The sequence below is a fragment of the Dipteris shenzhenensis genome, chromosome 21 (assembly GCF_047967505.1).
Source record: "Dipteris shenzhenensis isolate YYH24624 ecotype China chromosome 21, Dip_SZ_1.0, whole genome shotgun sequence".
Lineage (NCBI taxonomy): Eukaryota > Viridiplantae > Streptophyta > Polypodiopsida > Gleicheniales > Dipteridaceae > Dipteris > Dipteris shenzhenensis.
In genome coordinates, this window is record NC_141616.1 from 38,587,243 (window position 1) to 38,659,331 (window position 72,089).

General features: G+C 40.5%; 4 protein-coding genes across 5 annotated transcripts in view; 1 reads left to right on the forward strand and 3 right to left on the reverse strand.

Moving 5' to 3' along the window:
• Positions 1 to 922: 922 nt before the first annotated feature.
• On the reverse strand, positions 923 to 5,015 carry ORC5 (origin recognition complex protein 5). Of its 2 annotated transcripts, none has more exons than XM_087392581.1 (5): positions 4,123 to 5,015; positions 3,662 to 4,014; positions 2,412 to 2,825; positions 2,031 to 2,299; positions 923 to 1,851 (listed from the first exon to the last, which is right to left on the reverse strand). In XM_087392581.1, the coding sequence occupies exons 1-5, from the start codon at positions 4,690 to 4,692 to the stop codon at positions 1,751 to 1,753; spliced, it is 1,707 nt and encodes a 568-aa protein (XP_087248707.1). In that variant the 5' UTR covers positions 4,693 to 5,015; the 3' UTR covers positions 923 to 1,750. The 2 variants fall into 2 exon arrangements, with proteins under 2 accessions (XP_087248707.1, XP_087248708.1); XM_087392582.1 differs by having other exon boundaries at positions 1,984 to 2,299.
• A 9,235-nt stretch (positions 5,016 to 14,250) lies between these two features.
• LOC147888828 (thiosulfate sulfurtransferase 16, chloroplastic-like) lies at positions 14,251 to 20,043 on the reverse strand. Its single transcript, XM_087392726.1, has 6 exons — positions 19,654 to 20,043; positions 19,434 to 19,538; positions 17,079 to 17,152; positions 14,965 to 15,035; positions 14,784 to 14,837; positions 14,251 to 14,588 (listed from the first exon to the last, which is right to left on the reverse strand). The coding sequence occupies exons 1-6, from the start codon at positions 19,845 to 19,847 to the stop codon at positions 14,508 to 14,510; spliced, it is 579 nt and encodes a 192-aa protein (XP_087248852.1). The 5' UTR covers positions 19,848 to 20,043; the 3' UTR covers positions 14,251 to 14,507.
• Positions 20,044 to 49,797: 29,754 nt separating this feature from the next.
• Positions 49,798 to 51,712, forward strand: LOC147888829 (uncharacterized). The gene has a single exon (XM_087392889.1). It carries the CDS (start codon positions 50,107 to 50,109, stop codon positions 51,499 to 51,501), a length of 1,395 nt encoding a protein of 464 aa, XP_087249015.1. The 5' UTR covers positions 49,798 to 50,106; the 3' UTR covers positions 51,502 to 51,712.
• An 18,474-nt stretch (positions 51,713 to 70,186) lies between these two features.
• The window catches only part of LOC147888830 (dihydroceramide fatty acyl 2-hydroxylase FAH2-like), a 7,704-nt gene continuing 5,801 nt past the window's right edge, over positions 70,187 to 72,089 (reverse strand). Inside the window, exons 3-7 of the mRNA XM_087392638.1 lie at positions 71,626 to 71,718; positions 71,330 to 71,526; positions 71,117 to 71,222; positions 70,870 to 71,016; positions 70,187 to 70,721 (exon numbers count right to left, since the gene is read on the reverse strand). Of these exons, the coding sequence (XP_087248764.1) occupies positions 70,614 to 70,721; positions 70,870 to 71,016; positions 71,117 to 71,222; positions 71,330 to 71,526; positions 71,626 to 71,718 (651 nt within the window). The 3' untranslated portion in view covers positions 70,187 to 70,613. The remainder of the gene's footprint in view (positions 70,722 to 70,869; positions 71,017 to 71,116; positions 71,223 to 71,329; positions 71,527 to 71,625; positions 71,719 to 72,089) is intronic.

Here is a 72,089-nt window from a genome sequence, read left to right on the forward strand (position 1 = left end):
GGCCCCATGCACCACACCATATCTTCAAAGCCACTCTTCATTCCCTAACACAATGGCAAAAATATATTCCTCTAGGTCTGCTTATATTGTCACTTAGGCAATGCCCATACTTTCTTGCACTCAGTACAACACACGAAATCAAATAGCCCAACACTATCCATGACAAAGAGTGAGTAGGCAAGTCAAACTGCATATCCATGATAACTACCCATGATTGCATAACTCTAGTAGTCCTTTTAGGTGGAATTGGACCCTCATAAGTTGTGTGGCCCATATAATACAAGACACACAAAATGCTTAACCCTTTGAAGCCTTAAACCTTCATTGCAAACAAAAAGCTCCACTCAATGATGGTCCTCATTGACACTCCGGACATTTGCCACCCGATCACTCCCTTGTTAGAGGTGATCCAAACAATTTCGAAACCCCACAGTATCCAAAACTCCTAGACCTACATTTGGCCATAACATCCAATGCCACATGCCACCACACTATCGACAACATTTGCCACCTAACTACACATACCTAGTCAAATCAAAATATCTGACCTAACAAACAAGCACTTGGCACTGCAATCACATAAAGAAAATCTTTGCAAGCCAAAGCCACCACAAATTTTATTCGTGGGTGACTTGCCCGATTCAGTCTTTGGAACCACTCGATACACACAAATATAATTGCTCATCAATTGAGCTTCTCTCCATATATTGTAAAAGCTAACACCTAGTCTCTTCATCAACCATTACTAGATCATGCATGCCACCCATGTTATCACTCCAGAGCAACCAACTTTTTGGCCCTTTTCAACAGCTCAGCCATGGTTACTGCCAGAACCTCTTACAATGATTAGATTTCCATACATATTTCCAAGCCTGCAGGTAGTTCAGCTAGCTCAGCGTGAACAGACCTATACTCTAGCTATTGATCGTCTGAAATCCTCTCTGCAACATCACGAGACTATGAAGAAGATCAGGTCTTCAAGTATCAGCTAAGAAACCAGGTTTGTCAGCTATGTGCTTAGTTCAAAAATCAAGTGCACATGATTTTAAAGATAGTAGCATATTCGACCATTCTTTCCCCCATAGTCAAAGGGCAGAAATCTGCTTCAAAATAAATACCTTACAATCAATACAGATCCCCTTTCTGAAGTTCCTGTCTACAATGATACAGAACATTTATTCTCAGGTTGGCATGACACTAGATTTGGCAGCTATTGGATGGGTGTTGGAAGGAGTTAAATCAATACAGATCTACTTTCTGAAGTTCTTGTCTACAATGATACAGAAGATTTATTCTCAGGGTGACATGACAATACATTTGGCAGCTATTGGATGGGTGTTCGTAGGAGTTGGTGACCTAGGCAGTAAAGATTTGTTAGGTTAGTCGCGTGAACAAAGCTGAGATACCTTGCAATAATGTAGGGGAATTACAAGCGAGTCAATCATCCATAACATCATGTCACCAAATCTAAGGCGCTATAAGCCAGCTCTTATGATTGGAGCTAAGATGAAAATAAAACTGCAGCTATAATTGGGTATCTCGCGTCTCTCATTCTTCTCCTTTCATGCTTTTGATTGTGCCTGTACAGATGGAACTTCCTAACTAAACCCCACAACTGCCAATCTAGGTAGGACGCCAAAGAGGAAAGTTCGCAGCACTGAAATAATTGCAATGGAAAAAGCAAACTAAAATCCCAGTATTGCAGTTAGGCTTGACCACAAGGAGACCTGGCCTGATTGTAAATCTTGTCTCAGCAAACTGAAATCCATTGCATCCTTGGATTTATTCCATTTGTTGAAGCTACAGACGATACAGATATCTTGAAAGGGGAAAGTCGATGCTTCTGGCAACCTGCACAAATGAACAATGATATTTTTAGTAAAATGCATGATCTGCCACTTTCTACATATCTGATATCATAAGTCTCAATAGACATTTCTGCATTATAGCTACTCTGCACTTCAAAGAGAAAACTGGCCACACCATTTGAACAAGCTCTTCATCCGCATTGCAGCGATATCTAGGTGCACCTTCCAATGGATCACTCGATCCCTTGTACAGGAGGTTGGCATTAACAAGCGTGGACACCTGCATGAGTACATCAGATGATAGCTCTATGCCATGTTTCTCCTCAGAATCGACCAATCTGTCCATCTCCATCTCCTCAGTATCCTCAATTGCCTCTGCAGAGATGCAGCTAAAAATCGCAAGGAGCCTCTCAAGAGGGAAAGTCCCCGGACCTTTCAGCAACTTCTCTTGTCTCTCTAACTCTTTCTTCTCTAGTGAGGTCTGGGAGCTCCTGAAATCAACCAACCGCAAATAGAATTTACTTCAGATACCCAGGTAATAACAATATCAGAAATCATCCAACTCCCTACACGAATAAATCAGAATGCCTCGTCAATGCTCACCTTCTCTTGCGCTTTTTAGCAACCCCTCCGCCTGAATCGAATAGGGTAGCATCCAGAGTAGCTGGATTTCTCGAGCAAATAAAAGCTGAAACCAAGAGATACTTGCTACAAAGGGAAAGCTGAAATTGCAACTCTTGGTAGTCTCCACTAGTTGTCCTCTTTTCCAAGCTCCAACTGCTGTCTGTATACAAACCGCCAGATCGTGATACTGTGGACTTCGGCAAACTGCAGGTTTGGTTAATAGCCACAGCAACGTGTGGTTGTATCAAGGAGAACAATTTGCGCTTTCCTTGATCATCTGGCTTCACAACCCCACGACGGATAGGCTCAATGTATACTTGAAATAAGGGTTCAAGTGCCTCAGCAAGTTCAGTAACCCGCCTTGTTACTCGGCTGAAGGGCTTCAATACTGCACTGCTTGAACAAAGCACAACAGTAGGAAGCCCACAAGTCAGTCAATCATCCCAAGGAACACCAAATTTGTACAAGCAAACAGTTTTAACCTCATGGCAGTCATGCAGTCTAAAAATGATAAGCTACATCACATATAAATTGGGATGAGTTACTACGACAACCGCTTTTGTCAATTATACGAGTCAATGAATAGAGTGAGTTTATTCCCAAAAATAGAGAAAACTCATGGTCTCTCCAGTCCACAAATAACATTCCAACCCATCAACATCACCGGACATAACATGGACTGCACACTATGATGCCCTTACTTAGTTCATCACCATGTGAAGCAAGAGCAGATCACATGCATGAACATGCCGACTTCATTTTTCATTCCTTCACTTTCACCTGTCAGATCACATGCATACAGATATGTCCACTTCATTTTGCATTCCTTCCCTTTAACCTGTCAGCACATGGAATGGGATAGACTAGCTCAAGATTTTCACATGGCACCTAAAAGAGTCCCCCAAAGTCCCTGTACTACAGGACTCACCAAATGGACAATTAAAATGATCCGAATGTATGATGAGAGAGACGTTGAATGAATATAAGGATTCTTTAAACCCAGAAATTCGGACATGGATTTTAAAGGGAAAATGCTTTACTTTAAGCAAAGGAGAATGGGAAACCCAAAGGAAAGAGAGAGACGGGATATTCTATCCTAAAAGGAGAAATTCGAGCATCCATTTTGCACCAGAACAGGGAATCCCAAAAGAAAAGAGAATATTTATCCTGAGGTGATAAAATGCATGGATCTATTTTATTCAGTGCAAGGATTCATAAAAGACACACACCTGAGAAATGAAGAGTACAGCTCTGCATGAGGTTTCCTCTTGAGAAGAATTTGATGCAATTCCTCGTCAGTGTAACCCCCCATATAAACGGGAATAGGCTGCAGCGTGCCTGTACCTGAGAAGAATGCATCTGGCCCCAAGCTACTGATAAATATCAGTCCCAGGTTTGGGAGTGACGTAAATTCGGAAAGTTTTAACAGTGCGGAGATCAACCTGAATCCACCCGCCCAATTTATGAGTAGTTCTACATTATCGAAAATCAAGTACACCACAGCGTCCGAAGAACCTTTGCAGTTCGCATCGAACGGAGAGAGCCTGCTCACTTCTTGAGCACAGCCTCCCAGACCAGAGCTCTGCGCTGCAGCAAAATTGTTCTGAAGATGTCACGCAAAGGACGCAGGATGCACAAGAGACAGCAACCAATCAAAGTAAGTGGATGTCCAAATCAAGAGACTAATCACCTTCTTGGGAAGGACAGGCGAGACCCTGTTATTTCCCTCCTTGAGAGAAACAGGGCAGGCATCAACAAGGTATTCTACAAAATCCGCCAGCTTCTCACACCTTTTTGCACTACCGAAGTTGTTGGCAGGACTCCTGACGTGCCCCAGCAATTGGTTGAGAACCGATTCGAAGAGAATTCGAGGATTGTGCGATGACCTGCAGCTCGTATAAGCAAAAGGTCTCTTTAATTGCCTAAAAATCTCCAAGATTATAGTAGTCTTTCCCGTGGAAGCCCCGCCATATACAAGAAGCGGGTACAACGGATCCCCAGGCTCTCCCAACAGGCCAAGCAACTTCTTGATCTCACTGCTCCGTCCCGGAAAGAGCTCAGTGAGGTGCATGTAGAGCAAGCCTCGAGGCATCGGTATCTCCGGCTGCGGACTGGGAACGGACATGGTAGGAGGAAGAGGAGAAACGGAGATGGATGATCGGCTTCTTGTGGTGCGGCCTTCCTTGACCCGCGGAGAAGCATCAGCTGTTGCTGCCATGCCAAGATCGACATCCGAAATGCCATTTTGTGGAAGCTCCATACGTCTCTCGCGGATATGGAGCCGAAATCTACTGCCGATCGCTAGCAAAATGTCACTCCAATCTGTGCAACGTTAATGCATTGCTGAATTGCGGTGTCCAGACAATCCTGCGGCACGGCAAAGCTTCCCGAGTGCGAAATGTGCTCGTGCTCTCAAGTAGGGAGTCGTTATACAAATTTCGAAGGCTCGAAGGCGATACGGAAAACAAGCAAAGTGTGGATGAAGCTCGGCTCCGAATACCTGCTTGCATCGAACAGGAGACCTTCGCTGTACACACTACGCCATCGCCATCGCCATCGCCATCGCCATAGCCATCCAGCGGGCTTTCTTCCCGCCCTTTCTGCCTTACTTCTACTTTCACTTTCTTATGTTGGTTTCACACCAGGTCCCCCGCCTTGGTCATCAGGCTGCTAATTTATTTGAATCATATGGCAGCTGGAGGCGTTGGCCAGCAGCCCTTCACACCACATTTCAAAGGATGGTGTGAACCCAAAGGATGGCTGTAAAGTGTGGTTACGTGTGACTCATGTAGCGGTTAGAGGAGATGGAATGAGCTATAGCGGTTGGAGGAGTTAGCCATGGAGTGGGTGGCTTTCATGGTCTGGGCACAAATCTTTTGTGTCAGTGTCCGAGCCCATCCCTCCTATTGACGGCAACACTTCACACCACCTTTTGGAGGATGGCCACCGGGTGGTGTGAATCCAACCTTTAACCATTTGACCAAGGACTCTAACTTTGACCACCGCCTAATCATGTCAACATTACACCCTGTGCTTATGACAACCAACTTTTAATATATTTTTTACCGGCTATAATGGCAAGATATCAACTAAACCTTTATTCTTTTCAAGACTGAATTTTACTCTACTTATGGGATTTTGACCTCTAAAAACCAATTGTGTAAGAGTAAACTTTATTTTATAAGGTTGGAAAATTTGTTTTTCGCTAACACTAATTACACCCATCCACACTCTAGCACGAAAGTGCTTATCCACAGGAAAAAAAAAACATTACTCGACCCTTAAATGCTAGAATGGATGTAGCGAAGATTTCCAGACACCTATTTTCCAAGCCAAGATCAGCAACAAAAATAGGTGCTCCTCGCATCCCTACAAATCACTTGTGACAAGGAGCCCAAAATTTTCACATATTGACAACCAAGAATTTGACCCATCATTTATGGTGGATGAGTAATTGTGCCCTAGCACATACATGTAGCAAAAATTTGTAGGGCACATATTTTCCAAGGCAAAACATATAGGGAAAATAGGTGCTCCTCATGTCCCTACAAATCACATTCAACAAGCTGAAATGAGGACCCCACTAATTGAATCTTTAAAGTCATCACCTCTGGATTCGTAGGCATCTCTATATCACACTCGATGATAAGTTCTAATCATCAAGACTATGCATCGATCTTTATTCCTTGGACAATCTTTCCACTGATGTGGTTAAAGGCACCCTAAATAATAGCCTCTCTTCATGCATTCTTCTCTTTGTAGAAGACTTTGACCAAGGTCTTGTTTCCATTAATGAAACGCTGCTTTTCACACCCATGGCGGTACTTGGTTGGGAGCCATTGCCCATTGCCTTCACCATATTGTTGGGATTGTTCCTTTTCTTCACACACGCCTTTTGAAGCCTCGCTTTCTTTGGGTACTCAAACTGAAGCCCCATATTTACAAACTCCCATGATTTGACACTAAGATCCTCATAGTTCAAATGCAATAGTAATTGCATCATTTAGTGTATTAACATACTTACTCCTAACTTCCATCTTGATCTATCATTTAAGCCGAATATATAATCTTCAACTTGTACAAACTATGCCCATGAATCATGAATCTTCATTAGTATTTCATGAAACTAATGTTGGATGAGAGAGACAAGAAGAGGGAGGACACCAGAGAGGATAGAGGAGAGGGAATGCACTCACCACATTCTCACCTACATTTACATGAAAATGGTTCCCAAAAATCACATCTTGAATCCCAACTCTATGACTTTGGCTTTAGTAGTTTCGTCACTTGTGCCTTGGTCTCCTTCTTTTGGATCAATTTTGGCTTATGGGAGAGCAAAGGTGTAATATCGCGCAATTGATTGGCTTAGGTGTAAAGGGGTCTTGACTTTTAAAAGAGACAACACTTTTCTAGGGTCCACAACTTTGGAGAATGTGGGAACTTGGGTCTAGAGGTGGTGATTATTGCATTAGTTACCTTGATTAAAAGGGAGTAGGATAACCATTTCCCCTCAACATGTGAGCCTACCATAAGTATAGCTAGGCAAGACTATAGTGGGGTGGTAATTGATTTCTTAGCTACCAATAAGGACCCATCCGCCATAAAGTGGTTTCCACCTTCAACGACCAAAGTCTATCCAACCTTTTTTCACTACTCCCAATTTGCGCTTAGGTTCTTTAGAAAGCATGCCACATCTAATCTCTAGAGATGTTCATAGAGTCATGGAGACCTTATTGTTGTTTGGTAGTTCATCCCCTCTTGAGATTTAAGATCCCCTACCTCCAAGCCCTTAAAGTAAGGTCCCTTACTCTTGCATAAGTAGGTAGATTGAGCCCCAAATCATGAATTTTACGGCAATCATGCATTTGTAGTCCTTCCCCCATCCCTTCTCTAGAAGGAGGACTCTAAAAAAGATCCATGCACTTGATGAATTGCTACTCTTTCCTCTAAGCCTCTCCCCAAGTAATTGACAATGTTTCTGATTTCGTCATGATTCCATAATGGTTTCACAATTGCCTAGATTATTGTTGGGGAATCATTTTTGTTGTTGCATATAAGGGTAATTGTACAAATGCCCTTCTTCTTGTTGTACGTTATTGTATAATGTATATGTTCAATTGTGCATGCTTTCATCATTCTCAAGTTGACCAAGTCCATTGTTGCCATGACATGCGTCCAATTGATCACTTCATGCACAATTCTAGATTGAATTGGGTAATTCTAATCCAAGGTCTCACAAGGATGGTAGTAGAAGGTCGTACTAATGGTCAAAGTGTGTCTATACATGCATCACCACAAAGGTCTTAGACTCTAGTAAACATTTCCTATGAACTATGGATTTAGCTCATTGGTTCACCCTTAGTGATTTGAGGGTTAGATTTATTACATATTCCCTAGAATGGTAAGTCTACCAAAGTAGACCATGTTAGGACTTATGTCATTGGCAAGTTTAGCGACTTTAAGAGGGCCACATGTGGCATACGCCCACATACATCCACCGCGGATGGAGGGGATGGATGCCAAATGGCACTGTTCAACTAGTCTACCCTAGGTGTCTTATCACATGTCACATGGACATGCACTCATCACTCCACTCATGCTAGGATGACCAATCAATGGACCTCTCACCTATGCTTATATTTGAATGCGTCTTGATCAACACAATGTATCATTTCTACACAGGCAACTTGATTATGTCCTTTTAGTGGGGTCAAAAATATAGCTTCAAAGACATGGTCCTATAGAGCTTAGCATCAATATTTTTTTTTTAATCCCACTCCATCTCAGGATTCCTTGCCTCCTTCATAAGTTGGTTCTAGCTTGGGAAGTGGTATCCAAAACATTGTGGGAGGATATGGTGTTCAAGATGTGCATTGGTTTTAGGTGGATAGTCGTCTACTTTGGCTGACATACTAGCCTCTATTTGGGCAGTCCTTATTTTTATTACTAGAAGTCGGTGGGAGAGATATACTTGGTCCTCTGTATAGCAGCAAAGAGAGATTGATCTCATTCATGAGGGCCCAAGGTTTAAGGGTTAGAAGGAGGATCCAAGGTTCAGGGTAGAGTACATGGCGAAGAACTCGTCTCCCTTGTAAATCATGGAGGCTAAGGGTTGAGGGACTAAGGGTTTAGGGGGAGCATAGGAGTGGGAGAGGAAGAAGGTGTAAGAGCATGGGGGGGAATGAGAGAGAGGAGAAGGAAGGAGAAGGAGGGAGGAGGAGAAGGGAGGAGGAGAAGGGTGGAAGAGGAGGGAGGAGGAGAAGGGAGGAGGAGGAGGAGGAGAGGGCGAGGATGGGTTACAAGGTTGGAAGAGAGGGGAGGAGGAGTTGCAAGGTTAGGACATGCTTTTGGACATGGAGTGCAAGGAAGCATGGACACTTAGAGACAAATGTTATGGTGAATAGAACAACTATACAAATTTTACAATCAAAGAACTCAATACAACTGCCTGCCCAAATCTAGTAGTAAATGTTTTGATGCAAGTGATTTTGAGCTCGTTATTATGAAAGAAGTGTACATCTAGCATCCATTATGAGGGACAAACTTGTGAAAAAAGTACTCAGCCCACAATCAAAAATGGATGTCATTGTTATGAGCTATCAACTGCCATTTCAAGTACTCCCACAATGTGGTTTCTCTATAATTTTCTTGGATTATGTCTCAATAGCAATAAGTTGTATTTCATCATTTCGCCTAGAAGAAAATGTCTTGCTAAGATTGTGCCATTCCAATTGTCCATGGTCATAGAAACTAGGTAGACTTGTACCTCATCGGTTTGATATTTCCGCTTGGGAGGTGCTTCCCCCTTCTCGGAAAGCCTTTCTTGTAGTGAAGCTATTGATACCCCCAAACATTGGGCATGCTTCCCCCTTGGAAGCCTTTCTTGTAGTGAAGCTGTTGATACCCCCAAACATGTATTGGAAACAGCAATTGCTTTTTCCCTACTTTTAAGTCTGTCCCCATGCATGTTGAATGCAGATATGCCATCCTGATGTAGTAGAGCTTGTTAAGAGGCAGATATTGTGAGCATCCCCTTCAACAAGGTTACCCGTGCCTACCTTCATCATGACCTAATCCACTCTCGTTTCTAAGTGCCTGCACAAGTGCAACCTCCACATGTAGATGTGAAAAAGGCGCAAAGGTGGGGGATCTTTGTAAAGTTCCCTGGAACCTAGAAGAAAGCACAGACCCAGAACCCATTGACTATCAAACTTCTCAATTCCACTGGACTCCCCACTCCACTTAGCCACTCCTCTCTCTCTCCACATCTCCTTTGTGCTCCTATAATTTTTCGATGCCCTCTCTCTCATAGCTCATCCACTCTCTCGTCCTCTCTCTCGCCCCCCCCTTGCTTTGCTGCAATTTTCCTGCCCCCTCTCTCTCTCATTGCTCAACAATCTGCCTCATCCCTTGCCCTTGCTTTACTGCAACTTTTCTAGCCCCCTTCATGGTAGTCTCATATCATGACATGCCATATGATGTGGCATTCACGTTTCAAATTAGCATTCCCCTTCTCCCAAACATTCCCCTTCCAACATCCAATGTCACTATTCCCTTGTAACTATGCTTCTTGTAGAAAGGTAGAGCCTACCCCTGATTTACATCCATGATTCTAGAATTTGCTTTGAATCTAAATGTATGTTCTCTCGTGCCAAAATCCATCACCTTACCTTTCAAGTAGGGAACCAATCTCACCAAATTCTATGCAAAATCGTTTACAAGGACGTTCCTTTTACATTTCTTTGAGGCGCACTTGTGTATGAACTTTCCCAGAGCTGTTTGGCTTCATGTGTTTAACACCTTGTTTACAATTCCTAATACATTTCTAGGGTGGCTTCGCACACTTATACATGACCTTTTACTGAGTTGTTTGGCTTCACATGCTCACCATTATGATTGGCCTTCTGGTCATAGCTACCAAGGAGCACCATTTCCACTTCCTAAGATAAGAAACGTTGTCCCAAATGTCACCAGAACAAACAGGAACATCCAAAACGAGGAAGGCATATCTAGATGAACATGCCCAAACTCATCCTCTAGAAATACAACATAGTGCAGTTTCAGTCTCATGGTAGTCACTCCTAAGGTTGAAAATCATAAACTCTATCATGCATAGCGAGGACTAGCTACTATAACATCCCCACTGACGTCATCAGCACCCAACAGTGGGTGTAGAAACATATGCTCTCACACATACAAATCCACAAACCCGCACATTCTCGAGCATCCAATTATAAAAAGGTCCTTGTACTGAGTTTCTGTCGGCACTCCGAGGATGAAGGGTAGACTCAGCGTAACAAAGGCTAGCACTAACAGAGAAGGCTAATCAAAAAGTAGTCGACATTCTCTTCATGCAAGCTACAACTACTTGTGAAGACTATATACCTTTGTAAGACTAGAATAAGTCCAATCATATAAATTTAGAATTTTTGTTGTTCTAAAGATCAAAAATCTACAAAGAAAAAAGAGAAAATAAAAGAGAAGAAAAAAGCGGTAAACAAAAACTTTTATGAAAAACAAAAGGAAGACATGCTTAGCAAGCAAAGCAACACTTATGTCGTCATTAGTGCCCAAGCATAAGCAGCTATACTGGGTTTCTAAAGACCCGCGGAGTCTCTTGGGCAAACCCAATGCTTACTAAAATACGTCAAATAAACAAAAGAGAATGAAAACAAGAAATAAAGGAAACGAAGCAGGTGACTTAAGCAAAAATAAACAAGCAAGTCAAGAAACAAAAACTTCCAAAAAACTAGAAACTCTCTCTCTCTCTCTCTCTCTCTTATTTAAAACATAAAAAGCTAAATGGCCCTTTGAAGTTTAAAAAGAACTTTGACATTATATTTTTCAAAAACTTTTATTGAAAAAAGACCCAGTGACATTAATCTATCTAGGTAGAGTAGTCTTCTTTTATAGTCTCGAGAAGCAAAAACTCTTGGAACTGAGGAAGTTAAAGGAGGAGGAAGTGGAGGAAGAGGAAGTGAGGGAGGCAACTCACGAACTACATGTGAGATTGCAGGAGAGCTAGGACAACCTCGTAACATAACTTTAGGTTTCCATACGATGTATGACTATGTTGGTAATGATGAATGTTAAAGGGCTTGATTTGAGTTCTCCACATCAAAGGGTTCTTTTTAGAGGTTCTTTTATTTTTACGAAGAGTTGATTTTCCTTCCAAATTAAAACCTCTTGGGAAGAAAGTGTGAAAAGTTCTCATCCAAAACAATTCACGAGGATGAGCAACCTTGTAAAAGTCCTTGTCATTGCTGCATATAAGGGTTTTGAATTCTCAATTAAGGAATTCTTCCTATCAACTTTTCTAGCTTCCCTAACATGTTCTTCAAAACGAATAAAAGCTGTCCTATAGGTTTGTCCTACATAAAGCATATTACTACTATGTATGTTATAGACAACATAAATTACTTGCGTGGCATGAATAGGACTAATAGAAATAGAAGTCTTGAGATGCTTGTTTCTAAGACGTCTTAGTTTATTAAGAATTCTTATGTTATTATTAGTTTAATGAGTGCTAACTAATAAAGCCTTAAAGTTACACCAATTAATGTTACCTTCCCCAAAATCATGCAGATTATTCATGTTTGACCTAGCTAAAAAGTTATACCTTTCTCTATATATGTTTCTTCTAACTTTTTTGTTTTGATTTACCGAGCTAGACCCAACTAAATCACCTACTAAAGAGACAAGACCATCACTAGAGTTTCCAATGTTGTTCGGTGAGGTCAAACGATCCAACATTAGGGAACTTGCTTGCACTCTCCCTGCCCATCCCAAAGCAGTTTCTCCCTTGCTATATCCCCTAACTCTAGCAGGAGCGAGACTAGTATTTAGGGGGGGGCTTGCTTGCACAGTCATTACTCGTCCCAAGGTAACTCCTCCCTTACTACTACAAGGGAATGTCACAGGAGCCAGATGACATCCCAGGAGATCACCCTATTGGTTTCCAAAAGGCGAATTCATCATAGCTTGTATCGCTAATGCCAATATACCTCCAAACTGACGATTACAGTTAGGGTTAGCCAGGGCCCCAAGGCCACTGTAAGAGCTTAATCAACCTAGAAGCACCAAAGAAAGAGAAAGAGAAAAGGAAAGTTACCAATAATTTAAAAAATAAAATAATTAATAAAATAAATAAAAAATAAAGCGATCATATAGTGAAATAAACAAAGGAGAGCAACTAAAACAAAATGCAAAAGCATACTTTTTAAAGAAATAAAATTAAAAATAAAATAAAATTAAGAGGGAGAGAGACATAGAGAGACAAATTTAAAAATAAAAAAATAAAAAAATAAAATAAACAAAAAGAAAAGAATTAAAATTATAATAAGAATAGATGAGAATAAGATTAGCTGTTGGGGCTTCTGTACCCACGTAAGATAAAACGATGTAGTTGAACAGCTGATCACCACTTGAACCCGCGGAGTCTCTTGGGCAAACCCAATGCTTACTAAAATACGTCAAATAAACAAAAGAGAATGAAAACAAGAAATAAAGAAGAAACGAAGCAGGTGACTTAAGCAAAAATAAACAAGTCAAGAAACAAAAACTTCCAAAAAACCAAAAACTCTCTCTCTCTCTCTCTCTCTCTCTCTCTCTCTCTCTCTCTTATTTAAAACATAAAAAGCTAAATGGCCCCTTACACTTATGTCTCGTTTCTGCAAAGAGGCAAAAATACATTTCTAACTTAGAAAGCACAAGTATACTCTAACAAACTCTCTTTTGCTTGTGAAGACTACATGGTTTCATTTTAGTCTCCCCCAAACGAGCATCCAAGCAAAACAATGCTTAGACCATATAGTAGATAGGGCAATGCATCACGTAAGATAGAAAGTAGGCTGCAACATGGACGAAAACTTCACAAGGTGAAATTTGCATACGGCAGAAGCATTCATATAGATGAATCCAAGAACAATGCCCAAACTCATCCTCTAAAAGTACAAAATGTCAAGAAATGCCACAATGTCAAGGAAATGCCATTCCTTCGCGCTCCCCACGCATAGATGGCACCAACAGCACAGGCTCAAAACTACTCTACAACCAGCGTTTTTTGCTGCTCCATGTCACCCCTCCTTGCCTCGCCCACAGATTCTCAACCTCCCTAGCTTCTCCACTCCACTCAAGCCAGTCTCCCCTTTCTCAGCTCATGGCCTCTCCATCCTCTCCTGACTTCATTCCACTCCACTCCCCTCTCTCTCCCCTCCCCCTTTGCTCTGCTGCAATTTTTCCATCCCCACTCACAGCTCAGCCACTCATCTCTCTCCCTTGCTTTCTGCAATTTTTCCAACCCCTCTATCATCTTTCCCTTTCTTTGCTGCAATTTTCCACGTCATATGATGTGGCATCCTCCTTCCAAGTTGATGCTCCCCTATCCTGGAACGTTCCCATTCTAACATCTGAAGTTCCTGGAGCGCTCCTGTCCACTCGTAACTATGCTTTTGATAGACTCTAAGGCTACCCTGATCTATATCTTTGATTGTAGAAATTGCTTTGAATCTGTCTGTATGATATCTTTTGTCAGAGAGAGAACAAGCCACTTTTACTTTCAAGGAGGGAACTGATCCTATGAAATTCTATGTACGTCATAAAAACATGGTCTATTTTGTCAATATTCTCAATCGCCCCACAAGAAAACCAAATAAAAAACAAAAGGGAAAGAGTCAAGTTTTCAACATTGTAATATTAACCCAACTAGTGTCCAGCACAGAGGTTTTGTTTTCCTTTGGCAAACAGCAAACCTCTGTGAAAGCACTCCACAATTCCATCGTCTATGTTCTTAATAGAGCTTTAGGTATTGAATGACATATAACATAAAATAGCTACTTGAGCCAGAATGTAAGCATTAAGATTACGAAGTTGTGTTGTTAAACATATTCAAGGCACAATGAGGCATACAATGGTAAATGTTGGCATTACCAACTTTGACACATCACTGTCGCCCACAGGTTGCTCTAAATAATGTACAAGCATTGATGTTCAGTATCTACTTTCTGTACAAGAGCACACTAGCTGGCCATTCTGAACAGCTAGTTCGAACTCATCTTTTGGGGTGATGTCTCAATATCATGATCTTGTTTTTATTGGCATCCCACTTTGCACCCAAGCTGCATAACCACCAGCCATGTCTGTCACTCCTGTGAAACCCTGAAAAGTTGGGAAGAGAAGTAAAATCATCGTAAGCAGCAAATTTATGTTCATCAAAATCCATCTCCCAAACAGCACTTTATCAACATCAAACCAGTCTACTCAACCGTCATCCCGTTATCCTTGGTGCTAAAAATGCACTGAATACTGAGTACAACAAAACCATGCAAGGGAACATAAAATAAATGAGTATACCGCAGCCACTAGCTCTGCTGCTGCCATTTGTGAACGCTTCCCCATTTGACATCCCTAAGAGAATGCAATACACAATCTCGTAAGAATACTTATAGAGGCATATACGAAATCATATTGCATTGATTCTTTCTACATAATCAAAATAACAAGATGCATAATGTGATTGACAAGGTCAGCTCACCACAACAACTTCATCATCCTTGCCAAATCGTGCACCAACGTCCTCTAAAAAGTTGAGGTTCTTTGTCATGCCTGCAATACAATTCATTGACCCAGGTTCAGTTGAGAGCATAATACCTGCTAATCTTGATCGTAGTAATTATTGACATAGATGAACACAGAAACAGTCCATAGCCTGCAATTTGCAACATCAGAAATGCTGGATATATGGCAATCAAATATTTTGACTACACATTCTAACCCCCTGCACCTTGGTCATCTGGGATTCAATTCATGGGTCAAAACAAAAGAGACTGATGCTTTACTTCAATCTAATGCTTATACATACAGAGCAAACCCAGATAAACATCTCAGTTAGTAAAGCCAAGTAACATGCAGCATAGGTTGAACCGTAAACAGAATACTTCAAGATAAAAGCCAAATAATATGCAGGTGTAGGCTGATCTCATATCAATTAGAAGTGGAAAAAAAAAAAAGGGAGATAAGTTGCTTGAAAGGGAGGACATGCAGTAGTGAGCCACAAATCAAACACAAACCTCATTTGCTACTCGATTGAGCAATTACAAGCACATATGTTCTAATTTATCCATTCAGCTTTCACATCAGCAAACTTGACGTTGCCTACCTGCTATGAGTGGTGATCGTCTCTATGATGTCTTGCAGGGGCTTTTAGAAGAAGAGAAGCGAAACATTTTCTTCAAGATATAACTCAAGCCGTTAGGCATGCCAATGCTAGTACCCACCCCAAAAAAACCTTCAAAATGTGAATCAATGTGGTTAGGCATGACAAGGATAGTATTACATGAGGATGAGCTGAAATTGGGGCAGGTCCATACATATGAAAGGTTTTTAAAAGGTGATATCTTATCTAAGAGTGCATAAACATCAAAAGGCATTTAGGTCAATGTATGTCCTAAGTTCCTAGGTATTAGCTGAGTTTAGCTCTCTTAGAAGATGAGGAGCAAGAGATTGTCTTCAAGACAACTCAAATGGTTATGCATGCCAAAGCTAGTACGCACAGGAAAAAAATTCTTCAAAATGTGAATCAAAGTGCTTAGCCATGACAAGGATAGTATTACGTGAGCTCAAAATGAGCTAGAATTGTAGCAGGTCCACACATACAAAAGTTTTGAAAAAGGCGGTATTTCATCGAAGAGTACATAATCATTGAAAGGCATAAGATCAGTGTATAAAGTTTCTAGGTATGAGCTCAGTTGCTTAAAACTTAGCTCTACCAAGTAGTATGTCATCAAACCACACGTCCATGTTGTACAACAAAGAAGTTTCAGCAGGGCTCCCAAGAAAGGAATGGTCAATAGTGAATGGACCATAGGTTTAGGTTGAGTCCATTGTGTATAGTCCATAGGTTTAGGTTGAGTCCATTGTGTATAGTCGAAACATCAAAGGTAGATGTCCTAGAGGGGTACCATACGAAAGATACCCAGTACAAAATAGTTTGAGGACTAGCTCTGAGATAGCTCCTCCCCCTTCCACCAACCTACTGCCTGCCACAGGACTCCCTTAATTTAAGTAACTAATAGAGTTCTATAAAGTAGGACAAAAACAGTCACACTTCAGGACATTTCTATTGAAGGCTACGTAAGCTATTCTAGAAAACCTTGGACAGATTGATCTTTCCATGGTAGGCATTGTCAAAGCTCAGGTTCCCTCACAGAAGAAATATGTAATCATCCTTTGTCAAACTTAGCATTAAAAATATAAATGCAGGCAATTACCTACTCCAAAAGCTTTGCACCATGCAACCACAACACAGCAAGTGGTACATTGCAAAGAATACCTCCCCATATCACTAAAATGCAAATATCATCAGGTTCACACACCGGCAAGCACCTAAGAGAACAAAAATGCACATAGCACAGGCTAACCACTGACAGGCTAGAATTTAAGGGCAAGCTGATCAAATGCGGCTCCTATAACATCAGCAACTGCACTCATTGCAGAAAATAACTTATTTTTTGTCATCTCCAGCAAGGTCATTAAGAGACTCTTATGAGCAAAGCTCCAAAGAACACACCATGCCTGTTCCAAAGAGAGACTGTTCACAAATTGAATGCTATGCTTGTACCTAATATGTCCAAGGCCTGAAGAGATTACCTGCTCCCACTTTATACATGTACGGAATGTTGACTGCACCTTCTATGTGCCCTGCTGCAAACTCCTCTGAAGTCCTGAAAGTTAGTAAAAGCAATCGCGGTAAATCACAGGAAGTCAGATTGGACACTTCAAAAATAAGGTAATGGCATACAGCATCAGGTCGCAAACCACGGGAATCAGAAAAGATAAGGCAGAATATATTCACTAAACATTCGGTTCTCTCTCTCTCTCTCTCTCTCTCTCTCTCACACACACATAAAACAATCATCACAAGGCACCGACTAAAAAATGAGTTCCTTTTCCACCATGAACAAAACTTGAGTCAAACAACCATGTGTAAAAAACCCTCTAAATGTTACTCCCTACTAGATTACATAGCAGATCATTTAACCAAAACAGAAAATATTCAAATTCATCCACATCCGTCAACAGCATACTCTGCAACAAGATGGATCTGCTAGAATTGGCCATAGACAAACCAGACTTTCCAATTGATACTATTGCCATGACCTTGTATCGTATTGTCTACTCCTAGACAGGACAGATAATTCCATCCTGTTACCTCATTACTGACTTCTCCCAAAGACAAACAAGATGTACGGTTTACACAAAGAAACAGCTCGGTCAGAACATCTGATTAGGTCTCAGGCTGTGTTACTAAACTGAGCACTGTAGTTACACCAGGACTGGTCCTGTCAGCCATCGGTCCAGCTCTTTGGACTAAATCATCATCCATCTTCAAACACAGAATGATGATGGTTGGGCAACTTGACTGTGGTCCTTGACCCCAAGGTCATCTACTCCCAAGCAGCAACCAGTCAGTCTGGCACCCCTTCTTCTTGATAGGTTCAGGTTACTTGTACTGTCAGCCCTGGCCCTTTGGAAAAAAACCTTGTAGTAACAATGCGGTCTGTTTCAAGTACCATCAATTCCATTCTCAACAGCTATGCTTCTTAAGGGGCACACTAGGCACGGACACGATAGGCACTCACAGCCCGCATTCAATTTGTCATTGCCTCGAGAGATTGCAGGATTCCCGAAGTAAGGTTGATCAAGCCTCTCTCTGATTGCCGTGAATGTAGATCAAGGGGTAGTTCAAACTCTCTTCATTGTGTTGAGACTCTCATACTGCTTGCTATTCCCACCCCTGAAAATTTGTAAAAGAAGTGCTGCAAAATGCTTCTCTCTCTCTTAGCTGGACTTCTCCCCTAAAAGAAGATGACCCTTTCTGCTACCATAGTCTTCAAATTCGATTGAAAGGTGCATGGTCCTCCACTGATTCTCTCCAAATATGACAACTCTGTCCACCAAAGGGGACCACATTTTTATCACAAAGAAAGACGATTCTTATTGAGGCTCGACCGAACTCTTGGAAATCATTTCCCTCGCTGCTTGGCATAGATAATATGCAAACTTTAGACATCTAACTTATAATGTATAGACACATTGTATATCTCGGAAAAGGGTTAGCAATTATTCTACTGATTAGGTTCTGGACCCTATGAAGGAAATTCATCGTTCCCAGTATCCATTAAAAGGTAAAAGGTGAAGGGGAAACTTTGTTTGAGGTATGGGCATCGATTGTAACCTAGCCAGAGGGCCGCCAGACTGCCGAAAGTTGTACCCCTGACAACTTTCGGCAGAGGAATATGGAATTATACTCTTAGCCAGCCGAAGCAGACCTTCCAAATCCTAACTTCACCTGTAGCAGAAAGGCAAACGAGAACGGAGAACATTCTTTGCCGACTAAAGCAGTCAATCGTGCTGTAAAGATCTCTCAGATCGTAACTTGACCAGATTTTCTGCGGACAGCGATATAAGTCACCAAAAAGTAGCATGCAGAGTGGCATGCGCAAGTCGCCTCCCAGCGGGAGAGCACTTACATCCCATGCCCCTCTCCCAGCGCCAAAGTCTCCAAATATTGGGAGGCCATAACAACTCTTTTACCCAAAAGGATAATTGGCCTCTGCTTATAGAGGCTTAATCCTAGGTATTACCGTAGAAGGAAACAGGAAGCACACTCTAGCCTAGGACACATAAATATGTACTAACACCTCTCTCCCTTTGCATGCTGCTCTATGGTTGTCTCTCAACACCTAGATCAAACTCCGTCGCACCATTATGCGCTAGACATGGATGCAATTGGCTTTTATTAAAGCCCCGATACGTTTCAGCAGAAAGGGCCGGGTATATCTAGCGTTAGCTTGCAAAAAACCCAGCAGATAATGCTCATCCATATAAAAGTTCCAGGAGAATAGAGTATGAATAGAACATGCAGCATATGCCATCGTGTAAAAACTTTTGTTTACGTGGTCAAAACTATCGCTGCAAATCAAACCGCATTGCACAAGTTACCTGACGTCTAAATAATGATGCCCTGCATTCAGCAACTCATGGGCAACTTGAACAGGTACAGCTCTGATCGGGGATCCCTGGATATTCCTTTCAAAGGAGAGCATCCTGTGCAGAAACGAAACTTTGATTAGAGGAGACAAGTTACATGAACTCTTTGAAATTTAGAAGGAATATCGGCGGCTCACTACATCGAATAATCTTGTCCCATATGTAGACGCACCGCTTTCTCAAGATCCGGACATTGGGGATGGTGTAGAATCGAGCAGTACTGTCGGCGCAAATTTGAGGCACCCTCGCAGAGAAGCGCTGGGACAAGTCGTCCCGAGAGCAACGCTTAGAGTTACGGAGGATTGACGGGAGAGAGAAGGGGCCAACAGCACCTCGGAGCTTAGAACAAACGCTAAAGGCCTCCATGGATGGATGGGGGGGAGGCAGAAATGGGTTGGCAAATGGATGGAAGAAGGCAAAGGAATCGAAAAGCTTTGGTGGGTAGAAAGGCCTGTGAAGATGATGATGATGATGATGATGATGATGATGATGAAGAAAATGCAAACACAAGAAAGAGATAGCAATCCTTCAAGACACACAACAAGTAAGAACAAGATGGACGATTTTGAAGCCTCCTATTATACTCTTCTATTTGCATATTTGGCTCCCTTGGGAATCCACGTCACGATTGTGGATTTGGATAGAGCTCGTGTGCTGGCACCCCCCCCCCCCTTCATCCCCTCCCCTCTCCTCCCCATCCACATCACCATTTCCATTATTGTCAACCGTCCCCGACATTATATCCTCGGACCAGCTTTGTGAATTCGGGTGTCTGGTCCCAACGCTACAGGCAAATGATATATCTCCAACAGAGAAGAACGATTCTATACAAGACTTGCATCCCAACCCGCCTTAGGGTCTTATGCCATGGAGGGGGAAAAGCCGTATTTTAAGTTATGTGTGCAAAATTGCACCATGGGTGATAGAGAAGAAATAAGTGGGAAACAGCACTCACCTCATGGTGTTGTTTCCCCCACACCCTTGAGATCCATGGATATGACACCTCTCTATTATTGATGTGACTTTTCTCTATAGCCCTCTCTCATTCTTTTGGATTGCTATGTTGTGCACCAAGAGAAAAACATCCAAAATATGCTCTTCCAAGGAAAAACATCCAAAAAAGCCATCCTCATTTGTCCTCTTTTTCCTGTCCATGACATAAGGCCTTAACATGAGGTGGTTATTCCTCCCTTCACTTCCAAGGGCCCCCCCTCTTCTCATTCATGGTCTCCATTTAATAGTTTAAAGCATGTCACTCTCGAAGGCCCTTCTCTTTCATGGTCTCCACTTGAAAATAACCTTAAAAAACAAGGGAATGCAATTACTCTTGAGCGGTAGCTTAAATAGTACTAGAAACTAGCCAACCATGTGGCAAAGAAAGGGATGAAAGCTTGAATGAGAAGAGTGAGCGGCTTATTAACAAAAATAAAAGAAGAGAGCATCGCCTTAGAATGCAATGCTAACAAGGTGAATGATATTTAATCATTCATAAGGTGTGCCCAAGATCAAAAAAAGGAAACAAAAAGGAAATGGTGTGGAGGAAGACTACAGGAGATAAAGGAAGAGAGAGGGGGGGGGGGGGGCGGAGGGAGAAAAGGTGGAGATGGTGTGTAAGAAGACTTGAGGAGATAAAGGAGAGAGAGAGAGAGAGAGAGAGAGAGTCAACCACTTTAATTCAAGTCCAATGAAGAAGAGTCAATATATTGTCCAATAGGAAAAAAGCAATTCTAAAAATTCTAAAAATGCCTAATTTCTGCTTTGCCGAATTTGAAGCGTTGATAAGGCTACCCAGAGGGCAGGCCAAAAACCCATCCTCATCAACTAAATCCCAAAAGAACATCAAACATCTTTGTGCTGCAAGGCAAGACTATTATTGCATTCGCCTAAGGGTTGTGGGGGGTACCTTTATCAAAAATGGGGACTCATCCCCCATGATGATAATGACAACTACTTGAAAGAGATAAATGATGGCCCTACTAGGACACCTTTTGGGCTAACCCTTGTTTTTGTCTTTCCAAAAGATTGCTACATTTAGGGTAATATAAAATATAAACCATGTATTTTTAGGTGCAAAAACTAGTTTTTTGTACTTAATTTCATTGGCTACCAAAAAAGGGTTTTCCTAGCACTATTTGACACTTAAGCCTAGACATGTGATGACTTTGTTTGTCTCAAGGTGAATTGGGGCCATTTTGCACCAGTTTCCCCCATGTAAGGATTGTTCACCACACTCATTGTGCACCAAACTTGGACCCTCCACCATTATTACCTCCATGGTCCATCCCAGCCTCCCAACAATCTACCCTCTCGTTCTGCTCGCTTTAAACCCTAGCATGAAGGAAATTTTTGTTAACCTTATACACCTCTGAAACTAGGATCATTGAACTCAGAACCTGGAACCATTGAGCTAGAAAATTAGAACAACTAGCCCTAACACTTCAAATTCAAAATATGGATTTTAGGATAAGGGCTCCTAAAAACTTGATCTCATGATGTGGAATAATTGGATTTCGTTCCAGTACTCGAAATATATAGAACCCAAAACCCATAATAGCCAATCTTTACTTGGTACATTGATTGAGTAACACTAGAATCTGAAACCTAAAGGAAATGCCAACAATCCACACCTCTGAAACAAATAATCTTGGAATCTGAGGTCATCCTATGGGCAAGTTTTTGTTCTTCATTACAAATCAAGTTAATACAAGTGAAAGTATAAGTTAATTTGTGTGTATGTGTGTGTGTGTGTGTTTGTGTGGGTGTGTGGGTGTGTGTGTGTGTGTGTGTGTGTGTGAGAGAGAGAGAGAGAGAGAGAGAGGGAGAGGGAGAAGGAAGGGAGGGAGGGAGGGAGAGAGAGAGAGAGAGAGAGAGAGAGAGACTGAGAGAGACTGTGGCCTAAGCATCTTTATGGTGCAACTAGAGTGTTATTATCATTAGCTAGTCTTATTCACATGTTAGAGTTATTTTCCATGAGATAGTCTTATTTACATGTTAGTGTTACTAACATTATCTTAATGAAATAGACTACTACAAGGTTAGTTTATATTGAAGGTTGGCATGTTATTCTAAGATGACACCGTGCAATATAAACTAACATTAGAGTTCTTTTCACTTAAATGTTAGTGTTATTAACATTAACTCAACGAAACGGACTATTGCAAGGTTAGTTTATATTGAAGGACGTCATCCTATTTGAATGATCTTATGGTTCACTCTAGTTACACCATGCTAACTAAGATCATTTGAATAAGATGCCACCCTTCAATATAAACTAACCTTGTAGTAGTCCGTTTCGGTGAGCTCGGTGAGCTCATGTTAGTAACACAACATGTAAATAAGACTATCCCATGGAAAAGAACTCATGGGAAAGGAATCATAATAGTCATTGCTTCTTTGGGATTTTGAGATAACCAAATTCTATAAGGACACATCACAGTATAATAAAGTAGCCATCTTGTGTAGATGTAGAGGTCAAAGCACAAGGAAGCGATGCCACAATAGGGAAGCACACAAATCTATTAAGATCCATTTCAAGTAGAGGATCTCTACAATAACTAGCCCTTTCCCATGCAAGAAAGGGAGACATAATCTCAAAGTACTAAAGGGAGGGAGCGCCAAATGGGTTGTCTCAAACATCAAAATCTTTGACGTAACACCTACATAGGCTTTTGCATTAAAAAACACAAGTATAGAGCATCCTGCCTAATGAAGTATTGGATTTTGTAGTACTCCCACAAGCTCTCAAATATTTTTCCACCATGCCTATTAAACCAACGGGTTTGTAATGCAAGGATCTTTCTCATATCCTCATACCAATAAGAGTACTCTTGCAAATAGAAATTTACAACCGTATAACATTTTATCAAGGTACCATTACCACAATCAATAATACTGACACTTATGAAGCTAACAAGAGTCAGGGATCTCTACAAACTATTAGATGTCGCAAAATAATATTCCTTTGGTTTCCAATATCCAAAATACCTACTCGCTACAATGCCAAGGTATGGAAAACCATGGACCAAGATTGCCGATGCAACTAGCAACATAAACACATTAGAACATACACATTATAACAACAACACATCTTGCAATTTATCAATACATGTTTCCCAAAATGAAGCCAAAGAAAAATTCCAACAAAATAATGTAATCCTCTTTTGAAATTTACTAACCTAATAGTAGGCAACATGACTTGTCAGCGTCTTGTAGGTTGAAACACTCTAATCATTGTTGTCTTCATTTTCTTAAAGAAGAAAAGGTCCAATGCTAGCTGAGGTAATTTGGGGAGGCACAATTCAAAGAGTAGAGATATTCAAATTGGTATGGGTAGACTAAGTCATATAGGTAGAGGGAGTGGCCAACTTCGTAGTCAAAATTAGTCATTTCAATTTCCCATAGCATCCTAAGTCCATAGCACTATTATACTTGGCCACAACTATATATAAAGGTAGTGAAGAAACTTGCTATGGTTCACCAAGCAAGTCTAAACACTATCTGTCGTCCAAAATGAAGCATTGCAACACATCTAATGGCCAGCAACAAGTAAACCCAAGACCAATGTAATGAGAGACAAAAGCTAGTATGATATGGTGGTTGCACTTCCATAAATCATTGAATACTAGCAAAACCCGATCAATACATAATTGGGCTACAAAGAAAAGATAAAGAACAATGTAATTCTACACAAGTGCCAACTGGGCTTTCTATGAAAGTCTTGTCAGACGTGGTTGGTCATGGAAGTAGAATAGCCATCTAAATGAAAATTTCAAACTTGATATTAAAACAAATCAGTTGAATGATTCCCTGGGAAAAAAACACAGGTAAAAACTTGCCACCACATTATGTTTTTTTCATAATTTACCATGTCAACTCTCAGTATTCATACGAATAAGTTATTTGCATAAGTAACTTTATTGGTAATAATAACTTACCCTATATAATTACTAACAATCGATGGCAACTCGGTCATCTCATGCTTAGCTATCCAAGTGAGCAAAAGATATCAAAGAAGCCAAAGAAAACAAGGAAGACCTCTTAGATTGTTTGAGCAATCTTTAAGGTCTAAAATACGATGGAATTTCAGGATCTCATGTAAATTAGTTGTTTCTTTGAGTCTTAGGATCTCTTGTGTAAAGTATGTATGAGTGTTTGTGTTATATTCTTTTACCAAGTTGTATTTATAGTTTATATCTTTTGTGAATAAATACTATGTGAAGTTAAGTTATAAACTGAACAAATATTTGAATGCTTTTGAAAGCTTTGCTTTATTACACTTGTACATTTGAATGAAGATATTCTATTCTTTCAATTGTACATGAATGAATATGTAACACAAAAATTATTACACTTGTGCTTGTCAAACAATGTGGTATTCTTTTACTTGCACACCTAAATGAATAAAGTCATTCCTACATGTATTCATGTGAGTGACTTTGTAATTATTTCACTTGAATATGTGAATGAATGAACTCATTCTTACAATTTTACTTTTGAATGAATATATTATTCTTTCGATTGTACATGTGAATGAATATTTCAAATAAAATAAGTATTGCATTTTTCCTTGTGAAAGAACGTGATATTCTTTTACTTGCACACATGAAGGAATACAATCATTATCAAATGTATGGAAGAGAATGAAGTTGTATTGTAATTCTTTCACTTGAATCTGTGAATTGCAGCATTAATGCATTTGAAAAATACCTATTCTTACATTTCTTTTGAATGAATAGATTATTCATTCAAAAGAAATGTAAGAATTTTATATTCTTTTACTTTGTTATTGATGGATGTTGTGGATTCAGGGCGATGGCTATTGGTAGCACAGCAAGCATTTTTGTGCGCGTAAGGTGCAACCACTAATGCGGGAAATAAACAAGGCTTACTTTTTGAAATTACAAACGCTCATCTACATATCTTAAATTTTGGAGCATTAGAAGCTTAGCCTAAGCATATTAACTATAGTGGGAAAAGCAAACTCTATTTCTAAAAGAGGCAAGCTATTTTGGAAAGTAAGTCGGTGGTTTATTTCCAATTCGTGCATGGAGGAGATGTACATGAGCTTGTATCAGTTGCTCAAAATTCTAAAATCAATCAAATACATGGAAAGTGGAAGACAAGCACCACTCCTATGTGGGGACATTGCACCCAGCATTCTTGTCTTCTTTTATGTTTGCATTGAAGGATCGTGCACATTCTTGTGTATATTTTTGCTATGTTTTTTGATGATTTGCAGGTTTCACGAGCGATATTTGTTGTAGTGGTCTGAGAGGCCACAAAGATTCTATACTCAACAAATAGCTGCTTTCAAAGCTTGGGAACCGAATTGAGTTTGTCCTATGTCTGTGTGTATTTCCTTTCACAGTGATTTTCTTGCTTGCATCATGCACAATTCTGTCTATGTCGGGAAAGAATATTCTATAAGAAATAGGTCATCTTGAAGACCTACATCATGTCGAGGATGTGGTAAACGATCACTACCAACCAGAGAGAAGTCCAACACCAGAGAAACTCATGGAGGAGGGGTGGCAAGCACTCTATCAACATGGAAAGAATATTCTATAAGAAATAGGTCATCCTGAAGACCTACATCATGTCGAGGATGTGGTAAACGATCACTACCAACCAGAGAGAAGTCCAACACCAGAGAAACTCATGGAGGAGGGGTGGCAAGCACTCTATCAACATGAGAAGAGACTTCGCCAAGACACTGAGGATGCACTACAACAAGTCATGTCAACCTGGAAGCCATCGATATCTCCCATGGACGAGCAGCCTATGATTACATCAGATTCATTGTAGGCATGGAAACAACATGCGCGGGACCTTGGCCAAGAACTTAAGTACATGTGCAATATGTGCAACACACACAAAGACAATGAAAGGCATACAATTTGAGTACTAAAGGAGTTGACTGAAGTCACCAAAAAGCGTAGGAAAGATGAAGATGATGGTGAAAGCGACAACAGCGAACCGTCGGACGCCTCTGCTAATGAGCATGGAAGAAGTGGAACAAGACATCAAAGAAAGAAGAAGCATCATGTGAAGGCTAGATTGCGGTGGTGGCATGACATTACCCCTATGCATGAGTCTAGTGATGATGGAGACAACATGGGGATGGCCAATAAAAAGAAGTTAGGTAAGATCAAGTGCAAAAATTTTACTTTTCCAAAGTATGATGGTAAAAGAGATGGACAGGATCTACTTGCTTGGATTAGTTCCTTGAACCAATACTTTTTGGGGGAACAATACCAAGAGATGGACCCATAGCTCACCACCTATTATGTACCCGCAACTTGCCACCTGTCATCTACCTATAGCTCACCACCTATTATCTACCCACAACTTGCCACCTGTCATCTACGTGTAGCTTTTTGTGCAGATCTAGATCCATGAACACCACGCTGACATTGGCTTGGTGTGACCACCATGCTGGTTCTTGGAGTTATTTTAGTAGTGGTTACAGCTACTCGTAATTAAACCAAAGAAAATGTATTTGCCTTAATTGGTTGGGTCACATGAGACCCACGTTGGAGTCCTACAATCGTTCATATATTTCGCATCAAGAGGTACCCTTTCTTCTTAGTGTGCCATCGAGCAAGTTTAAAACCAGGCCAATGGTTGAAAAACATGTTGTTATAGTGTAATGAGAGTGCAATTAATAATTTAAAACAAGTGGTTAAAAGTTAATCCTAGATGAAGAAAAATGTATTTCCTCGTGCAACCACCATGTGTTCTATTTTAATGCAAGTTGCAGTTAATCCTAAACCAAGAAAAATGTATTTCCTTGCAACCACCATGCTACTTCTATTTTAGTGCAGTGGTTGCACAAAGTTAAACAATTTCTTTCATTTAAAAGTTAATCTTAAATGAAGTAAAATATATTTCTTTGTGCAACCACTGGGCTGGTTCTATTTCAATGTGAATTACCATTAATCCTAAACCAAGGAAAATGTATTTCCTTGCAACCACCACACTGGTTCTTGGAACTATTTTGTTCCTTGCAGTTCATCGTAGAACCAAGGAAAATATAGTTCCTTGTGTGACCACCATGCTTGTTCTATTTTAGTTTGGGTTGTAGTTAATCCTATAGCAAGAAAAATATATTTCCTTGCAACCATCGTGTCGGTTCTTGGAACTATTTTAGTGCTGCTTGTAGTTAATCCTAAAACCAAGGAGAATGCATTTCCTTGTGCACCAATGCTTGTGCAATGACTGTAACTAGCAACAACTACTACCAGCAACAACTGCAATAATAGTATTATTTATATTAAAGTTGAAAGTTAAAAGAGATTACACCCAGCAAGTACAATAGCTCAACCATTGGTAAGAGCAAAAATCAAACAAAGAGATTACATCCAAAGACAATTTTATAACAACTTAGCAATTGCTGAGAGCCTCATCGAGCAAAAGTTGAACAAAAGATATTGCATCTACATCCAAAGATAGTTTATAAGAACTAATAACTCAACGTCGTGGAGAAAAAATTGAACAAAAGAGATTACATTAGTGGTTTTGAGCCTCATTGAGCAAAAGTTGTAAAGAGGATGTTTGCACAACTCAGTATTATTGAGAGCCTCATTGAGGCTTGCTGATAGACTACTAAACGTTATCGTATTCATAGAGGCTAGGCCAACTTGCTGCATTCAAATTTTTGGAAAGCTGATGGAGGAGACAATGGAGAGGCCAAAGACAGTGCTCAATTGCATGAGTTAGAATCCAGTCCCAGCAATAACATGAGAAAACTTTGCCCTAAAAATCCTTAGCTCTTTGTCAATATCTCTAGGAATCCATAGAGCATAGCCACATAAAGAGACCAATTGCGTGCATGCCATCCAAGTTGGCAACTTGGAGATGTGGGGAGAATCGATGGAGATTACAAAGACATTCCACAAGAGCAGGCATTTCAATTCTTGGCAAGTGCAACACAATGACCTTATACGAGAAAGCAGACAATCAAAAGGGGTAGTATTGTTGGCTGCGATTCCTGCCATGGTGAAAAGAGTGGGTGAGCAGTAGAGTGTATGAGCAAGGGAGCAGATGAGCGGATGAGAATTGGAGGAGGGAGCATGGAGCAAAGTAGCAGAGCAAGGGTGGATGAGAGCTGGAGGAGGGAGCATGGAGCAAAGTAGTAGAGTAGGGACAGATGAGAGCAAGGTAGCCAAATAGCACTCTCCATGTTCCGGCACGAGCCATAGTTAAATAGTAATAGTGGCACTCACAATAATAATTAGCCACCTTTAATTAATCAAAATTCAAGCCACCACGGTGATTGGAGGCCCAATGGTGCCATCCAAATAATCATGCGCCATCTTATCAAAGTTTCAGCCACTGCTATTACTGGAGGACCGGTGGTGCCATCCAAATAATCTTGAGCCATATTCAATTAATCAAAGTTTAAGCTACAATTAATCGCATGCCTAACCACCCAAGTAGTGTTGTATTTTGTAGACATTCTTTGCCATGCAAAACTTCATTGGAAGGCCTTAAAAAATTTTGGGCTTCAAAATAAGGGTGCAAATTTAGAATGCTCGAGTAAAATTTGGCCTTCCCATTAAAGGTGAGGGCACCATAGTATCTAGGACTAGATTGCTTGTTTTGCCCCAAAATAATTGTCAGCATACAAGCCCATCCAATTATAGAATCATGAGCTAGTATTTAATCTCATGCCACCACGGTGACTGGTAATTAATTGCACAAAAGTAATTGAGAATTGTTTTATCCCAAAAATAATTGCATGCAAGCCCGTCTAATTATAGAATCATGAACATCAGTGAAAGCATGATTGAAAAGGCACTAAATATTCTTGGATGCGATTGCAAGCACAATTCTTGGAGAAGTCATGGAAGAGAAATGATGTTTTAGCTTTATATCCCAATGCTCAAAGTAGTGCAGATGCTGGAGTCAAGGTTTTGAGCTTGCCAACACATGCTGAAGATGTGTTGAAATAGGCAAGGTAGTACTTTTCTAATACGAGGGGGATCATGAGTTTCTAGAATGAATAATTGCAAGGATGGCAAATCCAAATTGTCATCTCAGTTAATCGAAGTTGCTATGCACCTGACACGAACTTCTCTCAAATCAGTTTTTGAGCAATAGGTAGGAAGATGAATTTTCTACATATGAAAGCACTGATACAACAAAGGGATAGTGCTATGTGAGAGAATGCTCAGGGAGAGTGCAGAAGCCAAGGTCAAGGAGATAGAATCAAAGGCCTTGCAAGCATGAGAGTGAGCTGAGGCCACTAAAAAAATGGTCGAGATGGAAAGGCACAAAAGAGAAGAAACTGAGAAGCACATCAAGCTATTGTATCAATAGCTTGATGATGTTCAAATGGGGATGGGGACAAAGTGGAGGAAGAGCTAGCAAGGATGAAAAAAGTTCTTGAAGACTAGAGAGCCGAAAAGGAGAATCTTTGAAGAAATATCGTGTTCTCATGCCAAAACATTCACTTGACCAATAAATTATGTGCTTGGGCTGTCTCTCCTTTTCTTGCATTATGTTGACCCAAAGACTTCTTGGATTGGGATGATCCTGCATTGCTTCTGCTCTATGTCCAACACCACAGCTGGAGCCATGTTTGTCCTTCTTATTGACATCTTCCTCGACATTGTGCGCCCAATCCATTTCTCCTTTGTTTCATAGGATATCAACATAGTTAATGTCACCCTCTTTGCAGCTAATTGATCTAAGTTGTGCACTCCTTTCACTTTCTATAAGCCATTTCTTAGGTTAAAGAGCATCGTCTCTTGGGAAAGCATCTCCTAAGGTGTTGGTAGGTTTGTCACTCTATGAATTTTAGAATGCAATCTAAAGCTTATGAAGGCTCAAGACTGGTATTCACTTGAATGGCCTGATGTTGTTGCCTTGAATGTTCCCACCAAATGTGAGACCATAGCTCGTATTTTTGCTCTGATGGCAATGATCAAGTGCATGCATCTACAACAACTGGTTCTTGTGCTACTCTATAAAGAGTCTTCTTTCTTCCCATTGTTTCTCCCTCTTTAAACATTGTAAAATTGTCTTTCATTGTCATTTCAATATTGTCCCATTTTTTTCCTCACCTTGCAATTGGTTCCTTATAGCTTGATCAATCTTTTCAGCTTTCCCATCTCATAACCTCTGTCTGGTTCTCTTGCAAGCCATGATGAGCTGCATCTTGCCATTATCTCCATGGAGATAATCAATGAATTGCCACCAAAATAGAGATGAGGTAGCTTATGTGGCAAGCAAAGAATAGAACGTGACTTCTCCACGTAAAGAAGACAATGCCAAAGCAAAAGAACAAGGTCACATCGAGCTAACTCTGCACCGGGCAAGCTCTAGGGCGGAAAGAGTAGGATGTCCTTTTATATTCAAAGATTTGCAGGGCCGGAGGTGAAAAAATCAAAAGTGTGCGAGGATAGTAATTCAACCGCCATGATTTCCCTCCCCCTAGTGATACACATCAGCAAAATTGAATATATCGGTTGCCCTCAAGCAAGTGCAATATGGCTAAATCAAATAGGTTAAAGGGCATGCTATCAAGTTTGATGTTGTATATTTGGAAATGCAATGACCTTTGACATGCTTATGAGCCATATAGCAAGGAATTGCATGGAAAAAGAACCCAATACAAAATTGTAAATAGTGTTGGATTTATTAAAAGATCTTTGCACATGCACAAATTGCACATTTTCAAATTCTTCCATTTTGGGGTGAATCTAGATACCTAGTCCCACTAGTTTGGCTTCCAGTTTTTTAATTGGTTTTGGTTTTCAACAAAACAAGAAAAAGTTATGGAGTGTATCCTCGAATGGGTATGCTTAATTTTAGCAAAACATTGGAGGCCCCTCAAACCATATCTAAGGTTCTCAATTAGGTGTAAGGGAGAGAATAGTGCACACATTGATAAATGGCATGATTTGAATATGAGTGAAGGAGATCAAGGAATGAGGGTTGCAAGGAGTAATCTCAAGAAGGCTATGTGCAAGCCATGTAGGTGAGTTTGAGAGCATGGAGTAATATGGAGAGTCTGAGGTATTATAGGGAATAAGACTAAGGTGCAAGGCTGTCCAAAATAGAGCTTGAGAAATGAAAGTACTATGGAGAGTCTACTCAAGGCTTGCATGCAAGCAATTTTCAGTATGGAATTTATGAGTTCCTGTCCTTAATTTATATTTGTGTGCCTTCAAAATTAAGTCTTGTGCTTTTAAATTTTATTTTCACATTGTTAATGATCTTCTAAACAAATTCTAGCACTTTATTAATGATTATATATGTCTAATTTGAGGAATTATAAGATGACAATAGAGGAGGTCAATGTCTTAATGGATGATCAACAAGAGAAGGTAAACCCACCACAATGATGGAGGATCCACACGATGTGAATGTGGAATTTGTAGCTTAGGAGCCCGATTTGGAATCAAAGGTGAATTATGCAGAGGCACATGTGATCCTAGGTAACAGAGAGCTCTAGTAGGAAAGGACAGTTTAGGCACTTTTACTCCTGTCAGCCCCATAGATGATGATAGAGTAACATGACCCACTTAGCCTTGAACAAGTAGCTAAAATCTATCCATTAACATTCATAACAAACACATTATTTCTTCAATCAAGACATACTAGAAATAGGTATTCATAGCCAAATCTTGTAGATCTAAGACTTTGGTCTCCATCCTACTTCAATTGTTTATAGAGGTGGAAGGGAATATGCTAAACAACCAACAAATTCCCATCACCTTTAGCCAACAGGTGTATGTCCATGACATATTGCACCATCATGTAGATTAAATGGACAAACACCACCTCTCTAGAATAGGAAAGGGAGTAGCATCTCAACATAAGAGAGCCAAGACAAAGAATAGAGAAATATAGTCTCCTCAACCTCATGTGCAAGCACACAGCCACGTGGTCAAGGAGCAAAGTCCTCCCAAACTGAGTGTTTCCCTATTTCGAGTGGCCTTCCCTACCTTGTTCACCCATGGCTGAGTCAAATATTCTCTAATTCAAGATGCTTTTATTGTTGAGCAACTGCAAGCTTGAGTTGCATCCCTAGTTGAGGAGACCAAAACACTAGGTGCTCGCAACTAGACGTTAGAGGCCAAGAACACATGCTATAGAACTATGTTTGGAGAGGAATTTGACTTGTTCAATTTTACTCAATTCCCTAATTTAGATAGCCAAGATATAAGACCAAGCAATCAAGGAATGTAGGCATAGGCCCAATTTCTTTGCTCCTTGGGGTACCTTATGCAATTTTGTGATTTTTTTGTTTTGAACATGATGTTTTTTGTATATAATTTTGTGAACATGATTTGAAGAGATTAGTTTTTAGAAGAGAGTACAAAATATCTCTCTCATATCTCTTGAGTCATTTTACATGCTTTCAAGAGATGCTTTAAACATTAAAAATGTGTATTTTTTTCCATGCTCTCAAAGATCACATATAAGTTTGAAAAAAAAGAAAACAATGTTGAAAATATGTCTAACATTAATTTTTTCACAACTCTAACATTGATCTAACTCTAGCATTACCTTAAAAATATTAGCTTCCAGATCACGACTAGACTCTTTGAGATACTATTTGCAAGTCGCAATGTTGGCTTGTGATTATGAGTATAATACAACCAACTTGGTATTGGACGACATGCCACATTAAAAGATCTATCTCTTTTTCCAATTGTAAAATCTCTCTCTTCATGTTACATTAAAACATCATACATTACAATAGCTAATTTTTTGTGAGAAGCAAAATTTTAAGTATCATAGTGCATAATCTCATTTACATATCGAATTTGCATGTACAAAATACTAAGATATCAAGTAAACATATTAGTGCATATTCTCATATCCATCTCTGAGCATCTACTAAGCATCTACGCAAGGTGTAGAATCTCCACACTTGCATTGTAGATCATCCTAGGTTGCAGTTACCACATGCATGGTATCATCAGTCTTCTTAAAGCTCATAATATTCCCTAAGCAATTCAATCTCATCCTCTTCTTCTCACTGAAACTACATCAACCACCACGAGCTCTATAGGGATGCGTCAATTTTACGAGCAGAAACCTATGAGCAAGTTTATACGAGCGTGTTTTTCAAGAGATTTTAAAAATAGTATTTCTTTAGGAAACATGGTTTTTACACTTTTATTTTCATTAGAACTAGATCCCTTTATCATAAAAATATACAGACTAGTCACTCATTCATTTTTACATAGCATAAATCTTCTTATTCATAGACATCCCTTTGTACCCTTGTTATTACCTTAAAAAAGTATTGAAAAATAATTCATTTAAGAAACGTCCCTCATAATCACTCTCAATATAATAATATTATACATAAATAATTACTTATTAAACACATTTATATCATATGGCAATATCTTTCAAGTGTTTTTATAGTATTAATAACAAGATATTTATGGACATGTTTCTACAGAAGTTTAAATTACTGTAAATAAGTATTAACTTAGGCTTATATATCACTCTCATAAAATACATGTAATATTTAATACTATATATGCAAGGTTTTCCAAAATATAACCCCATAGATGTGCTCGAATGGGGTTTTCCGATCAATTTGAGTGGTTGAATGACTATATTTGGACATTGGATGTGAAAGTTATGTCACTTTTAAAAGTGCTGTCCAAGGTAGTTTCGCCAGCGAAACTACCTTGAAAGACCTTGTTCAAAGGGGTTTCGCTGGCGAAACTACCTTGATGGCTTGCTTCAATGAGTTTTCTTTGGAGAAACCCTTTCATGAAGATAGGTTGAGAGAGGTTTTTCAATGTCACCCTCTATTAAGTAAAAAGTTGTAAGAAGGATCATAAGGGAATTTTCATAGAGAAGTCTACTCTACATGTGGGTTTCTTCAAAAGCCATCCCATTATGTTCTCACCATTCCCAAAGATTCACATAAATATTCGTGTATAAAATAGACATTCCTATAATACTTTTCATATTTCTAAGTGAAACTATGTTTTCTTCTGATCCTTTTTTGTCATATTTTTGCATAGTTGGAAGCTTTTTTTTTCCTTCGCTCGGACGCTCGGAAGATTTCGCTCGGAAAATGCTCATCCCCAGCTCTATAGTTAGTTGTTGATCACCATTTTTCAACAAAAACATAAGAAGTAATCGTTCAAAAGTACATTATGTGAGCTTCTCTTGAACCAAAGGACCCACCTTACAACTTGCAACCTATAGCGTCCTGCATATAATTGGGTAATGCGACAAGACCATAGCAAATGACAAAGACTTTCTACATCATGTTTAAAGAAACATACAGAAGATCAACCCTCAAAAACCTAGAAATCTTGCCTCTAGCCATTAGGAAAGGAAATAGAACTTTCCAAAAGAAGTAGTTATATGTATGATGAGTGGGATACAACTAAACTTGAAGATCTAATATCTCTAAATAAACTTAGATGCCTAAGGATCTCTAAAAAAATCAGAGCCCTTTAGGCACCAAAGCTTGGAACGTCACAAAGAGAGAGAATTGAAGAATAAAGTCACTGGTGGATCTCCACAACCTCAACTGCAAAGCTCTGTATCCTTTGAGAGAATACTAATTGTTAAGACACTATGTACCCAAGTTGAATACTTTGGAAAAATAAAATATTTGTGGAGAGTGATTTGAATGATTTTCTAAGGTTATCTAAGAGAAGAGAGAGAGATCTATAATAGGTTCTGTGTGTCTGTGTGTGTGTGTGTGTGTGTGTGAGAGAGAGAGAGAGAGAGAGAGAGAGGGAGAGGGAGAAAGAGAGAGAGAGAGAGAGAGAGAGAGAGAGGGTTGCGATTTGTAAATGTCTTATCATCATCCCCTCATAAGTAGCATCTTCTCCAATGCTTTGGTGTCTTGTTGGCTACCATGTGAGCATCTAATTTAGCTCCTTTTTGCAGTTACACATGACAGCCACCATGCAATATTCTAAGCCAAGTCCTACAACTTCAAATAAGTAAGATCGTTTGAGAGGCCCAACAAGGGCCCCTCATGTAGCTCTCATCACAAATTTTGTTGCTTTATAACGATGGCTCGATAGGTTGAGAGTGCTCTCAACGGAAGCAAGAACGGAAGAAGGAGAGAGAGAGACAGAGAGCCACACAAGTTTGGTGGGTGTAGAACCACCCTAATCTTCTTTTTCATTCATTTATATATGTGTTTGAGTATTGTACATAACCGGGGTAAAGGCACAGTGACCTTTAACCCCCACAACCTCCCACTTAAAGGACAATGTGCCTTTAAGGGAGAACAACCAGTGAGCATACTATCCAATGCCCATCAATACATGACAATACTCAAACCGCTGACTAGGTAGACTCTTCGTCAGCATATCTGCAGGGTTATCATCTGTATGAACCTTGACAAGCTCTATGCGCTTGTCCTCAAGTACCTTCCTGATGAAATGGTACCTGACCTCAATGTGTTTGGTCTTTGCATGAAAGACAGGATTCCGTGCTAGTTGAATAGCACTCATGGAATCACTATGCAATGTCGGTACACCTGTATGAATCCCCAAATCTCCCACTAGCCGATCAAGCCATATAGCCTCCTTGTAACCCTCTGTGGCTGCAACATATTCAGCCTCTGTGGTAGACAAAGCAATGCACTTCTGTGCACGAGACATCCACGACACTGCACCACCTGCAAAGGTGAACACATAACCAGAAGTGGATCTCCTACTATCCACATGCCCTGCATAGTAGTCTGAATCTGTGTACCCAAGTACATGCATGTCTCCTTTACCAAAGCAAATGCACATCTCCTTGGTACCCTTCATGTACCTCATGATGCACTTAACTGCCTCCCAATGCCTCTTTCCTGGATTAGCCATATACCTGCTAACAACTCCCACTGCAAATGCAATGTCTGGTCTAGTAGCTATCATAGCATACATAAGACTCCCAACTGCTGATGCATAAGGAACCTTAGCCATCATGGCCCTCTCCTCTTCTGATTTGGGACTATCTGTATGACTCAGTTTCACATATGGAGGCAATGGAGTACTCACTGCCTTCCCCCCCTCCATATTGAAACGCTGCAATACTTTTGTAACATACTCTTTTTGTGAAAGCCAAAGGATTTTCCTACTCCGATCACGCGTGATGCGCATACCAAGAATATGACCTGCAAGTCCCAAATCCTTCATATCAAAGGCCTCATGCAACTTGGCCTTTAATGCATCTAGCTCATAAGTATTCTTGCTAGCCAATAGCATATCATCCACATATAGTGCCAGGATTATCAAGCTATTATCCTTAGCCCTTTTAGTGTAGAGGCAGTGATCAATTTCACTCCTTCTAAAACCCTGGGACCGAATGAAAGCATCAAACTTCTGATACCATTCTCTAGGTGCTTGCTTAAGACCATAGAGACTCTTCTTCAATTTGCAAACTAAATGCTCTTTGCCCTTTTCTTCAAAGCCTTCGGGCTGCACCATGTAAATTTCCTCATGCAAATCCCCATGCAAGAAAGCTGTCTTGACATCCATTTGCATAAGCTCCATATCCTCTGATGCCACTAGTCCAAGCATGCATCTAAGTGTGGTCATCTTCACAACCGGAGAGAATATCTCATCAAAGTCCACACCCTTCTCTTGCTTGAACCCTTTAGCAACCAAAAACGGGCCTTGTACCTAGGCACATCATCACCTGTGACCTTCATTTTGTAGACCCATTTACATGGCAATGCTTTCTTTCCATGTGGCAAAGAAACCAAGTCCCAAGTCTTATTCTTCATAAGTGAACTCATCTCTGATTGCATAGCATACTCCCACTTGCGTTGATCCTCACGCATCATAGCCTCTTTGTAGCAAGAAGGCTCCCCGCAATCAGTAAGCATCACATAGTCTACCCCTGGAACAAACCTATCAGGTGGTCTAGACACTCTAGATGATCTTCTCAAGGGCATTTCAGCTTGCTGTCCCACTTGCATATCAGCCACATTTGGCTCATCATTTCCACCAATAGATGATCCATCATCTACCCTTGATTGTATACCTGTGGGAGTACTTGGTGGTACCATTTCTTGCACATTTGGTGCATGGACAGCTTGCTGTCTATCAACATAGGCAGGTGGATTCACATCCTGGAAAGTGATTCTCCTCATTTCCACATCCCTCATGGGTGCCTTATGCATCTTCTTCTCATTGAAGACCACATCATGGCTGCGTATGATCTTCTTTGCTTCTGGATCCCAGAGACGATAGCCCATCTCTCCACTTTCACCATAACCTAGAAAGATGCATTTCCTAGACTTAGGATCTAGCTTCTTTCGAAGCTCTTTTGGCACATGTGCATATGCCTCACACCCAAATATACGCAAATGAGAGTAAGAGGGCTTCTTTCCACTCCATGCCTCTTCAGGAATACCACCATCCAAACTCTTACTAGGTGATCTATTGATCACATGCACTGAAGTCTTCATTGCCTCAGCCCAAAAACCACCAGAAAGACTTGCATTGGAAAGCATACATTGCAACCTTTCTTGAATGGTACGGTTCATCTTTTCTACAACTGGATTTTGCTCTGGAGTACGAGGGGATGTAAGCTCCCTCTTAATCCCACGAGTATCACAGAAATGCTGAAAGTCATGAGAGAGATACTCTCCACCATTGTCAGTCCGTAGGCATTTAAGCATTCTACCTGACTGATTCTCAACCAAGGCTAGCCATTTCTGAAATACCTGGAACACATCACTCTTCCGAGCTATAGCATAAGCCCACACTTTCCTAGTTGCATCATCAATGAATGTCACATAGTATTCAGCCCTGCCTAATGACCGTGTAGGCATGGGACCACATACGTCTGAATGCACCAAATCAAGCATTTCAAACTCTTTCTTTCCCCTTCTTTTATGGGCTGATTTAGTTTGCTTCCCATAGAGACAGTGCTCACAAAATTCAAAATCAAAGAAACTCAAATGTGGTACATAACCCAAACGGCATAAGAGTTTCATTCCATTCTGGCTCATGTGCCCCAACCTGCAATGCCACAAAGAAGTGCTTGGCTGCTTGGTTATTGCAACAACATGATCAAATATCCCTGATACATGTAAGGGAGATACAAAGTCCCACACTTGGCACCCCTGGCCAAAAGCATAGAGCCCTTTTGAATTTTCCAACTTTGAAAGCCAAAAGTGGTGTGAAAACCAGCATCATCTAGCTGACCCACTGAAATAAGACTCTTGGTCAGCTTAGGCACATGTCTCACATGTTTCAAAACAAATGCAGACCCATTTGCAAAAGAAAACTTTATGTCACCTGCTCCCACTATGTCACATGCATAGTCATTTCCAAGATGCACACAACCTGTCTTTCCACTGTCATAAGTGGAGAACCATTCCCTATGGGGAGTAACATGGAATGAAGCACCAGAATCCAAAATCCAATCCTGGGAATATGCATCATCTGAAGTGGCAAGCAACTCTGCAGATAAACTAGACATGAAGAGAACGTCATTGTCACTATCATGTGTGACTGCATTGATCTCCTCGATCTTCACTTTTCCTTTGTCCTCCCTTGGACTCTCTTCCTTTTGATTTGCACCCCAATTTGCATTCTTTTTCTTATCCTTTTGCTCTCTTTTCAGCTTGTAGCAATCCTTTTTCATATGGCCCTTCTTGCCACAGTGGTAACACTCAATGTTCCGTGCCCTGGATTTGTTACGAGACTTCCCTCTTTCTTGGGACTTACCCCTGAACTGTGATCTGCCCCTTTGCACATTTAAGGCTGCATCTTGCTTGTTGCCATTCATAGACTTCCGTCTAATCTCCTCGGCCAACAAGCTACCCACAACATCATCAAATTTCAGTACTCCACCAGGTGCAGAGTTACTGACAGTTGTACGGAAGGTATCCCTGTTGAGATATCAAGCTCTACCCCCGATATATCTCCTGGATGACTATCATTTATGTCACCGCCTATGTTAGTTGTACTCGTGGTGTAGTTAGACTACCACGTATGTTTTTGGTTTGGGTTCACATATGAACCACGTATTCTAGGGTTTGACATATAGGGTATTTCCCTCTTCTATTGTATTGTTGTTGTGTGCAAAAGTGAAGAAAGGCTTCACCCTCCAACCTTGTGTCCTCTCTCTTTTGTGTGTTGTGAAGAAAGCTGAACTTGAGTCTCCTATCTCTCTCCCTTATTCTTTACATGGTATCAGAGCCTTGTTCGTGGTAAGGAGCTCAAGAAAGCAAGCCAAGTTTGTGGTGTCCTGGTAAGAGGACCAGTGTTGCTTTCCTATTTCGAGTTTGGGAGCAAATCTCTGCAGGTAGCACAGCCAGAAGCGCAGGAGTGCACTGTTTCAGATTAAGAGGCCCTTCGCGGTGTGGCGAGAGCGCAGTATATGCTGCGGGAGAGGGCCGTTTTGATTTGAGGCCGTTTCGGGGCCCGTTTTGAAGGCGGAAGTTCTTCGCAGACACTCAGAAAAAGGCCCTGTTTTTCGCTGTGCGACCACTGCGCGGCTAGTCGGTGGAAAGGTGCCACAGAAATTGCATCGTATGCCTGTGTGCAGAGATATTGGGAGTTGCAAATTCATGCCTGTTGCCTGTTGATGCAAAATCGTCACTAGGAAGTGACTGTGTGGTGAAATACCACTTTCGTCAGTGTTGCAGATCTGCCCCTGTGAGGCTTTTCGCAGAAGTTTTGCTATTTGCCCTTGTGAGGCATTTGCTGTGTTTACAGGTTGCTGTTGCAATTCGTGATTTGTAAAATGTCTGAGAATCTGTCTACCATTGTCAGTGAGAAGCTTGACAAGAACAACTTCCAAGCATGGAAGTTTAGGATGACAAACTTCCTTATGGGGAAGGGAGTTTGGGATTACATCAGTGGTGAAACTGCAGAACCAGTTTTGGGTACTGCTCCCACTCTTGCTGAATTGAAGGCCTTTAAAGAATGGCATGAAAAAGCCAGAAAATGCCTGTATTGGCTGTCTGTTAGCATTTTAGATTCTATGATTGTGCATATACAGGATGTAGAGACGCCTAAGGAGGCATGGGATACATTGGTGAAGCTGTATAGCACAAATACCAAAGCACGAAAGATGCAGCTAAAGCAGGAGTTGCACAATGTGCAAAGGAAAAATCTGAATATAAATGAGTATTCCTTGAAGGTGAAAGGCCTTGCAGATTCTCTTGCCTCCATTGGAGCACCTGTTGATGATGAGGACTTAGTGTCCGTGACCTTGAATGGTCTTGGGAAAGATTATGCATAGTTTCGGACATCCATTGGAGTCCGTGAAACATTTCCTAATTTTCAGGAACTTATTGCTCTCTTGCTGAGTGAAGAGCAAAGGAATGGTGGTTCAGCCACCTCAACTTCTCAAGAGACTGCTTTCTACTCGAATACAGGTAGAGGTAGGGGTAGAGGAAGAGGCCGTTTTGGTGGCAGTGCAGGAAATCAGAACCAACAGCAACAACAGGAAAACCAGTCCTATGGAGGAGGACGTGGTAGTTCTAGAGGCAGGGGGAGCCAAAGAGGCCGTGGTTCATGGCAAAGGAATCAGCAAGTAAATAGCAGCACAGAATGCTATTATTGTGGAAAGCCTGGACACAAGGAGAATACATGCTATAAAAAGCAGAATGACATCAAAAGTGGAAAGTTGCAGCAACGCAACTATGCATCATCAAGTGGGCATGGTGACGACAGAAATGAGCACCTTTTTGTGATGCAGCATATGGTTAACTCCATGTCAGGAGATGCTGCAGCTTGCAATGATGTTTGGTATGTTGATTCAGGTGCCTCTAACCACATGACCAGTCATGGTGAGTGGTTTCATGATGTTAGAAATTTGGATAAGCCAGGTTATGTTGAAACAGGTGATGATACTGCGCACCCAATTACGCAGGTTGGTAAAGTGCCATTGGCTATGCAGGATGGCAAAACGAAGTACTTGGCAGATGTACTTCATGTTCCAAAAATCACTAAGAACCTGGTTTCAGTTGGCCAGATGGTTGAGCAAGGTCTGCAGGTTAGATTTAATCCTGATGGATGCTTTGTTGAGGACTTGAAAAATAAGTGCCGCTTGGTTGCAAAAGGCAACAAAAATGGCAGAATGTTCACCTTGGATGTTGATATGCCTGAGGTGAAAGCTGCTATGTTTGCGCATGGGAGAGATGTCATTGCAGATATTGAGATATGGCACAAGCGCATTGGGCACGTGAATATACAAAGGCTGAAATCTATGCAAACGAAAAACATTGTTGCAGGTTTGCCTAAATTCAGAGTTGAGGGAATGCAAAAGGTATGTGAAGCATGCCAAATGGGTAAGCAGGCCAGACATGCATTTCCCAAAAATGCTAAGGTGAGCTTCTTGAAGATATTACTATGTACAGGTGCATAGTAGGTAGCTTGATTTACATGACTATAACCAGACCAGATTTGAGCTATGCTGTGGGGCTGGTAAGTCAGTTTATGCAGGCACCGAGGAAGCCACATTTGGATGTGGCTAGGCGCATACTGCGGTATGTGAAGTCCACATTGCATTATGGACTGTTTTATGAAGCTGGGTGTGCATTACAGGTACATGGATACACAGATGCTGACTGGGCTGGTAGTGTCTCAGACAGGAGATCTACTAGTGGTTTTATGTTTTCCCTTAGGAGTGCTGCCATCAGTTGGAGCAGCAAGAAGCAGCCAACAGTTGCCTTGTCGAGCACAGAGGCTGAGTACAGGGGTGCAGCAATGGCTGCATGTGAGGTAGCTTGGTTACGAAAGCTACTTGCAGATATGGGACAGTCAATTCATGCAGCAGTTGTCATTCATTGTGACAACATTAACAGCATCATGCTTGCTAATAACCCAGTTTATCATGCTAGAACAAAGCACATTGAGGTGCATTATCACTTTGTGAGAGAGAAGGTTCTAGCTGGTGAGATTGATCTTGTCTATGTCAGCACTGAGGAGCAGGTGGCTGATATTTTTACGAAGGCATTGGGTACCGAGAAGCTTCGCAGATTTAGGAGCTTGCTTGGTGTACGTGAGATGGATTTGAGCTTGAGGGGGAGTGTTGAGATATCAAGCTCTACCCCCGATATATCTCTTGGATGACTATCATTTATGTCACCGCCTATGTTAGTTGTACTCGTGGTGTAGTTAGACTACCACGTATGTTTTTGGTTTGGGTTCACATATGAACCACGTATTCTAGGGTTTGACATATAGGGTATTTCCCTCTTCTATTGTATTGTTGTTGTGTGCAAAAGTGAAGAAAGGCTTCACCCTCCAACCTTGTGTCCTCTCTCTTTTGTGTGTTGTGAAGAAAGCTGAACTTGAGTCTCCTATCTCTCTCCCTTATTCTTTACAATCCCATGAGGATGGCAACGAACATAAGAGAAATATTGCCTTAGTCTCCGCATCAAAATTCATTTTTTGAGCCTGAAGCTAGCTGAAAATAATATTGAATTCATTCAAGTAAGAAGCAATGGAGACCCCTTCCTTCATCTGCAGCTCAAACAACCTCTTCATGAGGTAAACTTTATTAAAGGCAGTTTCCTTCTCATAAGTGGCACACAGTTTCTTCCACAAATCTTCCGTAGTCTGCTCATTTACTACTGTGAAATAAACTGACTCTGCAAGATGAAGTCTAATAGTAGACTTTGCTAATGCATCCAACTCATTCCAATCATCCTCAGACATATTTGCAAGCTTAGCTTCAATCCCTGCCAAGGGTTTAATCTGCTTCTTTTGAATAAGCACATCCCTTATTTGTTCTTTCCACAAAGAAAAGTTTGTCTCATCAAACTTTTTAATGCTGAAAAACTCCTTTTCAGACGTGGAAGAGGATGCCATGATGCAAATGAAACAAAATCCCAAATGCTAGCGCCTGCAAGAGAGAATCACACCAAATACTAGATGCACCCAAATGTGTATGCCACAATAGATTGAAATATCACAAAAACTCAAAGCTCAAAGCATCTGACTCATGTGCATATACTATGCATCCATATGAGCAAATCTGGCCCAAAAGAAAATGCCAATAAGTGCCAAATGACTCAAGCATAAACACTGTCCACTGGCATATGCATCAATTACATCTCATCCAAGAGAGCATAGCACTATCAGTGCATCACCAATAATGTGTCAAAGCTGTCCCTCAGCATAAAATAGCATCCATGTGCAAAGCGTCCATAAAAAATAGCATCCCACAAGGCAATTTGGGCCTATCAGCACATCCAACAAGGACCGCAATGCATCCAAATGGCCTATAAATCATCCATTGCAACCCAAAGAACCTGAGATGCTTCAAAACATGGGCGCCATTGCATAATCGGACTCAGCAAGAAAATCTGCAAATATCTCTCTTCTGCCAAAACTCCAAAATCCCAACCGATGACTGAGAAATGGGAGTCAACACTTATCCACTGCCATGTGGCATAAATCTAAGGTTTCAAAACCTTAGTATGAAAAATGCATAACAGAGAGACGAAATCGAATACACAGAGATTTATAACTCTGAAAATCCTCCACCGAATCATGCAAGAACTGATAGATAGGGGTTTTTGGGCGTCCGGAACTCAATGGGACAGACGGTTTTGGAAACCGTGGTCTTAATCACTGGGTCCAACACACAGACTGAAAAACGTTTTTTGAAACAGAGCTGTTTGTAAACTCCACCGGAGTGCAAATGATGAGCAACATAGAAGTTTTAGGACCTCTTGAGTCCACCGGAACTGACAGATCTGCAAATGGTTGCTCCAAACTTGAGTTCCAACACCCAGGCAAAAAACGCAGGAACTGACATAGTGACTCAGAAATCCAATGAAATGATCCCAGATTCAGGAATGAAGGTGTTTCCAGGCTCCTGAAGGAATGTGGACACCAAAAGCAAGCAATAGTTGCCTCTACAAGTCAATACGGAGTCTCTGTCATTGAACGGAACAGGGAAAAGCTCAAAAAACGACTTTTTCTTTGAAAGCTCTTAACAGGCTCTCAAAACCACTTCGCAAAGCCAAAGTGACTTTTCCAAATGTTCCTCCAAGGTCTCTGCACACTCGGATGCAAGTAAAGTCGCCCACAAAGCTTCCCACAGAGCTTCTCCTTCCTCTCACAGAGCTGTTGAGCTTCAAGCATTCACGCAGGCTCAGCTAGATCACCCGGGCTCTGATACCAGTTAAGAGTGCTCTCAACGGAAGCAAGAATGGAAGAAGGAGAGAGAGAGACAGAGAGCCACACAAGTTTGGTGGATGCAGAACCACCCTAATCTTCTTTTTCATTCATTTATATATGTGTTTGAGTATTGTACATAACCGGGGTAAAGGCACAGTGACCTTTAACCCCCACATAGGTTGATGCCTTTGATTGCCTTGATGAACTACATCATTGCCTCTCAAGCGATGCTGCAAACCATGCTACTTGATAGTAGGTAAACTCCATTTAGTGGCTATGTCCTCCATTCATGCTATGACAATAGTAGTCTAGCCTTAATAAAACCTCACGTCACATTTTCTACTAACTTGTGCAATGTAGAGCACTCTAGTGTGTTTTTAAACTGGATTTACTTCAAACTAGATTCACAATGAATTACTTTAAATTGAAAGGATACCGTGATTCCAACTATCAAAGAAACTACATTAGCAAGGAATGCATGGAAATCATTAGAGAATTGATGCCAATGTGAAATATGTCCAAAATCATAATGCTAGAGAATTAGATGAATAATGCTAATAAATTATGGACTGAGACATGTGCTAACTTGTCTGACTTGGAAAAATTACAGATAGAATTTCATTAATTTATTAGGAAATGAATAACAAAATATTAGTTCAAACGTCCTTTAGCAGTCTAGGCACAAATTATGAACAATTTTGCTCAAATTATATATTGCATGTGGTATAGGGTTCATGGTCCCTTAGCCACTTGTTTGTACATACAATCATTTATGGTTTCATTCCATTGAGATGAGCATAGTGTAAATCTTGTAACGTTTCTAACATCTTTATCTCTCTCACACAACATCTTCAACATGGTATGAGAGGCAATGGTGGCTTGTGTGCAGTATGCTTTCAACTTGCACTTTATACTCTTCACTCTTGCATAGCAAAGTCATAGTTGTTGTAGATGAGAGAAATCATTAAGGTTCAAAGAGTGAAGGTCGATATTTAGAGCTATTCTTCAGTGTTTCTAGTTGGTGTTATAGACACGATCATCCAATAGTTCCAAAATGCTTCAAAGGTGCACTTCTCGATTGAATCTTGGTTTCATGTTTCATTCTAGAACACTCCTTCAATCTCCACATGCCATTGAGTGGCTTGGATTTCCATCTCCATTTGCATTTGTTTGCTCCCATTTTGTAATTGTCACGAGTTTTGTCACGAACTTTACTATTTTAGTCTATTGTATTATGTCTTCTTATAGTAATGTTTTAGCAAGTTTTTTATTCTACAACATGCAGCATTCTCCACTTCATGGGTGCATTCTGTCATTGATTGAAAATGCAATAGTGCCTTATCTTCTTGCTTTACAACATCTAAATTTTAGCATTTTAGTAGCCTTGAATTCAACTACCAAGTCAACATCTTGATCTTGATAGATATACTATCGCACCTAGACCCTTCCACATCAACACACCTAAACCTTCATTCCATATTAGTGGACCCTAGTCCTAATCCGCATCAGAGTTTTTAGATCCTAGCTTCCATGATAGACCACCTAGATCTTCGTTGTTGGAGGGAAAAGACCAAGGGGGTGGTGCAGGTGACCAATAGTAGTCAAGAGCCAATCACACTTAGGGGCCCTTCTCCACCATCAAGGTCAGCCACAAGGCAATGGTGACATGGATGGTGATAGCCGTCCAAGGGGCACTGTTCCCACTGATACTAACAATGATATGAATGATGTTTCTACTTGTTTATCCAATCATACATCCGAGCTGCAACCTTAACGTATTTGTCGTTACTCTTGGATATCAGACTCCCCATTAGCACTAGGGCTCTGGGAGGAGATTCGAATACCAAGATTTAGCAATTCGGACATTTGATCCTAAATTCTATTCCTATGGTCTTTTCCAATTTCGATTCCAAACAAGTTCTCCTTCTATTTCTCTTGACAGAGCTCTCAAATCCCATGCTCCTTTTTTAAGCATTCTTTCCACATACCTTTTCTTTGGGTCTTCCTTAAGTCTTTTTCCAAACCTTTCTTTTAGACTTTCTTTTCAAATATCCTTCTTGAAATTTTTGGATCATTTTGGATGTACAACCTTTGTTTCAAATGTCTTTCCTAATCACATTTTTTGGTTCTCTATTTTCACTCTCAAATGAATTTTTTGGCTTCTAATTTTCATTTTCCAATGCACCTCCTAGTCTCTATTTTTAACTTCCACAAGGTAGGGTCTCAATTTTTGGATCTCAGACACGACTCATTTATGTTTCCATAAACCTTGGACTCTTTATTTCTGAAATTAGTCATCCATGTGATCCACATGGCTTTGACATAGTTGCTATACAAGTCGTTCATAGAGGAGCCTCTACTTAGGTCATTGTGCACATCCAAATCTATAACACTTTTGTCGTCATCATGCTCTAAAACATTGTGACGCTACATTTCTTTAATTTATTTAGTACTTTAAATTTTAGTTTTCAACGTACTCCAAATTAATCTGAATAACTTTTCAGCTTCATCAATACTTCATCACATTCCATCTCTTCAGCTCCAACTTTCAGCTTCAAAACTCAGTATTCATCAATAACCTTTCACTTCTCAATCTGATTATTCAAGTTTTCAATCAAGAAATGGTGCCTATTCTTCCAATTCAAATTTTGTTACCACCCTTCTAACTCTAGATTTATTACTCTATGTTCTTGTATTTATACAATGCATTATGTAGTTTGGAACAATTTTCCAGTAGCTCTTAGTGCATTTAAAAGCTCATTCAAGGAGCATAGCACAACAACATCAAAATTTTAAGAAAGCAAGCCTTCTCAACAAGACAATATGGTTCCCAAAGATGAAGGCATCAATCCCATGCCTACAAACATAGAGGCCTTCCATGAGGCTATAGATAGCCTATGCATTTTGATAGAGGTCAATCATCTTCAACGAACAAAGAATAGTTTGAGTAGAGAAATTTTAGCCAACTAACTAGGTAGCATATGTCTTCTAATACTTGGAACAATAAAGCAAAGGAAATGCCAACTAGTGTAGTCGGCTTTCCAAAAATTTCACGTGAATATTAGTAGAAATGCAACTATAAGTGCTAGAAATTGCAAACCAATATTGATAGGTGAAGTCTATCAAGTGGAAGTAAGAATTCAAGCAAAGAAGCAACCATTATAAAATTATAGAATGAAACAAGATGAATTTCATTCATGTGGCCTACTGTGAGAGAGAGAAGAAGAAGAAGAAGAAGTAGAAGAAGAGGAGAGAGAGAAGCGGGGGAGAAAAAGATGGAGGATACAAATAGCATGACAAGGGATACAAATAGCAAGTGCAACTTAGCCAATCATAAAAATGTGCACAAAAATTCATGAAAATGGAATTTTCTCTTTTAGTAAAGGAGTGAGTCATTACGTAGAATATTTATCCAAAGGCAGGCTAAAGAAACAAAAAGAATGGATAAGACCCCCCTCACTTTCAGATTACTAATGGGTAACATGTCAAGGACCAATAAGTTCACTAATGGGTAACATGTCAAGGACCAATAAGTTCACTAAGCAACAAGTAGCCCACAGTGGTTTCTCTTCTATAGAGCCTGAATATCAAGGCATCACAAATATAGCTTGTGAGGCTATCTGGTTTTAGAAACGACTATTAAAGTTTAATTTGCCTGATGGGCTTCCTACTTGCATGTAGTCTGATAGCATGAGTAGGCTATAGTTTGAGTTGAAGGGGTAAACTGCTCTGATATCTAGTATATTGGGATAAGGGTCAAAACCACAACTGCAAGAAACCCAATGTTTCATGCCTATAGTAAGCACATTGAGGTGCATTATCAATTCATCAGAGATAAATTGCTTTTTGGAGAAGTTGATTACGAAGCAGGTGGCCCTAAGAAGTTTTCTTACTTCTGACATCGACTTGGGATGAGCTATTGGTACAATGCACGTGTATGGAATACGGTTGTCACACCAAGAAACATCTGTGTGTTTATCATGTCTTCACTCCACTAAGGAATGTATGGAGGGGCACACTTACCTAAATAGTGTTAATAATGATGTGAAGCAAAGGGTTGCCCTTTGGGAAAAACACTCCCAGATAAAGATTGATTTAGAATGCTAGCAGAAAACTTTTTTTCCTAGCTAGCCAAAAATAAAGTCATCAGTTTTTGCATTTTAAAACATACACGTTTGCTGACTTTTACATTCAATTACTAAAAATTTGAACGAACATCACAAAATCAATAATAAGTCACCACCCCTGACATTTGCAGGGAGGATCTTGCCCCTATGGACCAGGTGTCGCATCTCATGTCCACCATTTTACTCATTTGCTTTTTTTCTTAAATTTTTGATAAAGTGCTAGGATTCAGCTTCAATTTTGAGTTAGTAGTTACGTGCTACACAATGGAAAGGCTACCTACCACAAATCTAGTTATGATTGGTCCAAGTTTCACTTGCTATTTTTTTCCTTGGAAATCCTCCATCTTTTTTCTCTACTCTCTCTTTCTCTCAACTTTTTGCTCATCCAATTTGTCTTCTTTTGTGATCTCGCGCGGGCCTTACGAATGATTTTTATCATTCATCTTGTTTTACAGTTAAGAGGACCTTCTCGCTCACGGCTAGGTGTGGGGAGATGGGAAAATGGAGTCTACGCCCGCATCGTTAAAAGTTTGAACCCATTGGATTGGCTCACTACCGTTTAGAGAGAGGGTCCCTCCCTAGCAGCGGGAGGGGGGCAAGAGAGTGGATCCAACCAAAATCACATAGGAAATGTGATCCACCGAGAGGAGAGGCATAAATTGATTGTTGCTGAAAAAGAGCGTGAACGGCAGGCGGGCTCACCAAAATCCAACACGCATTGCGTTCTTTCTTCTTCTTTTTTCTTTTTTGCGTAAAGAGCCGTTTGTTTCTCTCTCTGCTGCTGTCACCTCCACCTCCCTCGTCCTATCGCCACACGCCACCCTCCTCTCCCTCTTCAAACGGTTCGTATCATCTATTTCGCGCACAGAAACTCTGACGTATATCGCTACCGTTTCGACGCGCACGGGCCCAATGGCTATACGAAAAGTATGCACATAAGGCCCTGCGGCACAAATTGCGCTAACTGAGTGAGGTGGATTTGCAAATTGTGAGTTGCTTCGAGGCCCAGGTGCGGCACAATAAGGCGAAGGAAGACACAGACAACAGAGTCAGGCGAAGGAAGACACCAACACAGAGAGGGAGACGTAAATCACGAGTTTTGATTGAAGTCGGCGTGCAATTTGCTGGAGGTGCAGTTATAAAACAGATTTCAGAAGAAGGAAGTAAGAGAGCGACTCGGGTTTGAGCTTTGATATGCCGTGATTCGGGATTTGCCGAGGGATTTCAGATTCGTGAGGACGTTTATGTGGAGCTGTTGATTGATCCATCAAAGAATCGCATATCTTCTTGATAGACGCTGCAAATCTGGTACAAAGACGACAAGAGTTGCAGTCGAATGCTTGATCGTGGAGGCAGAAGTATTGATATTCCAGGAGATAACGCTGCAGCAGCTACACGATAAGCAAGATGACTCGGTCTTTCAACAGCAGAGTGGGCAATTTAGGGGATAGTCTTCCATCTCCCCGCGCTTCTCCGAAGAGTTTAGGCAGAGCAATTAAGGAAATCAAGTCCAAGGTCGCTTTGCACACAGGCATGTCGTTGAGCTTCGTGGAATTTGTGGCCAAATCACCAGTGGATTTTCTGCCTGTCCTCCCTTTCTCGCCTCTCATTTCCTCCGATCTTTTGCACAAGAGGATGAGAGCATCCGAAGGTTTAAGCTCGCCGTCGAGCTTATCTCCTCAACCCTGCACGCCACGAACGCGGAAGGACTCGATTTTTGCTGGCCATTGCAGTCCAGATGTGAGCGGGGGGCAAGAGCGAGCAGAACGGCATGATCCACCGAGGTCGCCTCGGAAGTTCACGAGGAGGGAACAGGTTTGGAAGGTAGTTGCAACGATATTTGTGTGTCTTTCGATTCTGTTAGCCAGGAGCATCTCGGTTGCTTCTTTCATTCTAGCTGGGGTGGTGCTCTGCGCTCGATTTCACGGCCTAAAGCTGCTGCGCTCGCCCTCCTTCAACTCCGAAACACAATCTGCGAGACAAACAATCTCTCCTCATGAAGCAGAAATCAAGCCGAATTCTGGAGAGACGCAAGTCAAAGATACATCGTGCAACGAAGCTGCGCAGACGGGCGGATGCAACAATGCAGGGAAGCGGCTGAAGAGGAAGCTACGCTCGTCGTTCAAGAGCTTGTCGGTGCAAGTGCCTCGGAAGGTATTCGAGCCACTCAAGAATTCGCCATCGTTTGGTGCAAGGTCTGCGAGCAATTCTTCGCCATCATCTGGTGCAAGGTCTGCAAGCAGCGAATCAACCAGGAGGCAAGGGATGAAGAAGAAGAGCCCGCCTGTGTGGGAACGAGGAAGGATTGAATGCATTATTGCAAGACGGAGATGGAGCTACTCCGAGGAGCCAAGGGAAGCACCCCAAGGAGCACAAGAGGGAGAAACGCCAACACCACGAGGGACGAACGAGGAAGGAGGCCCACTAGAGGTTGTGCATGGAGGAGGTCCTAGAGCAAGGGAGGCCCACAAGGCGCCCTCTCCAGTAGCTCAGGCGGTTCAAGCGTTCGCCCACCTCGATTCCCTCACCCCTCAGCGTACACCAAAGTATACAGCTGTGCCCCTCGTAGATGGCCATGTCTATAGAGCAACGGATCAAAGAAGGCCTAAGCTCAGAAATGAGGTTGGGTTGGGGTTGTCCATGGTGGTCACTTTGGTTGGCCTTCTTGGAGGACGTGTATCCGCATCCATTACCCTCATCTCTTGGCTCCTCCTCCTCTCCTTCACTCGCTCAGGTCTTCTACAGATCCACTTCCGTCGGCCTAAGATCCATCTTGGCTGTCCCATCTCCTTGGAGCCTTAAATCATTGTAAAATTATGTATCTAGAGACAGAATCTCTTCTTTGAACAAAATCTCATGGGTTACATGTAGGTTTGCCTCCTCCAATGTTTGATGGTTGGAAAACTATCGAAGTCCATCTTTCACCTCAAGGAAAACTCCTTGTGGCATCCCTCACTCATCAGATTTCAGTGTCCTCCCAACTCCTTTTGTACTTGCGAATTTCATCATCTTCCTCCTCTTATCATCTAGACTCTTCACAGCTTTCATGTTTTTACATGTGTGTGTGCATGCGCCTTTTGTAACAGTTTGTTCCCCCTCCCAAATAAGAAAAGTTTATTTCAGCAACCTTACCATTTAATTTCATATTCCGATCATAACTTACATCCTTTATAATAACCATTACAACTTTCTCATGTGATGCAACTTCATGAGCACATATGGAGAGTGAGTGTCATTTCTTTGAGAGTGGTTGTTGACTACACCGATGGCCAAGCTAATGTACACATGCACCCGCATGCATGCGTGAGAGAGAGAGAGAGAGAGAGAGAGAGAGAGAGAGAGAGAGAGAGAGAGAGAGAGAGAGAAGAGGAGGGGGGGGGAAGGAGGAGGATGTGTTTATTGTTGCCAACACTCTCAATAGCAAATCTTTTGTTCATTTTTTGTTTAAAGTGGCACGGAGCGAGAAACAAAGATCATTAACGTTTGTAGAAGACCTCACCGAGTCTCTGAAACAAAGTACAAAGACCAAAAAGTGACCTATTGCATCTAGATAATGAGAGAATTGCGGGAATGCATGAAGCTCAGCTCTTCCCCTGTTATTATAAGGCATAGCTACATTCTAATACTATCATAAGGTGTCCTTTATAATATAAGTTTAAGAATGAGAGTCTTTGGACTTGGATATGAAGTCCCTAATCAATGCTTGCCCATCTTAATAAACTACCCGTTGGGCTACTTTGTGTGCTTCTTTTACTTTAGTAAATTCATTGTTTCTTTGTTTGAGTTGGATTAGAGTGAACTCCTCAGGTATCAAATCTTTGTACCTTTTAACTTATGTGTTTGCTTGAGGGATCTTAATTCTTGCTACTCTCTCTAAAGTAGACATGTGCTTGTTTGCCATTCTGACTAATATTGTACATATCATTTTTCGTCCTATTCAACTTGTGGTAGTAGCCTTCTTAAGGCGATTAAGCCATCTATTCTTTCTCCTCATCATCATGAAGGTAACCACCTTACAGTCCTACAATGCAAAAGACCTTATTATGTGCTCTGGTTTCCTATTGTTATACTTTCACATAGAGGTTTGCTCCATTGACTTTGTTTTTGGCATCAACATCCATTTATTACCCAATTGAGCTCACTTGATTGGTGATTATATCCTTAATTGTTGAGACAAGTATCGATGCCAGTGGAAATGTATTCCATTTGTGTATGACCTTTGTAATAGTTTCATACTTTCCACTACTCTCCATATCTTGCACTTTTCTCCCAAGGGTTGCAAGTTAAAGCTTGAGTTGTCTTCTTCCTTGCTGCACGTAATAGATTTGCTCCTATGGGTTTGAGATGATCATCCGTTTCAAATGACTTTTCACATATGGAGTGGGTGTTGATAATGCTGCAATGGCTGAGTATGAGTGCTTGCCTATACTGGACTTGCGGTAGTAAACAACTTTATCGTGGGAAGCTCCATGTTAATCTGAGTACCCAATGCTATAGCTAACCCTTGAGTTGGGCTTGAGGTTCAACCCAACCCAGAGTGGGGGGGAGTTGAAACTGAGTATGAGTTATTATGAGCTACCCCTTTGTTGGAAACAAGGGTTAAAGTGGTTACCAAATGAGGGATTGGGACTAATGCTACGAATCGAGGTGAGAACTCCTACTAGCTTTGGTGAGATGCGAGCTGCTGCTAGAGGTGATCTGTGATGCAAGCTGAGAGTTTTTGGCAATGACGCAATATCTAGTGGCAACTTGTTTTGTTTGGTAGCATGGCTAGAGCTTGAAGATTTTGCTTTGATCCGTGCGGACAAGGAAAAGGTTAAGGAGCTACATAGGTGGGAGGAGGGAGCTATGGAGCTACTTGGTTGAGGGGGCAAGGAGCTACAAAGCAGAGGGGACAAGGGGGGGGGGGGGGAGAGAGAGAGAGAGAGAGAGAGATCCCTTCCTTAGTGTGTGAGATATTATTATGAGTTGTGATAGATTATGTGTGTTTTCGAGAGAGAGAGAGAGAGACACACACACACACACACACAGATCCCTTCCTTAATATTTCCTCTTCATTTGCCTACTCTTTCGAGTTCTATTGTAGCTATTCTTTGTGAGTATTCTACGTTATAGTCTAATCTTAGCCTATCTTCAACTTCAAGCAGTGTGCATCAATGACTAATGCTACAACTATGACCTATGCAAAGTGACTCCATAGACTACACGCACAACGGATGGCCCAAGCAACTAGAGACTTGAACGCAACAAAGCAATGAAGGCAAGACTTGATCGACGATCAAAGCAAAAACAACGAATGTCAACTGACCAAAAGCACCACAATGGAAAAACAAGCTAGAACTATATGATGTATGACAAGCAAATAAAAAGCTCTGCAACATTTTAAGCAGACAAAGACGTGCCCATAGCAACCGACTAACACAATATCAATAGGACAATAGCATATAGCATACAAGACACTAATAACAAGCTACAGAATTGACTAAACAATTACAGAGCCAATGCTGACCACAAGCCACATTCGAAGCACGAAATGATAAGACAAATATGACAAACATAAACAAAAAGCATACGTAGAGATAAGACATGGGACAACAAAGCGATGCAGCTTTTAGCGAGTCATCTACACTTTAGAATAGCCACACATAGAGATCTAGAGAATATAATTCCATATAATAGACACTTAGTAGCAGAACCTAACATGCGGTAGGAAGCCACATGTCAACTAACATGTGACATCCACGTGGTAGATAGCCTTCTAAAGTCAAGAGTTACACATGATGGCAAATATAGCATAGTTAGCACACATTGGCATCCAAGGACACTTTTTACTCTACCGACTAAAACATCACCCTTTTGTCCCCTCTTCTTAATCAAAGTTTGGCAAAACATCACTTTTTATCTATGAGGAATTTCCATGTGGTCCAAAAAGGAAAAATAACTAATCTTTTGACCAATATATGGTCATCACATTCATACATTTGCATGTAACAATTAGATACTAGCAATGTTCATGTAATTCCATTTGTAAGAACTTTGCAAATGGTGTTAAGCACATCATCTATTGAGAGGATCAACGGGAAAGGGATATAAAAAGGCCAAGTATCTCACATATAGATACATGAGTAATCTATCAAGGGTGCATTCAGCATTAATTCTAAGCATGCCTAAAATGCAAGTGTGTGAGATGACCACATTCAAAAGCATAACATCCACACATAATGAATGCATCAAAAGTACTCAAGGAAATCAGCAACACAATATCATGCAACAAGGAGCATCTAGTTCACATCAAGAGAGCTACCAAAGAGCCAACTATCAAGCCAAAGATCAAATATCAAGGCACGAAAGGATGGTGTTGAGAGATGTATTTCCTTGGGCATAAAATCGGGTGAGATAAGTAGAAGATTGGAAGGAAGAGCACGTTGCCACTTGGGTGAGATAAAATCAGGTGAGATAGGGATGAAGATTGGAAGGAAGAGCATGTTGCCACTTGGCAAGGAGGCTTGATCCCATATGTGAACAAGCAGTGCAAGGATGTACTTCATTCCTATAAGAGAGGGTCCCTTTCATGCAATAATATATGCAAACTCTCAAGCCTCTCTATGAGTATAAGTCTCAACCTTGTAACCTAATTGAACTTGAGTCTATGCTTATATGCTCTAGCTCTTCATCATCACTGCACTTAGGAGTTAACCAATGTAGATTATTAGGCACACTATCTGTTTGAGGTACTCATGGTTTAACAAAGTATTGGGTATTAGAACTTGTTTTTTAATGTGTTGATATGCATTGCACCTATATAGTTGCGTTCCTTGTCCTCTATCTTTCTCCCAAGGCACATCTTGCATACTCTTTCTCCTCTTGGGAATTTATCTTTTTTCCATCTACCAAAGTTCACCTCAACTTTAGTGAGCTAGTCGTGAAATAACATAATAGGCGGCATTAGTAATGGAGATGTGCTTGCTAAGGTACAACTAAGTTACTATAGAATGGTATATTTTATTTTGGATCCTTCTAAATCTTTTCCAAAACTTTGTGTGATACCAAGGCTCTAAATCTTTTGTATCCTTCTAAATCTTTTCCACAAATTTATGTGATACAAAGGCCCTAATAGCTGTGTCCTTGTTTAGGAAATCTTGTCAAAGAGTGTGGAAGAAAGTACACAAAGTTTTGAGGATAGAAACAAGTGATGAGATTGGTGAGGGGGACTCCTAGTCATCTCACAAGATACTCAAGTAGAAAGATACATAGTACACCCATGGTCACATGGAGTGTGCTAGTTAAGCACAAAATTGGTTGGGGGAAAACCTCCACTAACTTGAGGAAAAAGTACCCTAGCCTAGAACCTACATGATCATCTGATACTCTTGTAACATAATGCTCACAAACCCCCTTGAATGATGTAGTGGTTAAGTACAAGTGAATAATGTGACATCAGTCACCAAAAGAAAGTAAGTTTAAAGCTTGCAAAAGCCTTCAAACCTTTCACAAGGTAAAGCCTTAGTGAATATATCTTCCACATTCTCATGTGTAGGTACATAGATCATGTTGATCTCTCATGTACACAATGTCTCCCTGACATGATGATAGTGTATCTTAATGTGCTTTTTGCGAGCAAGAAAGATAGGATTCTTTGCAACTACCAAAGCACTTAGATTGTCAGCAGTGAAGATAGAGGTAGAAAACGTCTATCCCCATACCCAAATTAGAATAGAGCCATTTGAGCTATAGACAGTCAATGGTAGTGAATGATTCCCTGTATAGCCAGCATCACAATAGAAGTGACCAGCTTCTTACTCAACATGGAAAATGCATGAACTACCCAAGAATAAGAAAAAACCAAAAGTGGACACTTGTATGTCAAAATAGATAGCCCAATCTGAGTCACAAAATGCATGCAGCTATGGATTATCCCCCCTAGGATAGAGCAAACCAAGGTGCTATGTACCCATACCCTCCAAGTAGCAAAACATCCACTTCACAGCCTACAAATGCTTATTCCCTAAGCAATGCATGAACCTACTCAAATGTAACACCCCATAATGTATGTCCAGTCTTGCATTGCATAAATTAATCGAATGGCTCACATCTTGCTACAATAAAGTCTGATCAAATGGATCTCTCCAATCTTCAAGACTAAAGCTTATTTCTGCCTCCATAAGTGTGGCCAACTAGCTTGCACTCTCAAAAGCAAACCACTGGAGTAGCCTCTATATATACTTTGTCTACATCATGACAATACCATATGCTCACTCTGAAAACTATATCCCCAATAAAACTATAATGAACCCAAATCTCTCATCTCAAATGAGGAATGTAATTTATCCATAAAGGCTGCAACATCCTGCTCATGGGGTCTTGTGAGTAGCATGTGATCAACACAAAGTAGGATGAAATAGAAATTCATCTTTGTTCTTTTTGACATAGAGGGTACTTTTTGGATTGTTGCCAAAGCCATGTGCAACACGATGAGTGTGTTTCTTCCAATACCATGCCCTAGGTGCCTAGTTAAGTCCATACAAAGCTTTCCTTAGTTCGACACACCTTATGTTCCTCGAGCTTCTACACAAAACCACAAGGCTAAGATATGTGTACCTTTTCATGCAAATCTTCATGAAATAAAGTAGCCTTTATGTCAAATTGATGCTCATTCCATCCATGATGAGCTACCATAGCAATCATGCATCTAATATTAATCATTATAGAAGTGGGAGGAATTGTCTCCTAAAAGGTAATACCCTTTTGTTGTGCATAACCCTCTGCAAAAAAACTTGCCTTGAAATTGTCTATTGAGCCACTAGCTTACAACCATTTTAACAATAATGGCCTTCTTGCCAAAAGGCAAATCAATCAAGTACCATGCGCCATTATGCATGGTGGAATCATACTCACTTTGCATACCAACCAATCAATTTTGACTTTCCTCTACATCTTCAAAGGAGTGTGGATCCTCCTTACTACATGTGCTCTTAAAAGCAGTAATTGGTAATAATCCAAATGCATGACAAGATGTTGAACGAGTCCGATTGGATAATAGATTAATCATCCCACTATCACATATTGTATGTAACTACAACGTGGACATCTGTTTGGATGCTTGAATCATTGTCATTTCAATTTCCTCATTCACTACACCTGCCACGATTGCCTCATCGATGGACTAATCTATGTGCATATTAGTAGGCTGATGCTCTACCAAAATAGGCTATTGTTTTGCTAATATGGACTGTATTTCAACACATTAATGTGCATTTGAAATTTGCACATATGGCTAACTCATATTGTACAGGGGTATGAAGGAATTAAACATATCCCATGGATAGATTTTAAGTTGTTTTGTGCATCACAAAAAATGTTGAACTCTCCTCAAAGACATGTCTATTTACTACAATTTGCTTGGTGGCTAGGTGGTAGACATTTTACTCATGAGAAAGCATTTTACAGCTTTGTCATCAAGATCTATTCTATGTTGCTCTTGTTGGCATTTCTCGGTGTTTTGGGCGATGCTCAAAGGGGGGGCATTATTAAGTTTTGAATTTGGAGATACTTAGCTGCATGGCATGCAACACTTGATGTGGATCAAAGCTACCTTTTGGTATCTATATGGGAGTTACACGTGATTGGTCTTTTATTCTAGAGAGATACACTAGATTAGTTTGTGGTGCTGCCAGGATCTCTTCATCAGTTTGACAGTGGAATGGCAACTAGCCTTTACCTTTAGGCAATAGCTATCTTGTGATGGAGCTACTATATATTGTCATGAGTCTTCAATTAGTTAGTAGTTGTAGTGGGAATGTTATTGCTATAAGTCCTTTTGTCTTTTGGGTTGTCTTTACATCCAACCTGTGTGGTAGAGTGTCATAGTTTATATTGAGCCTTTGTGACTGGGCCTTTTCTCTTTCAAGGTGCCCTATAATCACTGCAACAAGTCTTGTGTGGATGAGCAATTTATCTAGGTCTTTTATTTAATATAGTTCTCTCCTTGTGAGTCTTTACAAAATCTTTTCTTTTTATCATATGTGTTATTTTATATGAGCTAAGTTTTGGGTTGTGAGTGAGTAGTTTCATGAGGTTTTTGTTGAAGCGCATGGACCGAACTCTCCTATGGACCCTAATCTACTCTAATGATAACACTAATCTAAGGTGGATGAATCCTAAGAGTGATCATGATATATAACTCAAGTCAATTAGGTTCCAAGATAGATTAGCTTAGACTCATAAAGAGAATCTTGAGATAGTGCAAAGTGCTTGATTGATATTACTTCAAATGAACCTCCCTTTTATAGGTGAGGGTACTTACATTCATATGCTTGCTCACATGTGGGATATCTCCTCCATGCCATGTGGTAGCTTGCCCTTTATTCATACCTTCGCTCTACATATGCTCATGGCACCACAACTCTCAACACCTCCCCTTGGTGTCGTGATCCTTTGGCTACTGCAAGGTGGTCAGATGTGAGTTACAGGATCAAATCCTCCCCTGGGTGCTTACATAGCTACTCTCAGGTGGTCAGGTTTGATTTACAAAATATAGGCAAGGTTGGCAAGGTTTTTGTTTCTCAATACATGTTGTTCCTATCATTCTGCTCATGGCTTGATGATGACTCCACGTAGTTGACTTGCTGGTTCTTCAATCTGCAATCTTCTTCCTTGTGTCCCAACTTCTTGCAATGGTGACACTTTGGTTTGTTCTTCAGTCTGCAGTCACTTTGATAGTGACCCGTCCTTCCGCAATGGTAGCACTTCGTTGATGTTTTACTGAATAGTGCTTGTTCTTCATTATAGCTGTTGCGTGTTGATGTCAATGTCGATGTCGATGCCGATGCCTTTAACTCTCTTTCTTTTTCAAGAAGAGAGGATACACATTCCTCAAACTTTGGATCTGGCAAATTCTTCAAAGTGGTTGTCAGTGCACTGTACTCTGTAGGCATGCTTTTAAGGAGAATTGCAAGTGCATCTTTCTCCCCTACTTTTGCATTTATGCCTTTTAGTTGGGTCATAATGCTTTTGATTTTGTTGACAAATTGTGCCATGGATTCATTGAAGCCCATGTGCATACCATAGAATTCAATCTTAAGATGAATTTCTTGGTTTTTGGCTTTTGCACCAAACACTGTGTTCAACTCATCCTATGCATCCTTGGCATGAGCCTTGGAGTCTATATGATGAATTATGTTTGGACCCAAGTGCAATCTAATGAGTGATAGTGCTGCTTCATCTTTTTCCTTCCAAGCATCATTTTGTGCAGTGGGTATGTCTTCTTTTACAGCCTTCCAAAGCTTTTGGTGCATCAGAAGATACCTCATTTGTGTAGACCATTGTGAAATCCTTCCTTGGTGAACTTCTCAACAGTTGGAGTGCGTATTGCCATTGCAAAGGTCTTACCAATTGAAGATACTTTTAAATCTAGTAGTGTCTAATTGCATACAGAAAATCTGAGTTGACAGGTGCATAGAGCTTGAAAAATCGGTTATTTTTTTCTTTTTGGAGCGCATGCAAATTCTTTCTAGATTGAGAGTTATGGCTTGTCAAATTTTTTATGAAGAAGGAAGAGGCATGATGATGTGGCACAAGGATTCACATGCAAAATTCAAATTGTGCTTACAAAGGGACTGTGCTTGGGTGGCACTATGCCATGTGGTAATCTTCTAACCAGACTGAGTTAACTCAAGGGTAGATAAACTGAACTATGGTCCAAGCATGGAACTTAACCATACTACCTTAACCATCCCTAACCATGGCTTAGGGTGGGTTAACTTAACTAGTCCTATCTGCCATGTGTCACTCAATGGTGACCTTAGGAAGAGAACTTTGAGAAGCTCTGATTTGAAGCGTTGTGAGCTTTATGCAGAGCCGTGCCCCATGAGCATCAATGGAAGCCGGTGCTTGAGGGAGGCGCTGGCGATGGGAGGAGCTGCCCCTAGGTTTGATGCCCATGCTTGAAGGAGGCGTTGCTTGTGGAGAAGAGAATGCACTGCGATGTGGAGCTGTGGATGGATTCCATGTTGAGCAAAAGTCTATCATCAATAGGGGTTGTTGATGAAGGATTCCTTGAAGCTACAGGACGTGTCGTTGTGTGGAGCCGGTGGTTGGAGGAGCGAGAGGTTGAGCCTGAGAGCTATTGATGAGGCTCTAGCTATTGATGAGTAGACTAGAGGCTATAGAATGGTGAGATCCACAACCTGCTGGACCATGAGCTACTAGTCAAAGAAGTATTGTGAACTGCTCATGTAGTCGCTGCTGGAGAAGCTCCAGCTAGAATGGAGCTGGCGGATGTTTTGGAGAGGTCTACCTTTCACAGTCTGTCATGAAGGCACTGCTAGGAGCGCGAGCTATTGGAGGTTGTAGGAACGTTGGCTATAGAGGCGCTTGGAGCTGTCATTGCTTAAGGAGAGATGGGCTACCCATGAGCTTCGAGTTGGACGTTGGAAGCATGAAGATGCTTTTGTGGTCGTCAAGGTCATCTATGGAGCCTTCTTCTCAGAGAACCATAATCACTCAAAGTAGCTCTCTCTCTCGGAAAACTATCAAAAGAAGAACATAGGTCTCTCTTTCACACAATCTCTCAATGGAAGAGATGTCTCTTAGATGTAGACGAAAATCTCTTAAAGAAATACGATTGGAAATTTCTAATGCATGACAAGAATTTCTCCAAGTAGAAGAGAACTCTCAACCAAAAAATCTACATCTAATCTAGGAGAGCTAGGACCTAAGCTTTGATACCATGTTGAAGCACATGGACCAAGCTCTCCTATGGACCCTAATCTACTCTAATGATAACATTAATCTAAGGTGGATGAATCCTAAGAGTGATCATGATCTATAACTCAAGTCAATTAGGTTCCAAGATAGATTAGCTTGGACTCATAAAGAGAATCTTGAGATAGTGCAAAGTGCTTGGTTGATATTACTTCAAATGAACCTCCCTTTTATAGGTGAGGGTACTTACATCCATATGCTTGCTCACATGTGGGATATCTCCTCCATGCCATGTGGCAGCTTGCCCTTTACTCATACCTTTGCTCTACATGTGCTCATGGCACCACAACACTCAACAGTTTTTATCTCCAACATGGTATTAAGGCAATTTGACTCTGAGGGCTTGTGAGCATTTTGCAGTTGTGAGGGTCTGAGTGACTCTAGTCAAGGACATTGTCATGAGGATTTAATTCAATGAGGATGAATCGATTGATTGACAAATTAGATCAAGGAGATTCAACCATCATCAAGGAGTTTGTATCATGGCCACTCACAAAGCAGAGGAGTAGCAACTATAAGAGGACTTTGACCTATGGGAGGAAGGAACACGTTTTTTGAACGTGAATATAACATCAACAAAAAAGCTCCATCTATTGAAGCATAGAAAAAGAGGGCCTGTGTTGTGGAAGAACAACAATACAAAGAAAGGTTTGCCATTTTTGTTCGATCTCAATCACTTGCTATTGACCTTGAGAAAAAGAACGATTATGCATTTTTGAGCTCTTTGGAAGCATCCATGGATTTTAATCTCAGTTTCTTGTGTCTAGACAGTTTAATAGAATAGGGCTTTCTTTTAGTGGATAGTTTGAAGATACTAATAGTTGAAGGCTCCTGTGAGGACACCTTGCTTTTAGTGTTTTTTTGTTAGTCTGTGGATAAATATTTTCAATTTTTTTTAGTATCTTTCTATCCTTTGTGGATGGCATTGTTTTCTTTTTGGTAGTTTTTCACCTACTCAGCTCAAGGGGGGAAGGCTACATTACTGGGTGTTTTGGGTGACCCTCATAGGGGGGCACATTGTTAGGGCCAATGCATGATTGGGTATAGCCATTTTTTGTGAAGTTTAGGGAACATATTGCATATGGAAAACTTGCTCAATATATAACTTATGCATTTCTCAATGTAAGTTGACAAAGTTGGTGTCTGAACTTATCTACACATTCTAAACTTGAATTTGAGATCAAAAAATTACACATTGGCATCTTAATGAGATAATTAAACTATTGCAAATGCTAAATCAATGAAGCATGCAGCTTGGATTATGTAGGATATCCCCAAATTTTTGAAAATGTCAAATAATTGTTCTACACATATATGGAAGCAATTGTTTATTTGAAAGTGCACCACTTGAGCTTCCCATAAACCAAAGGAGGCAACCAATTGAGAACCTTTCCTATGGTTTAGGGGTCTCCAATACTATGCTGCAATATGCACATACATTTGAGGGCAAGCTCAATGACTTTTTCTCATTTGGTCGAAATAGCAAACGTTTTGAAATAAAGTACTCCAGACTTATGGAGCTAGTGCATGGTGGTCTTAAAACTTTGATACTTGATGTTAGTTCACCCATAATAGGTGCTCTATGAGATGAAAAATGGGAAAGTCCTATTAATTAGTTGTGGACAAAGGAAGAGGGGTGAAAAGAGGGGAAGGACATGATTAAATTAAGGTATAAAGGTGGGCATTAAAGGAGGGGGGAGGGACCACTCATTAAAGAGGAAAGGACATTTCAAATGGGGGGATGAGGGAGCATTTATAATACTATTATAAGAGAATGGGGATATAAAAGAAGGTTTTGGGTTCGAACCCTTTTTTGAAGGTCTCCCTTGGACATAGTCTATGCATAATATAAATGAGGCCATAAAAAGCCACCATGCACCAAAACGAATTAATTAATGGGTTGGAATATGAGAGAATGAATGGATGCACTTGAATAAAGTAAATCCATACATGTGCAATGCTCTCTGAGTAAGTCCCAGATTATTTATCATTTTGCATTAGTTCCTTTTAGAGTCCCTACCTTGCAATGAGGCCCATAAGCATGTCAACGGTGGTTCCATTTCTAAATCCACAACATCAAACCCACTAGCGATCCATTTTGCCTTTTCCTTTTTTTCAATCATTTTGGGCTTCTTTCCACTCATTTAGGGGGCACAAGTTGGTGATGTGCACAGCTCGAGGCGACAAAACATAGCCATCGATTTTTTTCAACTCTCGTTATTGCATTCAAAGTTTTTATCAAATTTACTTCTCTAGCACACGTCACCTGTGTCTTGACCTATCATCTAAATATTCTCCTAGAATCCAAATTCTGTCAAAATCCAATTCGCTTGCATCTACTTCTTTTTTAAATTTGTTTTCCCATGGTCCTCTCCGTACTTCTTAGTCTCTCTTGAAAGTTGAAACATGCACAATTTTTTTATTCCTGTCACGAAGCTTTCAAGCAAGTCCTTGTTTCTCTTCACAAGCTAGCTCATCTAATAAGAAAATCATTTCTTGCTTCTTTGTTTGCTTTGCTTATTTAAAATAAAGAGCCACATGGTGTGATGCAATTTGTCATGGTTGCAAGTACGAGGAGGAGGATGAAGGCCATGGGAACTGATGACACAATATCCAAACGGCAATGGAAGACACATTTGCAAAGAATGCAGAGGGAGGGACAATGCTAGAGGAAAAATGCCTCCATGTTGAGCAACTAGCCTCGAAAGCAGAAGATGCACTTGTTCAAGCAGTGCCATAAAAACAAAGAACATGAGCTATGATTTCAAGGCAACAGCATCAGGACATTTGGGGGACTAAGTGGCTCATGTCCTTAGAAGCTTTACCCTACACCCAGGCTTTCATCAAGTGTCCACTCTTCCAATGCCTCGAGCAAGAAATCATACTCTCTAACTTGAGGGTTAGCCTCAATAATGTGAAAAGGGTGCATAGCTTAGATCATCCAACTATAAAGAGGAAGTGAGGAAGTCATCACTCACAGCAATGACATTGTTATGGCACAACCCTGGGGTGCCAACTCAATATGTAATATGTTACTACCTTTGTTTAAAATCCAGGATAGGGGGGCACAAGGTCCATATATAATATGCATGGATTTCCATAAAATATTTCAAATATGCAAGGGAAAAATATAAAAATTTCACGTCCCCCCTCCCACAAAATATAAATGTACCTTGAAAAATATGCAAGATTTTAAGATTTGTACATATTTTTTATATTATGTGAGGGCCAAGGGGGTGGTATTTTGGATGAGGGGGGGTAATTCAAAAAAAACACTAAAATATGAAAACCCATCTATATTAATGTAGCTTTTTCATGTGTTACACAAATTTCAAGGTGTAAAGACATATTTGAAGCTCTTTTAGTGTAGAACACAACCATGTTAATTTGAATAATTTCTACTCATGGCATTTGTTAAATTCATCTCATACTCAAGATTTTGATAGGTTTTCTTACTAAAGGGAGTTGGCGCCCTAGGGGTACAATATACGAGCTTTTCAGCACAAGTCAATAATCAGACTTGCAATGCTAAAATTTGCTATCTTTTTTCCTCACAAACCGGTTAATTTTCATTTGCATATTATCAAATTTTGGGAGGGGAGAGAGAGAGAGAGAGAGAGAGTCAGACTTCTTTTCCAAGCCCATGGTTGAAATAACAATTATCATGTTGGTTCTAGTTGGGGATCTATGTAAGTGTGAGTGTTGCTAGTTAAGAATCTTGACTATGCATAATAACGGTCATAACGAGGGGCCAATGTGTAGCTATTTTTGAAGTTCAAGGTAATGATGGAGAGCCAATATTTGTTTGCTAGTTTCAGCCACCATGTTGGGTGTGTCGGTTTGTAGAGGAGGAATTTTTTGCTGAATCAATGAGGTTGTAGCTTGTTGGGGAGGCTTGCAAGGGAGAGAGAGGGAGTTGCTTGTCAAGGAGGGAAGAAATAGCTGTAGAAGCAAAAGGGGACAACGGTTGTAGCCACTATGGTGGTTGTCTACTGTGATGATGCTGGTTAATTTTCATTTGGTAGGTTTAAAACCAACCGGCTGTTCAAAGAACTTGCTGGTTAGAATAGCATGTTGCTCTCATGAAATGAGAGTGTAATTAATAGTTTAAGACCAATAGTTGTTAGCTGCATTTTTTTAATAGTTTAATAATTATAATCTTATCGTGCCACTAGCCCATGGTTTGAACTAGCCCCATGGTTAAAACTTTTTATCGTTTAATCAATAGTTAAATTTTAATATTTAATACGAGCCTAGAACAACGTGTTTAAAATTGATATTTAAGTTAGTCCTAAAGCCACCACGTTGGTTACAAACTTACAATTGTACTTCCAGTATATCATAGACTTATTGTAGTCAAATAGTGCTAAAAGAGTGCTAAATATTGGTCAAACAGTGCTAGAAAAGTGCACAAAAGTACCTAGAAGTGCTAAAAAGTGGTCAAGAAGATCTTTAAAATACAATTACTCTAGTAGAGTGGTTTCATAAAAAATAATGAAAAGTAAAACATATACATCTCAAGCATTCCGCACCTATTGTTTCAAAACGGAATCGACCGATTGAGGGAGGGTGGAAAGGAATGTGATAGATAGGGGGAGGCATGCATTTCATAACTGTTGTGACCATAATAGACTAGGGTGACAGGGGTGAGGGGTGCAGAGGCGGGGGTTGCTATTTCAAACACAACAACTTGGGGTGAGTTGGGCAATGCCAAGCAATGCAAGGCGACCTATTGTATTTACAATAGGTTGGGTTTGAGAGAGAGAGAGAGAGAGAGAGAGAGAGAAGACCATAGGAGTGGTTGAGGTAAGAGGAGAAGAATGAGAAGGGAGCTGAGATTATACAGTGGGATACGTAGGTTCTTTATCTTTGTTGTTGTTTTTTCCTCTTTTTCTTTTAGCATTTTAGCTAAACGTTTTTTTAGTTCTAAAAGGAAAACCAACAAGTGAATTGCTTCCCAACCTTTCGTGTACACAACATCTTCAATAGTCTATTGCTTGTCTGTTGAAAAGTAGCTAGATGTTGAAAGATTAGGATTGCCTCCCAGCCTCTTGCATATAGGAAACCTTCCAAAGAAAGTGTTTTTCCAAAATAGAACACATTGGCCCCAATTTGTATGTAATACCTTGTGCATGAATATGTGATGAGGTGTTGCGAAGAGCCATTGAGTTGAATTTATCCAAACGGAAGGCCACAATGAGAAAGCAATCCATGTGTCGCAACTGAAGGAAAAGGAAAAACTGTAGAGGTGGAAAGCCGAGAAATAAAACCGAAAAGGGCATCTAGGGTCCTTTTTGAAGGAGAGGGAGAAGGTGGGACAAGCAAGGAGGGAGAACTTATAGCAAGGAGTGAGCTTAAACCTCAAGCCTTCATGATTAGTCTAGAGGTGACACACATGATATTGGGAGTACAAGCATTGGTAGTCAAAATATTATGACAAGGGAGAATGTCGAGGCAAATGTTAGTGCTATTTCACAAACAAAGGCTAAGAAGAATGTAGAGAAAAGATGCATCTCCATGTAAAACAAAATTTAGAATAAAGCAATCGTTTATTTGGCCATCATTAACATGTATGAACATTGTTGATGACTTTGGTTTTATATTTAAAGGGTGTATTTTTACACCAAAAAGATGTATATGTACACTACATCTCTGAGAGAATCGTAATCTATTGATGTGTCTTAGGAACAAAACTACTCTATGGAATTGGATGCTTTAAGAACTTGGTTATTCATAGCAAGTATTTGGTTGTTTCAACCAAATTATTGTTTTGAAAGATAGTTTAACTATAGGAGTATTCATCACAAGTATTTGGTTAATCACAACAATTATACTATTCATAAAAAGTATTTGGTCCATTACAGCAAGTATATGGTCGATTCAAGCAATGTTTTCTTTCAAAGATAGCTTAGAAAATCATAGGAATGTAGAGTTTATCATTTTTGGATTTTCTTTGACCTAATTCTGAAAACAATTCAAACATTGAATAGTCTATTAGTGGTAGGTTTTTGTTATGCCCAACTAGTTAGTTTTAGACCAACCAAACATGTGAACTAGCCTTATGGTGATTCATACCAATCTAAGACTCCCTCCTACATACTTTAAAGATGTCGAATCTCCATATCCCATGCAATGCCTGTCATCAACGATTAGTGGTCCAATTCAATTGCTAGCATAAAGCTCTTTAATGTGTGAATATTGTATCTAGTAAATGAGCAAGCAATCTGGAGTGCTATGGATTGCATTGGTATAGCATGTGTGCTATCTTGTTTCCTGACATTGGCATGTCCCTTGACTATGATGACCACCTCACACATCCTTAGTGAAGCTTTGACATGCAAGTGCACACGTGAACACACACACATATATGGGTTGAAAAGTGGCTTTGTATTGATAGTCATAAAATATACATCATGATCTATATCATTACATCTAGAATTGCAAACCTACTCTGTATATCTACTTTCTTTGGAAAGTAGGCTGTCTATAAACCTACATTTAAGTGAAACCTAGAGATTAGAAACTGGCCTTTCAAAAAGTAGTGATAGGCCCACCAAAAAGGAGTTTCTATTCTTTTAGAAAGCTGAGAATATCCTACCAACAAGAGACAACTAGCCAATTTGCAGTTCTAGTGTACATGGGATACCTAGCCCTATCCCTACTTGACTTGTAATATGTTGGTGAACCCATTGATGCTCCTAAGTGTCCTACACTAGTTTGGCCACTTGCCCATTAAAGACCTAGATCTATTGCATCGGCTTGGCTTTTTCCTTTTCAACCAATGTACAAACACATCCTCATCTAAATTGAAAACGTTCTTGGAAATCCACCATGGCCCATGAGGCATGTGCTCTCAGAAAAGGCCATTCTTCCCACTTGGTTTTAATTGAATCCCTAGGAGAATAACATTGCAAATAATGAGTTCTCTTTTAGCATTTGAAGAACCTTCCACAACCTTCTTGCATGAGAGCATGTTGGAAAATGATGGAGATGTCCACTTTGTGTCCTAGGCATTTCTTGCATCTACCATATCCTTTGCCTATGCTTTCCCCTTTGGTATTTGTCCAATTTGCTTGTCAAGGATGCGCCAAAACAATGTACACATTTCTTTAAAGTACGTCTTCGTGCTAAATCCTTGAAAGCCTTTTCTTCCAAGTCCAAGGATTTTCATAATGCTACCATCTCTAGTTCAAGACCCAAACAATCCCACCAGGGTCATAATTGTTCCCTTCAATATTGGAGGATAAGTGTTATCACTCTTCTTTACAATAGGTATTTCTTCATACATTACTTTCTTCCTTATTAGGTTGAATGTTTGTTTTGTTGGTCCGTCAATATTACCTGACCATCAATCCCTACAATAAATCTTTGCTTGATAGGTCTGATTTGTTCTTGCATTTCTTCATTTTCCTTTTGACTACTAGGAGTTTAACTTGCACCACTTGAGAGTCCCCTATAGCCTTGCTTTCTCTTCCAATTATATTATATAGGATTAAGGCATTCATCTTCTTTGCCTCAATCCTTTGCAACAATTTTTCCTAGCCCTTTTTAATGCCTCATGAGTACTATCGATTGCTTGCTCCTTGGAAATGGCAAAGAAAGAAGGGAACAAGCTTTGCCATAGTTTCTCCCTCCATATTCTTGGCGTGCCTCCATGGTGGGTCCTTATCTTCTTTATCTCACCCCCAACAACTCCATATTCTTGAAATGCAACCTTGCCTTGAAGACCTATTGAGGCAAAAACAATTTGAAAATCATAGAGCCAATTCTGTTTGGCATATGGATCGCCCATCAAAGTGGTGGAGAAAGCGGCTGCGTGTCCTTTGGCATTATAAAGTCCCATCAAGAGAATGTAAAGAGAAACTCTTACAGTGCATAGTGAGCAATAGATGGAGTGTCCCGGTCACTTGGGGTGTGAATCAACACTACATTGCAAGCCTATTAAGTTCAACAACCACCTTTCAAGCCATTGGGGACTTCCTCGAACACCCTGCAACTAGTATCTCATTGAACAAGTAGTAAAGGGATGTGCCATTGCTTCCCTGCTTGCCATGATACGTAATTCTTACGAGCATTCATCGAGGCCCTAGCAAGAGAAAAAGGCGCTCTCTTACAATGTTTAGAGCTCTCTTACAATGTTTAGAGACTACACCCACCCATACCCGCCCATGGTGCATGGGCTGAATCAATTTAGGACGTGGGCTGGCAATCTTGCTCGTCATCATGCCCAACACCTCATAGGAAAACTCAATAGTTTTCATTGAAGAACCTCACCACCCTCCGCCACGTTTGGCTCTTACTCCATGCTCCCGAGCCTTTTAATCTTATGCAAGTGAAACGGACATGCATGACATAATTATATTCGAAACTATGCTCACATTACATTGGAATGACAATCTCATGGATATGGGTTTCTTCCATAGCGCTTTAACTATGATCAACCTCCCCTCTTCCTGATAACTTCTAGTCCGTGATCCATCTACGAAATCCTCAAAAACTGCAACTCTCTCCATATGCCATCACATTGGCGATTCTTAATAATGCTGTTTACAAAGCAGAAAAGCACTACAGACCATGCTGTCCAGAATTTACCAAGTATGTACTTCGAATGCGTATCCAGCAATGTTAATGCAATAATCAATTGACATGGAGAACAAGCAACTGAAAGGAAGCTGTTCGAACATTGAGAATTGCTCGTTCCGATGTGCCCAATGAAAAAGCGTCCTTAGTTCCCAGGTGAGTCATATATCACGCTCTTGGCAGCTCTTAAAATACTTCATACTTAGTGCAGGTTCCTGGACCCTGAAGTTAAAGGATCCTCTGGAGAAAAATTAATAACGTTGTGGAAAGGAAGTATGCACTCTATAGTCAGTAAACATCAGCAGTTGTGAAGGTTGTTGGCCTGTTCGATACATTAACTAAAATATAAATTATCATTCCCGTCTTAATGCAAATAAAACTCAGCCTCGTGGCAGCACACACGTTACATGTCACATGATCTCTGGAGATGCGGAACCCCCTGGACAAGTCCTTCAAATAAAATCGCAGAAACGACAAGAGATTGGAATGACTGGTGAACCACTTATACAAAAAATAATTACTTCGAAGATCCATGAATTGAAAAGCTTTTTTATGAAACCTTCAAGAATGTCCTATTTTAGTTTGATAGAAGGCAGGGTCCCAAACACCCAGTCCCATAACGCAGATGTGATTCCAAAACTGTTTGTCTGGACTTTAAAGTGATGATTCAGATGGTACTTCTGCACACACAAAACAAGACTGAGATATGCACTAAGCCATCATCATAGTAAAAACCTAATAAATTGGAGGTATTGAGTATCCACATAAACTGTCCTTACAAATTGTGATTCATAAGCATTCTCAGATTTACTTGCAGATAGGCCATACCTTCAATTTTCGACTCGTGTCATTGAAAGGATTGCCATGATGTAAATAATAATGTGTTACATCATAAATAACATAACCAAGCAAACCTCCCCCAAAAGCAGCTGGAGCAGCTCTGTAGGGAATGAGCAACCTTGCCAACAGCCAAAACTACACAACACAGCACATAAAAAAAGAATGTCACTTCCCCCAACCCTTACAAAAAAGCAACAAATTCACACACACAGAAATCTATAAACAAGTTCTGCACCGGAGTAGCCAGGAGGGCTGTGGCAGCTGGCGGAAACACAAGGCGATACCCATCCATCGGATGCTTGTGGTGACAGCCATGTAAAAGATAGTGTAACGTGTTGCCCCTGCATCAATAAAAAAAATTTGATGAGTGCTGATCTCTAAGTCACACTTATCTTTAAAAAAGTTCTCATGATTAATAGATATGATCAGATATGATATGAATACTCACCAGAAGCTTGAAGTCTTGATGTGAAAGAGAAAGCGATGCAGAGAATATTCCATCAATGACCATAAGAGAACACCAAAGAGCATCGTCAACACTGCTTGTGCTGGCAGGAAACCCCTCTGAATTGATAACATTTCATTCCATGCCACCACTGGAATCCACACTATCGGTATGACCCACCACACCGTCCGTGTGAAAAACTACTTTGACATAACAGGAAGGCAATTTTCAGTAAGTAAAATATTGGTTTTGAGGAATCCATTATTGCAGCAAGCCAAAAATGAGGTATAGAATGATACCTCACAAAATTCACTTTCAAAAAACCGAGGACTCTGTTTTGTGACAATTGGCTGATGAACCCATTCCTGATATGCTTCTCCCAAGTAACCAACCTGCATGGACGAGTCAACATAGGCAAACAAGATCAAAAGGAAGATATCAGAGCTCAAAGCACACTTTTGAGACATGAAACACCTCCACATTTAATTTTGAATATTCTAAACATAGACTTGGCAACATTTTAGGAGATATATCATGATTCCAATCATGCCCTCATATCTGTCAACGCTGACCCTAATAACTCACCAGAGTGAAATTAGCTTCAGCCTGCATGAATTCATTCTATCTTTCAACTCTCATCATAAACCTTTATTTTAAATCCCCTTGCCAACACAGACCTCTATGGCATTCAACTGCCATCCCGTGATGAATTCCTTGATGCACTCAAAATGGTCAGGCTGTGCCATGCAATATTAGGGGAATA

Bases quoted from the DNA above. Each gene is read 5' to 3' on its own strand.
- ORC5 (XM_087392581.1), bottom strand. From the start codon at position 4,692: ATGGAGCTTCCACAAAATGGCATTTCGGATGTCGATCTTGGCATGGCA. The intron at 2,300-2,411 runs GTGAGCATTGAC...GGTTGATTTCAG, and splicing joins GCTAAAAAGCGCAAGAGAAG to GAGCTCCCAGACCTCACTAG. The intron at 1,852-2,030 runs GTGCACCTAGAT...TCATTTGTGCAG, and splicing joins ATCGAGTGATCCATTGGAAG to GTTGCCAGAAGCATCGACTT.
- LOC147888828 (XM_087392726.1), bottom strand. From the start codon at position 19,847: ATGGAGGCCTTTAGCGTTTGTTCTAAGCTCCGAGGTGCTGTTGGCCCC. The intron at 17,153-19,433 runs GTAACTTGTGCA...ACTAACTTTCAG, and splicing joins CATCATTATTTAGACGTCAG to GACTTCAGAGGAGTTTGCAG. The intron at 15,036-17,078 runs GTAATCTCTTCA...ATTGTATTGCAG, and splicing joins CATGTATAAAGTGGGAGCAG to GCATGACAAAGAACCTCAAC.
- LOC147888829 (XM_087392889.1), top strand. From the start codon at position 50,107: ATGACTCGGTCTTTCAACAGCAGAGTGGGCAATTTAGGGGATAGTCTT.